This window comes from Saccopteryx bilineata, chromosome X, assembly GCF_036850765.1.
Source record: "Saccopteryx bilineata isolate mSacBil1 chromosome X, mSacBil1_pri_phased_curated, whole genome shotgun sequence".
In the NCBI taxonomy this organism is placed as follows: domain Eukaryota; kingdom Metazoa; phylum Chordata; class Mammalia; order Chiroptera; family Emballonuridae; genus Saccopteryx; species Saccopteryx bilineata.
The window spans coordinates 93,025,334-93,097,422 of NC_089502.1; positions in this window are offsets into that span (position 1 = coordinate 93,025,334).

A 72,089-nucleotide genomic window follows, 5' to 3' on the forward strand; every position below is an offset into this window, starting at 1 on the left:
GTAACTTGCTTTGCTAGAAATCTTTTCCTCCCTTATAGTACAACCAGGATATGGTTTATGCCTTTGAAAGCTTGCCCTTGAGTATGTGAGGGGCCGTGAGTTCTTTGGGACACTAGTCCGCTAGGGATCTCTGGCTTCTGTAATAAAGACTCCTTAATTTGATTGCTTAATTGTATGGTGAACGTCAGTTTCTCACAATTCCATTATAACAACTGTTGTGTAGTGCATTCATCCATTCTTTGGACACACTCATATCCTTCTCTGGAGGAAGCCAGACCATGAGAGATGTGTATAGATACCCCTGCTGAATTGTTCTCTTCTTCAATACTGTTTACATGGTGGCACCAAGGGAAGTATAACAAATTGTCTTATGAAGTCTATTTCTGCATTTACTGTAGAAATTCTGTTGAGGAAGTTGTCCATTATGTTTCTATTTATAAAGACCTAAGGGAGAAATTTTTTCTCTGGTTTTAATGAGTTTAAGGTTTAAGTTTTATCTTATAGACATTGTAAAGCCAGTAGCCATGGCCACCATCACAGCAGCCCGGCCCATGCAGGTTCACATTAGATTTGGACAGTCGGTAAAGAAACAACAGAGCCAAAAGCTGGTGGGCCATCATCTTTAATCCTAGTTTGCACCTGGCGGGCAAGTAAAAACACACACTGGGCTCCAAAACACACTCATTCAGTGCTCACAAAGCTACTGACTTATCCGAGTTTCCTAGAATCAAAGGTTTCTAGCTCACCAGATTTATTCACCTCTGTTCCCCATCTCTTTCCTTCTCCCTGCACAAAATCTGCACAACCTAGCTTCTCACTCAACACTCCACCATCTTGGCTGCCTCTCCTGGCCTCCTCCACATGGCCTTTCTCTGCTCTCTGCTCTCTAATGCTAATCTCAGGAACCAAAAGCACAAGCTCCTGTTCTGCCCCCATTTTATAGTATAGTAATCAAAACCTTTAATCCAATATACAAAATAGGGAAGTCTCTAATACAAAGTCACTTCTCCGAGGCATGATGGGATTGTACCACCCCACATCAAAAAGGGTGGGAAAGGCTTAATCCTAAAACCAAGCCCCAGGCTACAAAGATCCTGCCTGCCCACAGCCCGCCCCCAACACACATTAACATCGCCTGGCCAACAGGTTCCACGTGGGCAGCGCCATCTTTAACAAAGTGAGCAATATATATATATATATATATATATATATATATATATATATATATATATATATTTTTTTTTTTTTTTTTTTTTTTTTTTTTTTTTTTTTTTCCTGAAGCTGGAAACGGGGAGAGACAGTCAGACAGACTCCCGCATGCGCCCGTCCGGGATCCACCCAGCACACAGACCAGGGGGCGATGCTCTTCCCCTCTGGGGCGTTGCTCTATTGCGACCAGAGCCACTCCAGCGCCTGGGGCAGAGGCCAAGGAGCCATCCCCAGCGCCCGGGCCATCTTTGCTCCAGTGGAGCCTCGCTGCAGGAGGGGAAGAGAGAGACAGAGAGGAAGGAGAGGGGGAGAGGTGGAGAAGCAGATGGGCGCTTCTCTTGTGTGCCCTGGCCGGGAATCGAACCCGGGACTTCTGCACACCAGGCCGACGCTCTACCACTGAGCCAACCGGCCAGGGCGAGCATAATATATTTTATCTGCCCAACAATCCACCCCTATGCTCACTTTTACTACCCACAATCTACATCACTGGCATCCCTGTACAAGAAAATTAGGCACATTACACAAATTACAACAGCAAAATCATACAGTTTCAACAATCACAAAAGTACACTTCACCAGTCTCTGAGCACTTTGCCCAAAACACAAAATGTCCTCAGCCTTCTTTCTAGCCATGGGAAAAGCTTCCCAGGGCAGAGGAGTGCTTCCAGCAAAGCTGCCCCCCACCCCCATCAGGGTATTTCACATTGTCCAAAATCCGTAAGTCCATCCAACAAATGAGTCAGTGCCCACTCCAGTCGTAGTCCAGGAAATCAGTGAATGCACATGAGACCTTAGCCACCCCCCTCATCCCTGCCATCCTGGCAGGTCTTACACTGTCCCAAAGAGGGGCACGTGGCAATGGCAGTCAGCATTTCCATCTCTGCTCCAGAGAGCATGTCCAGCCCTATGTCCCAAAATCGCAGACCTACCAGGGCCGTAGTAGGTGCTGCTTCCAGCTGGGCTCTCATCTTCTGGGGACTGTGGATTGCAACTCCAGCCCAATTCTCCTCATCCTCCAAAGAGGAACTGAAAACACCAGCTCCCGTTGCCGGTCTCGAGTCCCGGGGTGCCGCAGCCTTCTACGCCGCAGACCTTGCAGCTCTGGACCTGGCCTCAGCCCCGGCCTCCTGCCGCTGCTGGCTCTCTACAACATCCAGGACAATCTGCAACTCACGAACTTGTGAATCCTCCTCCAGCAGCGGCTCCTTTTCCAGGCAAATCTCGCAAACCTGGTCGGCCTCCTCCTCCAGCACTTCCTCCAGCACCAGGGTCAGCATCTGTTTCTCCCGCATTTGCTCCAGCTCCTTCCATTGCTCGGTTTGCAGGTCCTGGGTAGCCTCTTCCACAGAGCTCTCAGTTTCCTCACACATGGCTATAAAAGTCATCCAGCCTGTGATCCCCAAAAGGACAGCCATGGGGAGCCATAACAGCAGCCAGACCTCTACTCCACTGCTCAAAGGTGGTGGTGGCTCCTTGCCAATCTGTATCAAATCCTGCCACAGACTATGCCAAATGTAAAGCTATCAGCCCGGCCCATGCAGGTTCACATTGGATTTGGACAGTCAGTAAAGAAACAACAGAACCAAAAGCTGGTGGGCCATCACCTTTAATCCTAGCTTGCACCTGACGGGCAAGTAAAAACACACACTGGGCTCCAAAACACACTCATTCAGTGCTCACAAAGCTACTGACTTAATCCGAGTTTCCTAGAATCAAAGGTTTCTAGCTCACCAGACTTATTCACCTCTGTGTTCCATCTCCTTCCTTCTCCCTGCACAAAATCTGCACAACCTGGCTTCTCACTCAACACTCCACCATCTTGGCTGCTTCTCCTGGCCTCCTCCACATGGCCTTTCTCTGCTATCTGCTCTCTAATGCTAATCTCAGGAACCAAGAGCGCAAGCTCCTGTTCTACCCCCATTTTATAGTGTAGTAATCAAAACCTTTAATCCAATATACAAAATAGGGAAGTCTCTAATACAAAGTCACTTCTCCGAGGCATGATGGGATTGTACCACCCCACATCAAAAAGGGTGAGAAAGGCTTAATCCCAAAATGAAGCCCCAGGCTACAAGGATCCTGCCTGCCCATAGCCCGCCCCAACACACATTAACATCACCTGGCCAAAGGGCTCCACGTGGGCAGCACCATCTTTAACAAAGTGAGCATAATATATTTTATCTGCCCAACAGACATGATAAATCTTGTGTACAGTTTTATGTCTCACCTCTCACGTCATCAGTAGAATGATGAGGACTTATTATACACATTTCAGGTACCAATATTACCTGTGGCCCAATCTTATCATAAGTGTTTTAATTTTTTTATCCTAATTATTTATTTGCATCTCACTAATTGCTTTTATCTTATATTATTAAATGTATTTATGTAAGCCACCCTAAAATCAGTCTGCAATAATGTGGGCATAAATAATTAAAAAATCACATCAGATGATTAAAATGTAATAAAACACCCAAAGCACATATCCCTTCTGTTATAAAGTACTGCACCCCAGATTCTGAAAGGCACTGTACCTCACTTCATTGAGTTTACATAGGAACACCCAGTCCAGAAAAATTTTGAAGAGTTTTATTAAAGGAGGAGGTTTATTAATGTGCTGGATGCATATGGCTGACACGGGGCATCAGGCCAAAATCATGCAGTTCCCAAAAATAGTTCAGGGGCTGCTTATATATCCTTGATTACATGCGGGCAGGGGAGAGCATGACATTATTGCACAATTATTAACAAGATTTAATAACATTTGTCTGGGGCAGTGGTTCTCAACCTTTGGATCGCAACCCCGGCCGGGGTCGGACAACCAAAACACAGGGGTCACCTAAAGCCATTGGAAATGTATTGTATAATAAATATGTATTTTCCGATGGCTTTAGGCGATTCCTGTGTTTTGGTCCTTAGACCCACACCAGGTCGCGACCCACAGGTTGAGAACCGCTGGTCTAGGGCATATACAGAAACATTAAGACTTTCAAGGTAACACAATCAAAGACAATTACAAATCTTTTGGGGTTCCTCTTCCCTCACTAGCCTAGAGGTATTTTACTCAAGATTCCAGAAAAGGGAAGAACTACAATCAATGCAAGATGGTATGTAAATTCTGCCTCCTATTGAAAGAGATGAAGTTTCTCAGTTAATCTTAATCCTTTCAGAGAACTTAAAACCAAATGACCCTAGTCATCCTTGTAAGTCAGGAGACTTACATTCCTTTTTCTCCATGTTCTAGGAAAGGACAGGAAAGCCTGACCTTTTCTTCCTAGAATATCAATATTAATTTGCAGCTTTTTGGTACCTTATAACATTCCCCACTGGCTTTATGTCCCAAGTCAAATCTTTGACTTATTTACTAAAATGCATGAGGCTGTTGTGTAGGGATATTAACTTATAACATGTAACAAATATTTAACAGACAGCATTAATAGCAATATACTTCACTAGAGAAACAAATGTTACTAATTGATTCCCTATAAATTGTACAAACCTTTTGCAATTTATATGTTGGGTGGATAAAATGTATTATGCTCACTTTGTTAAAGATGGTGCTGCCCACATGGAGGCCATTGACCAGGTGATATTAATGTGTGTCTCTGTGGGCTGTGGGCAGGCAGGATCCTTGTAGCCTGGGGCTTGGTTTTGGGATTAAGCCTTTCCCACCCTTTTTGATGTGGGGTGGTACAATCCAATCATGCCTCAGAGAGGTGACTTTGTATTAGAGACTTCCCTATTTTGTATATTGGATTAAAGGTTTTGAATCTACACTATAAAATGGGGGCAGAACGAGAGCTTGCTCTCTCGGTTCCTGAGATTAACATTAGAGCAGAGAGCAGAGAAAGGCCACATGGAGGAGGCCAGGAGAAGCAGCCAAGATGGTGGAGTGTTGAGTGAGAAGCCAGTTAGTGCAGATTTTGTGTAGGGAGAAGGAAGGAGATGGGGAACAGAAGTGAATAAAGTCTGGTGAGCTAGAAACCTTTGATTCTAGGAAACTCGGATAAGTCAGTAGCTTTGTGAGCACTGAATGTGAGTGGGTTTTGGAGCCCACTGTGTGTTTTTACTTGCCCGCTGGGTGCAAGCTAGAATTAAAGATGATGGCCCATCAGTTTTTGGCTCCGTTGTTTCTTTACCGACTGTCCGAATCCAATGCGAACCTGTGTGTGAATGGCCACGATGGCAGCTCCTGGCCTTACATTAAATAAAACGAATTGGCATTTATAACAATTTACTTTTAGTCAGAACTCTTCATTTTAAAACTCTAAACCTTTAGTGAAAATTAAGTTGGCTTTCTTTTACCCTAGATTTCCCTTTCCCCAAAGTAAGATTAAAAGGGCATCCTTAGTAAGTTTCTTTATGCATTTGTTGTACATAAATGTAAGGCCAAGAGCCACCATTGTGGCCATTCAAATGCAGGTTCCCACTGGATTTGGGCAGATGGTAAAGAAATGGCAGAGTCACAGGATGGTGGGCCATTCTGTTTATTGGTGTCTCACCAAGACAGGCAAGCCACAAGAGGAGACAAGGGAAAAGCAGAAAACCTGCTTTTCCCAGGAAGGTTAGGGACCAGGGAGGCCCCTGCAATGGTGATAGCAGGAACTGAGAGAGAGCAAGCTCCTGGTCTGCCCCACTTTATAATATAGAAATCAAAACCTTTAATCCAACATACAAACAAGGACGTCTCTGATACAAAGTCACTTATCTGAGGCATAATGGGATTCCTCATGAGAGTGCACCACCCCACATCATGCAATCAGTCAAGGGTGTGGGGAAAAGCTTATTCTTAAAACTGAGCATTAGGCTATAACAACCCGGTAATAAAGTCTTAAAGGCTTACAGCCTGTTCTCCACACTCAATACAAACTATAAGCAAGCAAACATATATATAATATTTACAAACTTATTTGATCAACAGGACCAAAACCCAATAGGTTGCCGTAAGCACTCTGTTCATTTCCACAAGCCCCATCCAAACCCCTCCGACGTTACATAAACATCCAGCTCATAGGGCCTGGCAGGATTAAACACATTTAAAGCCTGTGCCACCTTGACAGCTCTCTTAGCTGCTGCAAATAAACCTTGCACCTGCTGAGTCCAATTCCAACCAACCCCCTTCCGAATAAGGTTGTACTTGTACAAGGGGCATAGTAACTGAGCCAAACGGGGTGTAAATGCTCACCAATACCCCAACAAACCTAAGAATTCCTGTAACTGTTTTACTGTAGTGGCCATGGGGTATGCTTGGATCTTATCTATAACTGTGTCAGGAATAACTTTTGTCTTACCCAATCAGACAACTCCCAAGTATTTAACAAATAACCCAGGTCCTTGTAATTTATTCTTGTTGACTGCCCAGCCACATGCTTTCAAATGGGATAGCAGGGTAGGGACTGTTTGCTCCAATTCTGGAAGAGAATTATTAGTTAGCGTAAAATCATCAATATAATGGTAAATGCGAACTGCCTGTGGCTGTTTTCATTTAGCCAGGTCAGTAGCCACCAGCCCATGGCACAAGGTGGGGCTATGCAAACAGTCCTGGGGTAACACTGTAAAGGTCCATTGTCTCCCTTTCCAACTAAAGGCAAATTGGTCTTGACCCTGCAGCTATATTAATAGAGAAAAAAGCATTGGCCAAGTCTGCCACAAAGTGGTGTGTCCCCAACTCATGGCTTAGCCGATCAATCATGTTATCTATCGAGGGAACAGCAGTGTGCAAAGGGGGAACAACTTTATTAAGTTCTCTGTAATCTACTGTCATTCTCCAGGTTCCATCTGGTTTGTCACAGGCCACACTGGGGAATTATAAGGACTGTGTGCTGGTTGGATGATCCCCACCTTTTCTAGTTCAAGGGTTGTCCCTACGACTTCTTCATAACCACCTGCCATGTGGTACTGCTTAGTGTTAGGAAGGATGGGTAATTGTCAAGGGGAATGTGATGCGTGTCCCCATAACACTGCCTTCACAACCCTGATCCATAGCCGGAACTCCCCGGCTGTAGTTTCCAACCACAGTCCTTGCAAGACATCTACCCTCAAAAGTATATTCAGGAATAGGAGATACATACATCTTATATGGCTTAGAAGGCAGTCTTCCTATCCCCAATGTGTGGCCAGTATCCACGGCCATCATCACAGCTGACTAGCCCATGAAGGTTCGCATTAAATTCAGACAGACAGTAATGAAACAATGGAGCAAAGAACTGGTGGGCCATTAGCTTTAATCCTAGCTTGCCCCCAGTGGGCAAGTAAAAACACACACTCAGCTCCAAAACCTTCATTCAGTGCTCACAAAGCTACTGACTTATCCAAGTTTCCTAGAATCAAAGGTTTCTAGCTCACCAGCCTTATTTACCTCTGTTCCCCATCTCCTTCTCTCTGCACAAACTCTGCACAAACTGGCTTCTCCTTCAGGACTTCGCCATCTTGGCTGCTTCTCCTGGCCTCCTCCACATGGCCTCTCTCTCGGCTCTCCTCTCTGCTCTCTCCTCTAATGCTAATCTCAGGAACTGAGAGAGATCAAGCTCCCTGTCTGCCCCACTTTATAGTGTAGAAATCCAAACCTTTAATCCAATATACAAAGAGGAAAGTCTCTAATACAAAGTCACTTAGCTGAGGCATGATGGGATTACACCACCCCACATCAAAGAGGGTGGGAAAGACTTAGTCTTAAAACCCCAAGCCCCATGCTACAAGGATCCTGCCTGCCCACAGCCCACCTCCAATGCACATTAATATCACCTGGGCGATGGGCTTCCACGTGAGCAGTACCATCTTTAACAAAGTGAGCATAATATATTTTATCTGCCCAACACCAATGGAATAGTTATTGCCTTCACTTGAACAGTTTGCCCCCATAACCATCAATGGCCACTGGGGTCCCAGAAAACTGCTCTGGGTTCCCGTAGAGGAGAGAACATTCTGCACCTGTATCCACCAAGGCCAACACCCATTGTACATTGTAAGGGACTAGTGGATAGCCAGTTCCACATGTGGCCTTCGGTCTCTGCCCATCCTTGTTAGATGGGTCCCTCAGCCCTTTTCCTGGTCAAACTGGTACAATTGTTCTTGGAAGTTCTCCTCTCCCTTGGCTGTCTCTATCATATAATCTTCTAACCGAGCTGCCCGCGCACCAAACGTTTTATTGGTAGCTGCTGGGGCCTTTTGTCTCAGTGGCTGGAACTTCTGTTCTGGTTTAAGCTGCTGCCAAAGCTCCAAAAGAATTTTATTAGACTGGCCATCCAATTTTTCCTTATCTACTCCAGCCGCAATCAAATCTACCCACATATGTGTTCAGGTAACCTTTATAGACCCATTTTTCTTGATAGTTGGGGGGGGCAACATAGGTAGCAGCCCTCACTGCTGTATGATCCCGAGTGGCCTTCAGCTCTCCTAAATCTGCTACCATCTGTGTAACTGCATTGATGGGCTGCCCCACATAGGGGCCCAAGACAGCCACAAGTGACCCATAAAGGGCTGATGGGGCACTAGCAAGGATAAATTCCCTCATTTTTCCCGTAAACACTTCGTCGTCTGGCCCACGGGACCCAGGGTTGAAAACAGCATTCTTCATGCCTAGTTCCCAAAGGACCTTTACTAACTCACTGTAGCACTGCCACAGACTCATTGCCAATGGCAATTCTCCAGCATTGTGCCAAACCATACAAATGGTGGTCATCACCCATTCTAATAGGGTATAGTCTCCTGGGTTTCCATGGCAGTTCTGAAGATGCTGCCTTAAGGAGGAGTATGTGGTAATGGCGGCCAATTTCTCCATCTCTGTTCTGGAGAGCATGATGCCATCCACCCCTATGTCCCATAAATCATAGTAACCAGGCTACCAGGGATTCAGTAGGTTTCTGCCTAAATTGTGCCCCCAACTCCATCAGTTCTGCCTGGGTATAGAGCCGGAGCACAGAGTGTTCCATTACCTGGGCAGGAGGCTGTGGCTGCTCCTGAGGGACTCTTTGTTGCTGGGTTTTTACCTTCTTGGCAACCACTGGTCAGGCTCTCAGTGTGCGTATGGCAGCTTCAGCCTGGACCTTCTCATCCTCAGAAGAGGAGTTGCAAGCGCCTGTTCCTGCTGACTCAAAGCCAATCCTCCAGCATGAATATTGCTGCAACTTTGGCGTCCATTTACACTCCTATGGCTGCTGGCTTTTGGCCAGAAGCTTAGAGTTGAGCTCTTTAATCTGGAGTTGTTTCTCCAACTGCCAGTGCAAACATTTAGCTTCCAGGGCAAACTGCAACTTGTGAACCCATAATTCCTTCTCCAGTGCTTGCTCCAATTCCAGCCTTTTCTGCCATTCGATTTGCAATTCATACAGAAGCTTTTGACCTCGGGCAGCTTCTGGCACAGAACTCCTGGTATTCTCTTGAGTTAAAAACCCATAGCCAAAACAAACAAACAAACAAAGACAAGAAAAGACAAGGGAAAAGCAAAAAACCTGCTTTTCCCATGAAGGGCAAGGGATCAGGGAGGCCCCTGCAATGGTAATAGCAGGAACTGAGAGAGAGCAACCTCCCAGTCTGCCCCACTTTATAGTATAGCAATCAAAACCTTTAATCCAATATACAAACAAGGAAGTCTCTAATACAAAATCACTTATCTGAGGCATAATGGGATACCTCATGAGAGTGCACCACCCCACATCATGCAATCAGTCAAGGGTGTGGGAAAAAGTTTAGTCTTAAAACTAAGCCTTAGGCTATAATAAATAGGGCTGCTTACTTGGCCTGTCTCCCACACCTAATACAAGCTATAAGCGAGCAAACATATATATCATATTTAAAAACTTATTTGACCAACAGTAAATCAACCAGCTTCCAGTATGTAGTTGGAGTAAGGCACACCAATTTTCTACCTTAGCAGCAGTAGAAGTTATCAGGATCACAGTGTGTGGACCCATCCACATCAGAGTTAGTTCATGGGTGATGTACTTGATCTCCTGGTAATGTTGGAAGCACCTCTTGGACAGTCTTTTGAACAGTTTGCTGAGTAATCTGTAAATCCTGCAAATACTTAGGAAAGGGGTAGTTACATTTCTTTTTACTTTTTTTTTTTTTTTTGCATTTTTCTGAAGCTGGAAACAGGGAGAGACAGTCAGACAGACTCCTGCATGCGCCCGACCGGGATCCACCCAGCACGCCCACCAGGGGCGACGCTCTGCCCACCAGGGGGCAATGCTCTGCCCCTCTGGGGTGTCGCTCTGCTGCGACCAGAGCCACTCTAGCACCTGGGGCAGAGGACAAGGAGCCATCCCCAGCATCCGGGCCATCTTTGCTCCAATGGAGCCTCGGCTGTGGGAGGGGAAGAGAGAGACAGAGAGGAAGGAGGGGGTGGGGGTGGAGAAGCAAATGGGCGCTTCTCCTATGTGCCCTGGCCGGGAATTGAACCCGGGTCCCCCGCACGCCAGGTCAATGCTCTACCATTGAGCCAACCGGCCAGGGCCTGTTTTTACTTTTTAATTCATGCATTTTACTTGCCTGGACCTTTTGAGTGCCTTTAGGCACAATGTAACTTCAAATTAGCTTCTAATTAATATTGAGTTCCTTTCCTACTAGCTTTAAGACTGTGGACACAAATGCAGGTCAAATACTTAGAATGGGCAAGCTAAATCTAGAAAGAATTCCATACATCAATTTCCTTACTTTGCCTAGCATTCATTTGGACACAAACTGAACACACAGATATTATGCCTTCTGCAATAGATTCTAAGTTTGGCTTTTCTAATTATCTCTTTCCTGTTGGCAAAACCTTTCTCTAATTGGCTTCAAACAAACCTTTGGCAATAAGGGTCCCAAAATTCCACTACTTTTGGGTGGCTTCTATTCATTAGAATCACTATGTTACAACTTTGAGGCAGACTGGAAAAATATAAAATAAACAATAAAATTAAGACAACTAATGTTAACAAATACTATAACAAGTGTTCTAATACAATAAAATGACTTAAAGCTATTAGATTATTAAATGGAACAAAGCTCTAACTAATATAACAGGATCCAAAATAAAATTCTTACACTCACAAATGTCCTTAACATGTTAACGTAATTTCACTAAGTCTATGTTGACACTATTGCTGCTTTATATTATTTACAAAATGTAACCTAATTTCTATTTCAGTCTGAGAAATATCCTAAAGAGTGGGAGTTACACACATTCAGGAAAAGTCAACACAGCATCGGGGCATTCAAGTTGTGGTCACATTCTACACTTTATAGCTAGAGTCCAAGTCCTAATGACCAATGTTTCTAGCTGGAATTAGAAGCAGGTCCCAACCTAAAATAGCCATGAGGCATTGAGACAAGAGGAATAAAAAAGACACTATACATTAAATAAAGCAACAAAAATTAGACTGTCATTACCTCCAGTAGAGATCTTTGAGGGATAAATAAAACTTAAATATTTAGGCAAGGCATAGCAAATGAACTCCATGTTTACAAGAAATGAGATCAGTTTACCTGCTACTTGGAAGTAATACCTAAGGCTCCTAAACGGTGTTGTGAGATGAGACCAACTGCCTTAGGCACCTTTTAGCCTTCAGTGGCAAGTCCCAGCAAACTGGGCATGGTCAGGTCACAGGTAGCTGGATTGGGGCTGGAAGAGACTGAACCCTCCCTCCATGGAGCAAGGGGGCAGCTTACCTTCTTGTGTTCCTTTTTCCAAAAAAAGGCATGTCCCCTGATGGGTCCAAGAAGCCTGGCAGGCTTCAGCTTAATGACCTTTCTTTCCACTCTTGATGTAAAGTCCTGATGGAATCCTATGAAGCCCTTTAAGGGTGCTGGAGCCTTTTAAGGGTATATGCCAAAAGCTGGTAATTTTATGCTCTCTTTTGGGCCTTATTTGTTTTTTTGGTTTCTATCTTGGTCATTATAGACCTTAAAAGCCATGCTTAGAAGATCTTGCTGAGGGACCTGAGAGCCCTTTTCTGTCTATATAAACTCTTGGAAAAAGACAAAACCAGTGTTATTAGCTGGATTAAATTAAGAAAAACAGGTTTTGGTCCCTCCTTTAGAGTTCCAGAGTCTCTTTGCTGCTAAATAACTAAGTAGATTAGCATTCAAAAGAAATTTTAACAATACCATTTCAAAATGATAATAAACTAAACATTACATAAAAAGACATTATTAATAATTATTACATATTTCCTAATATTTAAACCAAGATTTTCAATATTATAGGGCTATAAACAGCAAATAAAGAATTAACAAAAAGGCCTTTAAATTAACACATACATTTTAACATGGAAAATACTTTTTTTTTTACACAATAATGGAGAAAACAATAAGTCACTACTCCTAACCCAGTGGTCAGAAAACCTATTAGTTAATAGAGCCAATTAATATTAGTACAATAACTGAATTTTCTTTTAAGAGCCAAATTTTAAATTTAAACTATATATATAGGCACCTTCCCTATTAAAGCAGCACCTACACTTGGCACTCCATTGGAGAGCTATACCTAAGAGGCCTTATGTGGCCCATGAGCTATTTGCAAAAGGCAGTTTGGTGACTAAAATTCTTAGGAGAGGGGAAAAGGAAGAGACATTCGATGTGTCTGTCCTTCTTTGTACAACTCGAGGGTTGACTTAACCCTAGCCTGGCCAAGGGCGAGGCTCCAGACTCAGCCCTATTGCAGCACTCTCTCAGGATTTCTGTTCCCTTCTCCTTTGCCATCAGATTAGGGACACAGTTGCCATGGGAGAAGTGACGTGAACGGGTGGGCATTTGGACCTAGCATTTCCAAAAGCCACACCAACTTTTATTTCCTCTGCTGGCAGCTGTTTAGCTTTATTTCTTATATAAAAGCAGCAAATAAAATACAACTTTTTAATAAATTTATCTTCCTAATAATGGGCTGCTTTTAGCCTATAAGAGGTTTCCAATCTTTCCTGCAATTCCCTGAAAATTCTTTTTACAGTATTTACCATTATGGTTAATGCTGTAGATCTTCCCCATGAATCCCATGACTCCACATCAGATAGCAACAATGCTACATGAAGGAACTAAAGAAGGGTAGGGGAAACTTAGAGGGGACCCTACATCTGCTTTGGCCCCATAAGAGAGAGATTCAGAGCCCTTCTCCCAGTGCTAGTTTTGTATATTTTACACTTATTTTTCTTTCTATAATTTCCTATACACCAGTGGAGGGCAATAAACCATTAATCCCAACCCATGGAGGGCCCACAAGACTCTTATGTCCTAGGGAGGAAAAGGGAGAGTCAGTTGGAGGGCCTGTTTCTGATCATTCCATTCCCTATAATCCTGTTACTCATTATCCCATCACTTATTCTGGAATTGCAATTCATTTCAAAGAACTGGTAACTAGCAAGGTCCACACCCGTGTTTTGCTAATTTCTAAATAAATTTACCTAATCTTGTTTTTTTTTCTTTTTCTAAAATTTTTCTAAAGCAAGGTTCTAATCTTTAATGCTATTCCTATCCTGTATTTTCCACATAGGTAAAATTTCCTTTGGTCAGTAGGTGGATATCTGAAACTAGTTTCTATGCTATCTTTTCTCTAGTCACTTCATCCTTACTAGCACCTGACAATTTACTTTAGCGGCCTGCCCCCACTGTTCCACCCACAGCTTGTCCTGGCCCTGCTTTCCACTCTTTTCTCACCCAAACTGCTTACTTGCCAGTCCACCCCCCAGAGGCTGGAGAAACACTTCAAACTGCCCAGAGAGAAGGCAGGAATTAGTACACAACAAGCAAGAAAGATAAAATAGACAATTAACTAGCACCCGGAATAAAGGGTGTTTGACTATAGAGGATACAAGACAAGAAGTAGGAGCCAACAGAAGAGAATAATTTCTTCAGGGGAGAAATCAGACAGAATACACTGAAGCTAGGGGTCTTTGATCCACGAAAGTAAATTTTGTATTTTTGGGGCTTGTTTTACAAATTTTCTTTTACTTTTGCCCAGAAATTTCTAATTTTGCATGCAAAAATTCAATTCAGGCCTTAGAAACAGACACAGTTACACATTAAACAAAAGACTTTATATATATATATATAAATGATAAATTAAGAAATTTAAATGAGCGCACTTTATTTATTCCAATTAAAACTATACTAAAGATATTTTATGACAAACAAAGAGACAAAACAGATTACTCACTCACACAGCTCAATAAACAAAGGAAGGGGTTCCACTTTCAGGGGCTTCTCAGGAGTTCTCTTAGCCACGTTCCTGGAACTTCAGCTTAGACACCAGTGATTCTCATTCACACACCAATCACTCAGGGGTTTTGGACAAACAATAAAAACAAAGAATGAGATCTCAACAAACAGAGACATCTCTGAAAGTCTTTGGTCGAGATTAATCAATCCAGGTTAGCTCAGTCTGCACTGATTCAGTGCAATGCAAGACTGACTAATCCTGGATGGACTTAATCTCCATTAGCCTTCCTAGAGATAGACACATTTTTCCCTCTTCTATTTCTCTAGAGAACCTGATGTCTCTGAAAGCCTGAGGCAGAATTGTTGGACCTGATCCACTCAGTACTCACTAATGTCCCTCCAGAGTATGAGCAGATATCCCCTAGAGTCTGAAGCAGGACCTAGAACTCTCCACCAACCTCTTGGTCTTGGAGAACATACTGCGAACATGCCGACCATGTCTGATCTATTTCGTCATAACCCAAAACATAAAGACTATAGACTAGTTACAAATAGCAAAGCAGTTTTGAAAGCCCTACCAACCCCACCAGGGTTCCACATCCCTGGAGTCACAACTCAGCAAAAACCCCCAAATCCACTCTACCTACTTCTAGTCTGTTGGGCAGATAAAATATATTATGCTCACTTTGTTAAAGATGGCGCTGCCCACATGGAAGCCCATTGCCCAGGTGATATTAATGTGTGTTGGGGGTGGGCTATGGACAGGCAGAATCCTTGTAGCATGGGGCTTCGTTTTAAGACTAAGTCTTCCCTACCCTTTATGATGTGGGGTAGTGCAATCCCATTATGTCTCAGATAAGTGACTTTGTATTAGAGACTTCCCTATTTGGTATAATGGATTAAAGATTTTGATTTCTGCACTATAAAGTGAGGCAGACTGGGAGCTTGCTCTCTCTGTTCCTGAGATTAGCATTAGAGGAGAGAGAAGAGAGCAGAACAGAGAGACAACATGGAGGAAGCAAGGAGAAGCAGCCAAGATGGCGGAGTCTTAAAGGAGAAGCCAGTTTGTGCAGAGATTGTGCAGAGAGAAGGAGATGGGGAACAGAGGTGAATAAGGCTGGTGAGCTAGAAACTTTTGATTCTAGGAAACTTGAATAAGTTAGTAGCTTTGTGAGCACTGAATGAGTGGGTTTTGGAGCCTGGTATGTGTTTCTACTTTCCCACTGGGGGAAAGCTAGGATTAAAGCTAATGGCCCACCAGTTCTTGGCTCCATTATTATATTACCGTCTGTCCAATGTGAACCTGCATTGGCCAGTTGGCTGTTATGGTGGCCCTGGCAACTGACTATTCATAGTCCCAAACAGAAAAGCAAACACAAGCGTTCAGAGGAAAGAAAAGACTCAAACATACACATTTTAGACATTAAACAAAGGACTTATACACACATACACACACACACATGAGTGTGCTTTCATATATGCAGAAAAGGCTTCCCCTCATGGTCTTTTAGGTGCAGTGCAGGCTGTGTCCTGCAAGGACTTTATACTTTAAACTCAGGAAATATTTTTTAGACAAAGGTAAGGGGAATAAAGAAGAATGAGATCTTGATAAATACAAAAGTGTTTTAACTCAGGTTTTTCTTTGAGAGCATAACACAACTAGCTGCCTCTGGAAGTACAGGGTCTCTACTCAGTGTCCTTTAATTATCTTTCTTGAGTGTGATAGAAGCTGATGGACCTGGTCACTTCAGCTTCCACTAATTGTCTTTCCAGATTAAAACTAAATGCATCCCAGAGAATCCTAATCAAGACCAACAGAGAGTCCACAGTGGGACTAGTTTCAACTCAGTAATGCCAGAAAGCTGGTTTTACCTACTGTAAGGCCAGGAGCCACCATCATGGCCATTCATATGCAGGTTCCCATTTGATTCGGGCAGACGGTAAAGAAATGGCGGAGTCAGAGGATGGTGGGCCATCCTATTTATTGGTGTCTCACCAAGACAGGCAAACCACAAAAGAAGACAAGGGAAAAGCAGAAAACCAGCTTTTCCCATGAAGGGCAAGGGATCAGGGAAGCCCCTGCAATCGTGATAGCAGGAACTGTGTGAGCCAGCTCCTGGTCTGTCCCACTTTATAGTGTAGAAAACCAAAAACCCTTAATCCAATATACAAACAAGGAAGTGTCTGATACAAAGTCATTTATCTGAGGCATAATTGGATTCCACATGAGAGTGCACCACCCAGATCATACAATCAGTCAAGGGCGTGGGGAAAAGCCCAGTCTTTTTTTTTTTTTTTTTTTGTATTTTTTTGAAGCTGGAAAAGAGAGAGACAGTCAAACAGACTCCCGCATGTGCCCTACCAAAATCCACTTGGCACGCCCACTAAGGGGCGAAGCTATGCCAACCAGGGGTGGATGCTCTGCACCTCCAGGTCTTAGCTCTGTTGCGACCAGAGCCACTCTAGCGCCTGGGGCAGAGGACAAGGAGCCATCCCCAGCACCCAGGCCATCTTTGCTCCAATGGTGTCTTGGCTGCGGGAGGGGAAGAGAGAGACAGAGAGGAAGGAGGGGGGGTGGAGAAGCAAATGGGCACTTCTCCTATGTGCCCTGGCTGGGAATCGAACCCGGGTCCCCCGCACGCCAGGCTGATGCTCTACCACTGAGCCAACCAGCCAGGGCCAAAAAGCCCAGTCTTAAAACTAAACCCTAGGTTACAATGACCCTGCCTGCCCACAGCTCGTCCCCCACACCCAACACAAATCACAAGTGAGCAAACACATATATCATATTTACAAACTCATTTGACCAACATTCCACCCCTTTTGCTCGCTTTACAATCTAAACCACAGGTATCTTCCATGATGGCCACTGTGCAAGGAGTGGGATACATTGCATAAACAGAGATAGTACAAATACAGCAATAGGATTAATAGATCAAAAGCTATGGACGAAATGAGAGAGCTGTCAGCGGCACCAAGAGAGGCAAATCTTTTCCCTCTGGCAGAATACAGGCCAGAGTTTTGTCTGCAGACAGCACCAGAGGTCGCCCTGAGCAGGCATACCAAGCCTTATTGGCCAATACACCAGCATCTGCTGGTTCTATGTGTAGTAAAATAGGAGAACTCACTATTGGCCATAAAGAAATTAAAAAGGTGCCCTTCATAATGCTGTCCCCTTGAACACTCAAGGGATAATACACTGCTACCTTAGGTGGCCAGGTGCTGGTTGCCCAAGGAGTTAACTGGAGGTCCACCTCTAACCCCTTTCCCCATGGTACCAACAAGGCCACCCATCTCAGATGGGGGGCCTGTACAGTCCAGGGCCAAGTCCATTGAAGCCGTTGTCTTTTAAGAAGGGCTGTTGGAGCAGGCAAGAGCACGTTGCCCTGCTGTCCAAAACTTGGCTTGAGTAAAATGTCCTTGGTGCATATTGGCAACTGAATGGGGGCAGCTGTCCAATGCAGGAGGGCCTCTACTGGAGCTGGGCTTCCCCGTTGAGGTTGCTCATTCAAAATCTGAAGTACTGTCCATAAGCAGCGTGTCCATCCAGTAAGAGAGCCGGTGCCCCCCTCCTGTCGCAGTCCCTGCTTTAAGAGTCCATTATACCGCTCAATGATACCAGCAGCCTGGGGGTGGTACGGAACATGGTACTTCCAGTCCACCCCCAGCTTTTGAGCCCATTGCCTCACCGTTGAACCAGTGAAGTGGGTACCATTGTCACTTTCAAGGACCAGCGGTCACCTGTATGCAGCACTCAGGCAGTCCAGAGCCTGTATGACTGCCCTCTGGTCAGGGTTACGAGCAGGGTAAGCAGCAAGTAGTCTGGTGGTAGTATCTACACAAGTGACTGCATACTGGTACCCTTCTGACTTTGGTAAGGGTCCAATGATGTCTATCTGCCATCGTGTCAGTGGAACATGACCCCTCTGGATCTGTCCAGGTGACACCAGTGGTCTCTGAGGGTGCTCCTTGGAACATACTGCACATTGCTCACAGGCTGCAAGTACCTCTGCATAGGACACAGGCAAGTTCCAAGCCTTAACTATAGCCCACATAGTTTTCTGTCCTGCATGGAGCAGGCTCCGTTGGAGCCACTGTGCCACATCACCTGCAAGTGCAGTCCCCAACCATTGCACCCTTGCCAACGTATCTGCCTCATCATTCCCAGGATGGGCTAGAGGGGCATGCCCTGTGACATGATATACTGTCACCTGCTTCTGGTGTCCTATTTCCCATAAGTCCTGCCACATGGCTTGACCCCATAGTGGATGATGCATTACCATCCACTGGTTAATGTGCCAAGTAGCAGTCCAAAGGGTCAGTCCACGATAGACAGCCCAACTGTCAGTACGGATCACCAGAGGTGAAGGTTCATTATGGGCAACTAGCCAAACAGCTCTTAATTCTGCCCATTGGCTGCTTTGGCCTGTACCCGTGTCCATCCAAAGTCTCAGTGGCTGGATGGAAGGCGATAGTCGTCCATTTGGCAGGTTGGCACCTGCTGGAACCATCAGTATACCAGGCATCCTCGGGGATGGGCACCCACCCCTCCTGGTAGGGACTGACCTCAGGTTCTGCCTCCTGAGCCCCAGTTGCACCTGACTCTAAGGTTGCATAGGTGACTGGACCCAAGACTTCCTGCAGTTCTACCCTCAACGGGCTGGTGCTAAGAGCACAGCGTTGTTACAGGTAGGCACCCCACTTGGCCAGGGTAGACATTTGGGCCATACCACTACATGGTTTAGTTGCCCAATCTCTCACCCATCCAGCTATAGGGTATGTTGTTTTGACTGTAACTGGTGTTGTGGTTGTCATACCCTCAGTAGCCAGGAGGGCAGCATACACAACTGCCAGCTGCTTCTCTACTAATGAGTAACGGACTTCAGCACCTTTCCACAATTGGGACCAAAACCCAATAGGTTGCCGTAGGTGCTCTGTCTGCTGCCACAAGCCCCATCCAAACCCCTCTGAGGTTACATGAACATCCAGCTCACAGGGCCTGGCAGGATCAAACACATTCACGGCCTGTGCCACCTTGACAGCTCTCTTAGCAGCTGCAAATGAACCTTGCGCCTGCTCAGTCCAATCCCAGCGAACCCCCTTTCGAATAAGATTGTATAAAGGGCATAGAAACTGAGCCAAATGGGGTATAAATGCTCGCCAATACCCCAACAAACCTAAGAATTCCTGTAACTGTTTTACCGTAGTGGGCACGGGGTATGCTTGAATCTTATCTATAACTGCGTCAGGGATAACTTTTGTCTTACCCGACTAGACAACGCCCAAGAATTTAACAGATAACCCAGGTCCTTCTAATTTATTCTCGTTAACTGCCCAGCCAAATACTTTCAAATGGCATAGCAGGGTAGGGACTGCTTGCTCCAATTCTGGAAGAGAAGCACTAGTTAGCATAATATCATCAATATAATGGTACATGCGGACTACCTCTGGCTGTTTCCATTTAGCCAGGTCAGCAGCCACCAGCCCATGGCACAAGGTGGGGCTATGCAAATAGCCCTGGGGTAACACTGTAAAGGTCCATTGTCTCCCTTCCCAACTGAAGGCAAATTGGTCTTGACTCTCTGCGGCTATATCCATAGAGAAAAAAGCATTGGCCAAGTCTGCCACAAAGTGGTATGTCCCCAACTCATGGCTTAGCCGATCCATCATGTTAGCTGTCGAGGAAACAGCAGCGTGCAAAGGGGGAACAACTTTATTAAGTTCTCTGTAATCTACTATCATTCTCCAGGTTACATCTGCTTTGCACACAGGCCATACTGGGGAGTTGTAAGGACTGCGTGATGGCCAGATGATCCCCACCTTTTCTAGTTCGAGGATTGTCCCTGTGACTTCTTCATAACCACCTGGCAGGCGATACTGCTTGGTGTTAGTCACACGCCGAGGGATGTGTAATTGCAAAGGGGAATGTGTTGCGTGTCCCCACAATAATGCCTTTACAACCCTGATCTGCAGCCAGAACTCCCCAGCTGTAGTTTCCAAACACAGTCCTTGCAAGACATCTACCCCCAAAATATATTCAGGAATAGGAGATACATACACCTTATATGGCTTAAGAGGCAGTCTCCCTATCCCCAAAGGAGTAGTTATTGGCTTCACTTGAACAGTTTGGCCCCCATAACCATCAATGGCCACTGGGGTCCCAGCAAACCGTTCTGGATTCCCATAGAGGAGGGAACATTCTGCACCTGTATCCACCAAGGCCAACACCCATTGTACATTGGAAGGGGACCAGTGGATAGCCAGTTCCACATGTGGCCTCCAGTCCCCGCCCATCCCCGTTAGACGGGTCCCTAGGCCTTTTTCCTATTCAAACTGGTACAATGGGTCTTGGGAGTTCTCCTCTCCCTTGGCTGTCTCTATCATATAATCTTGTAACTGAGCTCTGCATGCACCAAACATTTTATTGGTAGCTGCTGGGGCCTTTCATCTCAGTGGCTGGAACTTCTGTTCTGGTTTAAGCTGCCGCCAAAGCTCCAAAAGAATTTTATTAGACTGGCCATCCAATTTCCCCTTATCTGCTCCAACTGCAATCAAGTCTACCCACATCTGCATTCAGTTAACCTTTACAGGCCCGTTTCCCTTGTTAGTTGGGGGGGCAACATAGGCAGCAGCCCTCACTGCTTTATGATCCCGAGCAGCCTCCAGCTCTCCCAAATCTGCTACCATCTGTGTAACTGCATTGATGGGCTGCACCCCATAGGGGCCCAAAATAGCCACAAGTGACCCAAAAAGGACTGACGGGGTGCTAGCAAGGACAAATTCCCTCATTTTTGCCGTAAACACTTCCTCGTCTGGCCCACGGGACCCAGGGTTGAAAACAGCATTTTTCATACCTAGTTCCTGAAAGACCTTTACTAACTCATTGTAACACTGCCACCGACTCATTGCCCCTGGCAATTCTCCAGCATTCTACCAGATCTTGTGAATGGCAGCCATCACCCATTCTAATAGGGTATGGTCTCCTGGGTTTCCATGGCAGTTCTGAAGATGCTGCCTCAAGGAAGAGTGTGTGGTAATGGCATCCAATTTCTCCATCTCTGTTCCAGAGAGTATGATGCCATCCACCCCTATATCCCATAATTGTAGTAACCAGGTTACCAGGGATTCAGTAGGTTTCTGCCTAAATTGTGCCCCCAACTCCATCAGTTCTGCCTGGGTATAGGGCCGGACCACAGAGTGTTCCATTACCTGGGCAGGAGGCTGTGGCTGACCCTGAGGGACTCTTTGTTGCTGGGTTTTTACCTTCTTGGCGACAACTGGTCGGGCTCTCAGTTTACATATGGCAGCTTCAGCCTGAGCCTTTTCATCCTCAGAAGAGGAGTTGCAAGCGCCTGCTCCCACTGACTCAAAGCCAATCCACCAGCACGGATGCTGCTGCTCCTTTGGTGACCGTTTAGGCTCCTGTGGCTGCTGGCTTTTGGCCAGAAGCTGAGACTCAAGCTCTTGAATCTGCAGGTGCAAACTTTCAGCTTCCAGGGTAAACTGCAAGTCACGAACCCGTAATTCCTTCTCCAGTGCTTGCTCCAATTCCAGCCTTTTCTGCCATTCTATTTGCAATTCATACAGAAGCTTTTGACCTCAGGCAGCTTCTTGCACAGAACTCCTGGTTTCCTCTGAATAAAAAAGAAGTAGCCCATGGCCCCTAAAAGGACAGCCATGGGGAGCCAGAGCAGCAACCAGTACTTTACCCCACCCATCAAGGGTGGCGGCCCCATACCAATCTCTGAAACCTGCTGGAAACTACACCAGTTATAAGGCCAGGAGCTGCCGTCGTGGCCATTCACATGCAGGTTCCCATTGGATTTGGGCAGACAGTAAAGAAATGGCGGAGTCAGAGGATGGTGGGCCATCCTATTTATTGGTGTCTCACTGTAAAGCCAGAAGCCATGGCCAGGGCCACTATCACAGCAGCCTGGCCCATGCAGGTTCGCATTGGATTCGGACAGTCGGTAAAAAAACAGCAGAGCCAAAAACTGATGGGCCATAGTCTTTAATTCTAGCTTGCACCCGGTGGGCAAGTAAAAATACACACTGGGCTCCAAAAACCAGTCACATTCAGTGCTCACAAAGCTACTGATTTATCCGAGTTTCCTAGAATCAAAGGTTTCTAGCTCACCAGCCTTATTCTCCTCAGTTCCCCATCTCCTTCCTTATCCCAGATACAAACTCTACACAAACTGGCATCTCACTCAGCACTCCACCATCTTGGCTGCTTCTCCTGGCCTACTCCACGTGGCCTCCTTCTGCTGCTGGCTCTACTTTCTCTGCTCTCTCATGCTAATCTCAGGAACCAAGAGCCCAAACTCTTGTTCTACCCCCATTTTATATTGTAGCTTCACATCTCTAATCCAATATACAAAGTAGGGAAGTCCCTAATACAAAGTCACTTCTCTGAGGCATGATTGGATTGTACCACCCCACATCAAAAAGGGTGGGAAAGGCTTAATCCCAAAACCAAGCCCCAGGCTACAAGGATTCTCAACACACATTAATATCACCTGGGTGACGGCCTCCTCGTGGGCAGTGTAATCTTTAACAAAGTGAGCATACATTTTATCTGCCCAACACTCACCAAGACAGGCAAACCACAAGAGAAGACAAGGGAAAAGCAGAAAACCAGCTTTTCCCATGAAGGGCAAGAGATCAGGGAAGCCCCTGCAATCGTGATAGCAGGAACTATGTGAGCCAGCTCCTGGTCTGTCCCACTTTATAGTGTAGAAAACCAAAAACCCTTAATCCAATATACAAACAAGGAAGTGTCTGATACAAAGTCAGTTATCCAAGGCATAATTGGATTCCTCATGAGAGTACACCACCCAGATCATACAATCAGCCAAGGGTGTGGGGAAAAGCCCAGTCTTAAAACTAAACCCTAGGCTACAAAGACCCTGCCTGCCCACAGCCCGTCCCCCACACCCAACACAAATCACAAGCGAGCAAACACATATATCATATTTACAAACTCATTTGACCAACACCTACATACCTCCAAAGTTTCAACTCAGCAAAGCAGACGATCTGTTCTACCTATACCATTGGTGTTCCACATCTCTTCAGTTTCAGCTCAGCAAAACAAAAGATCTACCTTACTTACAGATTTTTAGAGTTTCAGCTCAGCAAAGCAGCTTGGAAAGCCGTACTTACTCCACTGATTCCACATCCCCGGAGTCCCAAATCAGCAAAGGCTCCACATCTGCCCTACCTACATATTGGGCAGATAAAATATATTATGCTCACTTTGTTAAAGATGGCGCTGCCCACATAGAAGCCGTCGCCCAGGTGATACTAATGTGTATAGGGGGCAGGCTGTGGGCAGGCAGGATCCTTGTAGCCTGGGGCTTGGTTTTAAGACTAAGTCTTTCCCACCCTTTTTAATGTGGGGTGTGGAATCCCATCATGCCTCAGATAAATGACTTTGTATTAGAGACTTCCCTATTTTGTATATTGGATTAAAGGTTTTGATTTCTGCACTATAAAGTGGGGCAGACTGGGAGCTTGCTCTCTCTGTTCCTTAGATTAGCATTAGAGAAGAGAGCAGAGAGGAGAGCAGAGAGAGGCCATGTGGAGGAGGCCAGGCAAAGCAGGCAAGATGGTGGAGTGTTGAAGGAGATGTCAGTTAATGCAGAGTTTATGCAGAGAGGAGATGAGAAACAGAGGGGAATGAGACTGGTCAGGTTAGAAACCTTTGATTCTAGGAAACTCATATAAGTCAGTGGCTTTGTGAGCACTGAATGAGTGGGTTTTGGAGCCCAGTGTATGTTTTTACTTGCCTGCCAGGTGCAAGCTAGGATTAAAGCTAATGGCCCACCAGTTTTTTGCTCCATTATTTCATTACCATCTGTCTGAATCCAATTCAAACCTGCATGGGCCAGGCGGTGATGGTGGCCGTGTATACTGCTTTACACTACATTCTAGTCCCAAACAAAGTTGACCGGTACCAGTCCCAGACAGAAAAGCGAAAGCAAGAATTCAGAGGAAAACCAGAAAATTCATTCAGTAAAGCAAAAGGAGATACTTTACCTACCTCCTTGATTTTTCTGCCGAATTGTCCAAATTGTTGAATTTGGGAACCGGGGGTATCTACTGGAGAACTGTCTGAACCCCACAGGAAAAATCAGGATCCCTGGAACATCTCAGGTGGTACCTCTTCTTGGGATCCAAGCGGGGTCAGGCAGCTCAGTGGAGAGTCCGTCTGATTCGGGGTGTTTCTATCTGGTGACATGATACACTGAATCCCGTTCGAGCCCCCAAATGTTATAAAGTACTGCACCCCAGATTCTGAAGGGCACTGTACCTCACTTCATTGAGTTCACATAGAGACACCCAGTCCAGATGAATTTTGAAGAGTTTTATTAAAGAAGGAGATTTATTAATGTGCCGGCCACATATGGCTGAAACAGGACATCAGGCCCAAAACGTGCAATCTCAAAAATAGCTCAGGGGCTGCTTATATGCCCTTGATCACACATGGGCAGGGGAGAGCATGACATTATGGCACAATTATTAACAAGATTATAACATTTTTCTAGGGCCTATACAGAAATATTAAGACTCTCAAGGTAACACAATCAAAGACATTTACAAATCTTTTAGGGTTGCTCTTCCCACACTATTTTAGAGGCATTTTACTCTCAAAATTTCAGAAAAGGGAGAAACTACAATCAATGCAAGGTGGTATATAAACTCTGCCTCCTATTGAAAGAGATAAAGTTTCTCAGGTAACCTTAATCCTTTCAGAAAACTTAAAACCACATGACCCTAGTTGCCTTGTAAGTCAGGAGACTTTTACATTTCTTTTTCTCCATTTTCCAAGGAAAGGACAGGAAAGCCTGACCTTTTCTTTCTAGAATATCAATATTAATTTGCAGTTTTTTGGTACCTTACAACACTTCAAGGCATAATTAATTATACGGTATTTCTGCACAGGCCTTTTGCCATCAAGTTAGAACCTCATTTAGTGAGAAAAGATTCAAATTTCATTTGTGAAACCTTAGAGGTTCTCAATTGAGAACAAAAGAAAAAAAGGTCCTTTTTTTCTCTTACTTTTTTTTTCTTTTTCCTTTTTGCACTATGATTATTGTTCATTTAACAGCACAAAAGGTTTTTGAGACCTCTAGTTCTTTCTTATTTAAGTAGATTTAGTCAAATTATACCTGACAAAGATGACAAAGGTCTTCCTAATCAGCAATGCTTTTTGCTTCTGGGAGAATTGGTTTTGTGTTCTTTTCCTTTTCTGAATCAGCATTTGGCTCACTCAAAGCTATGGGCCCAGTGCAGACTGCTAGAAATAATAAATGTAGAGAGAGAGAAAAACAGGCCATATTTTAAATTTGGAAAGGAGCCCTACTCTTTAGATGATAGAACAAATGTATTATTAATGCAATTAAAATAAAAAGACTGGGGGATTTAAGAAAATGAGGAAAACAGTGTTTTCTACGATCTTACTTAACTTAATTGTGACACTGAACTGCAGAGTGGGATAATACTTTTTAGACTAAAGGGATACCCAAGATATCCAGGTAAGATTGTTTTACTTACTCAGGGTGTGGTAAGGTACCAAAGAATTGCAAAGATTAATATTTTAGGAGCAAGAGTCAGGTTTTTTGCCCATTCCTTTCTGTAGAAAATGATAAGAGAGGAATGTGTGAGTTTCATGGATATACTATGTACTGAGATAAGAAACCCCTTTTACTGAGAAGCTTAAAGGGCATTTTTAATTTAGGCCAAGCACTCAGAGTGATTTTGTAAATATGATTTTTTATTCTTATGTGTGATTTGCAGCAACTCAGGATGGAGGGCAGCATTGTGTTGCAAATGGAGAGGTTTTATGCTAGCTTTTGAATAAAAGTAGGAAGGAGACTTGGATCCCTTCCCCTCCCCACCTGTGAGGAAGGAGGTAAACGGGAAGGCAGGTGCGGGGGGGGGGGGGGGGGGGGGGAGAAGAAAGATTAAGCAGGTTTTTCCTTTTTCTCCTTTCTCCTTAATGGGTGATTCACAATCTATTATCCTCTGACATCATGTAAGCCACCCCCCTCCTGAAATCATGTGATTGATGTATGTACCTCTAAAACAAAGGGATGGCAGATAAACACTAAAAGATTTAGGAATGTCTTTTAATATGTAAAACACCATTTTTTCCTATTGTGTTACCTTATAAGTTTTAATATGTAAGATTGTTTTTTATAAATCCTATAGATGAATGTTAGTGATTATGTCATGCTCTCCTCTTCCTACTACTCCTGCCAACCTGTATGTGATCAAGTGTATATAACTTGCCTCAGAGCTATATTGGACACTGCATGATTTGGGTCAGCTATACCCTGTGTTGTTATATGCAGCTGGCTTATTAATAAATCTCTTCCTATTAATAAAACTTCTCAAAAATTTATTTGAACTTGGTGTCTCTACATAAACCCGTAGAGGTAAGTTCCAGGAATGTTACCTTACAACAGGGCTGAATTCTCTTATCTTCTTATTCCCCAATGAAAAGTTTTTCTGATCATTTGCTGATTGAGTATATATTAATTCTGATAGTCTTATGTTTTTCATGTTTTCTTCCAGCCTTAGTTAACATAGTGTCTAGTTAAATCTTTATATAATTTTTAGATTATTCCAAAAAAGATATAATTTTGTAAGTTTTTATTACTATTTGTTGTGGTAATATAATGTTATAGTAATTAAATATAAAGAAATATAGGAAAACATAGAAGATATATAAAAATAATTAAGATATAATATTAAAATCAATTAAGAAAATTAAATAAAGTTATGCCATCTGGATAGGAATTAATATAGTGTGTACAAGTATGATAAAGAGACTCTGCCTTTTGCACAGGGCTCAGTTAGTGTGTATGTAGTTACATATAGATAAGTGGCTTGATGTCATAACTCTGGGTTGAAGAAGAAAGGAGGCTCCTCAAGGAACATCTTAAAAGTGGCTTGATGTAACATTTTAGTAGATTAACATAAAAAGGACTCCCTGCAAGGAACTCCAAAAAAGGTGGTTTGAGATGATAATCTTGTAGATTAACACCTGTTGGAAGGCATTGACCAGAAAAGGTACTCAAGCTAAGGGGCCTCCCTGCTGCATTAAGTCCCTCAGACTCCAACATGAACAAGAACTGTCTCCTTGCCTCTCTGACCCAAGAAAGCCAAGAGGAGCATGCTGACAGGGACCTTTTAAGCTGTACCTCAGTACGCCAAGCCAAAAGGATTTGAGTAATAAATTGCCTGTGTGATTCTAACTAATTTGTGTGTAGGTTGTGTCTTTCCTCCAGTGGCAGTTGGTGTCTGCACTGATAAGTAGAATCCTCATAGCTGCCTTAAGAACAGTCGCAAAGAGGCTGTCAGCCCTGCTGATAAACAAGAGTGTCCCACTGCATGGGGAAGTTGAATCATGGAAACCTGATCGACATAGAGTTTAGGCTGTATTGGGACACTGTTATTGCTAAAATTTCTTGCTCCCTCAACATAACCAAGTTTTAACTACATATATCAATATAAATGAGATTTTTATTTACTTATATTTGACCTGGTGCCCACCTGATTTCAAGTCGAACTAGTTTTGTTTAATCTCAGATTCTGTATTAGTTTTCTGCTCTACATCATCATGATTGTCAAGTTTCTTTTTTTTATTATTAAATTTAATGCAGTGACATTGATAAATCAGGGTACATATGTTGAGAGAAAACATCTCCAGATTATTTTGACATTTGATTATGCTGTATAACCCTCACCCAAAGTCAAATTGTCTCCATCACCTTCAATCTGGTTTTCTTTGTGCCCCTAAGCTCCCCCACCCCCTCTCTCCTACCTCGCCCCCTCCCCCCCGTCCTCCCACCCCTCCATCCCCTTTACGATCACATTCTTGTTCATGTCTCTGAGTCTCATTTTTATGTCTCATCTATGTATAGATTTATATAGTTCTTAATTTTTTGTGATTTATTTATTTCACTCCATATAATGTTATCAAGGTCCATCCATGTTATTGTAAATGATCCGATGTCATCATTTCTTATGGCTGAGTAGTATTCCATAGTGTATATGTACCAGAGCTTTTTAATCCACTTGTCCTCTGAGGGACACTAGGGCTGTTTCCAGATCTTTGCTATTGTGAACAATGCTGCCACAAACATGGGGGTGCATTTCTCCTTTTGGAGCCATTCTATGGTGTTCTTGGGGAATACTCCTAAAAGTGCTATAGCTGGGACAAAACACAGTTTCATTTTTATTTTTTTGAGGAATCTCCATACTGTTTTCCACAGTGGCTGCACCAGTCTGCATTCCCCCCAGCGGTGCAGGAGGGTTCCCTTTTCTCCACATCCTCGCCAGCTCTTATTCTGTGTTGTTTTGTTGATGAGCGCCATTCTAGCTGGTGTTAGGTGATATCTCATTGTGGTTTTAATTTGCATTTTTCTAATGATTAGTGATGTTGAGCATTTTTTCATATGCCTATTGGCCATCTGTATGTCCTCTTTGGAGAACTGTCTATTCATTTCTTTTTCCCATTTTTTGTTTGGATTGTGTGTCTTCCTGGTGTTGAGATTTACAAGTTCTTTATAAATTTTTGTTATTAACCCCTTATCAGACGTATTGTCAAATATGTTCTCCCATTTTGTAGTTTGTCTTTTTGTTCTTATTGTCTTTAGCTGTGCAAAAGCTTTTTAGTTTGATATAGTCCCATTTGTTTATCATGTCTTTTATTTCACTTACCCGTGGAGATAAATCAGCAAATATATTGCTCTGAGAGATGTTGGAGAGCTTACTGCCTATGTTTTCTTCTAAGATGCTTATGGTTTCATGGCTTACATTTAAGTGTTTTATCCATTTTGAGTTTATTTTTGTGAGAGGTGTAAGCTGGTGATCTAGATTCATTTTTTTGCAGGTAGGTGTAGAATACTCCCAACACCATTTGTTTAAGAGGCTGTCTTTACTCCATTGTATTTCCTTACCTCTTTTGTCAAATATCAGTTGTCCATAGAGCTGTGGGTTTATTTCTGGGTTCTCTGTTCTGTTCCATTGATCTATATGCCTGTTTTTATGCCAGTACCAGGCTGTTTTGAGTACAATGGTCTTGTAGTATAACTTGGTATCAGGAAATGTGATACCTCCCACTTTGTTCTTCTTTTTTAAGATTGCTGAGGCTATTTGTGTTCTCTTTTTGTTCCATATAAATTTTTGGAATATGTGATCTATAACTTTGAAGTATGTCACTGGTATTTTAGTTGGTATTGCATTGAATTTATAGATTGATTTGGGTAATATAGACATTTTAATGATGTTTATTCTTCCTAACCATGAGCATGGTATATGCTTCCACTTGTTTGTATCTTCCTTGATTTCTTTTATCAATGTTTTATAATTTTCCAAGTACAAGTCTTTAGTCTCCTTGGTTAAGTTTACTCCTAGATACTTTATTTTTTTGGTTGTAATAGTGAAGGGGATTGTTTCCTAAATTTCTGTTTCTGACTGTTCATTGTTGATGTGTAAAAATGCCTCTGATTTCTGAGTATTGATTTTATATCCTGCCACATTGCTGAATTCATTTATCAGGTCCAGTAGTTTTTTGACTGAGACTTTAGGGTTTTCTATAAACAATATCATATCATCTGCAAATAATGATAGTTTTACTTCTTCTTTTCCAACTTGAATGCCTTTTATTTCTTCTTGTTGTCTGATTACTGTGGCTAGGACTTCCAGGACCATGTTAAATAAGAGTGGTGAAAGGGGGCACCCCTGCCTTGTTCCTGATCTTAAGGGTTTTGCTTTTAATTTTTGCCCATTGAATATGATGTTGGCTGTGGGTTTGCCATAGATGGCCTTTATCATGTTGAGGTATGTTCCCTGTATTCCCACTTTGCTGAAAGTTTTGATCATGAATGGGTGCTGGATTTTATCAAATGCTTTTTCTGCATCTATTGAAATTATCATGTGGTTTTTCTCCTTCCTTTTGTTTATGTGATGAATCTCATTGATTGATTTGTGAATATTGTACCAGCCTTTCCTCCCAAGAATAAATCTTACTTTATCATGGTATATGATTTTTTCCATATATTGTTGGTTCCGGTTTGCTAATATTTTGTTGAGGATTTTAGTATATATATTCATTAGAGATATTGGCCTATAATTTTCTTTCTTTGTTTTGTCTGCCTGGTTTTGGTAATCAGAATTATGCTCGCCTCATAAAAGGAGCTTGAGAGTCTTCCTTTTTCTTGAATTTTTTGAAATAGTTTGAGAATGATAGGAGTTAGTTCTTCTTTGAATATTTGGTAGAATTCAGTTGTGAAGCCATAAGGCCCTGGACTTTTCTTTGTTGGGAATTTTTTTTAAAATTTTATTTATTTATTCATTTTAGAGAGGAGAGGGAGAGACAGAGAGAGAGAGGGGGGGGGGGAGAGAAGGGGGGAGGAGCTGGAGGCATCAACTCCCATATGTGCCTTGACCAAGCAAGCCCAGGGTTTCGAACCGGCGACCTCAGCATTTCCAGGTCGACGCTTTATCCACTGCGCCACCACAGGTCAGGCCTGTTGGGAATTTTTTGATAAGTATTTAAATCTCATTTGGTGTAATCGGTCTGTTTAGGTTTTCTGATTCTTCCAGAATGATTTTTCGAAGATTATATGTTTCAAAGAATTTGTCCATTTCATCTAGCTTGTCTAGTTTTTTTGACATACAGTTCTTCATAGTATTTTCTTACAATATTTTGTATTTCTGTTGTGTCAGTTGTTATTTCTCCACTCTCATTTCTAATTTAATTTATTTGAGCCCTCTCTCTCTTTTTCTTGGTGAGTCTAGTTAAAGGTTCATCGATCTTGTTTACCTTTTCAAAGAACCAGCTCCTAGTTTCATTGATCCTCTGTATTGTTTCTTTAGCTTCTATGTCATTTATTTCTGCTCTGATCTTTATTATTTCCTTCCTTCTACTGCATTTGGGCTTTACTCACTGTTCTTTTTCTAGTTCTTTTAGATGCAGGGTTGTTTATTTGAGCTTTTTCTAGCTTCTTAAAGTGTGCCTGTAGTTCTATGAACTTCCCTCTCAGTATTGCTTTTGCTGTGTCCCATATATTTTGAGTTGTTGTATGCTCATTGTCAATCATTTCTAGGAATTTCGTTATTTCTTCTTTGATCTCATTCTTAATCCATTCGTTATTTAACAACCTACTATTTAGTTTTCATGTGTTTGAGAATTTTTGAGCTTTTCTGTTGTGGTGTATTTCTAGTTTCATGCCGTTGTGATTGGAGAAATTGCTTGATATGATTTCAATTTTCTTAAATTTGTTGAGACCACTTTTGTGCCATAACATGTGTTCTATCCTAAAGAATGTACCATGAGCACTTGAAAAGAATGTATATTCTACTGCTTTAGGGTGAAAGGTTTTGAAGATATCCATTAAATCGAGTTGATCTAATGTATCCAATAAGTCTGCTGTTTCTTTGTTAATTTTCTTTCTTGAGTATCAATCTAGTGATGTTAGTGGGGTATTGAAATTTCCTACTATTATAGTGTTGCTGTTGATCTCGTCCTTTAAATCCATCAAAGTCTGCTTTATATATTTAGGTACTCCTATATTAGGTATATAGATATTTATACTAGTTATATCTTCCTGTTGGATTACTCCCTTTCATTATGTAGTGTCCTTCTTTATCTGTTACTATATCCTTTGCTTTAAAGTCCATTTTGTCTGATATAAGTATTGCTACCCCAGCTGTTTTTTCATTTCCATTTGCATGAAATGTTTTTTTTTTTTCATCCTTTTACCTTCAATCTATATGCACCTTCTGTTCTAAGGTGTGTCTCTTACAGACAGCATATGTATGCATCCTGTTTTCTTATCCATGCAGCTAACCTATGTCTTTTGATTGGATCACTGAATACGTTTACATTTCAGGTTATAATTGATATGTAGTAGTTTATTGCTATTTTATTCTTTAAAGCTGTATTCCATTTTGCTATATTCTTTTGCCACTTTGATCTGTTTACAACAGGCCGCTTAGCATTTCCTGAAGCATTGGTTTGGTTGTAATAAATTTCTTGAGTTGTTTTTTTATGTGGGAAGCTTTTTATTTCTCCTTCCATTTTAAATGATAGCCTTGCTTGATAAAGTAGTCTTGGTTGTAGGTTCTTGTTCTGCATTACTTTGAATATTTCTTGCCATTCCCTTCTGGCCTCAAGTGTTTCTGTTGAGAAGTCAGATGTCATCTTTATGGGGGCTCCTTTGTAGGTGATAGCTTTTTTTTCTCTTGCAGCTTTTAATATTTTCTCTTTATCACTTAGCTTTGGTATTTTAATTATGATGTGTCTTGGTGTAGGTTTCTTTGGGTTTCTCTGTAAGGGAATTCTCAGTGCTTCTTGAACTTGTAAGAGTTTCTCCTGCATTAATTTAGGGAAGTTTTCAGCTATGATATGAGTGAAAAAGTCTCTATACCTTGTTCTTTGTCTTCTTCTTCAGGAACTCCTATGATGCAAATGTTATTTCTCTTCATGTTCTCACAGAGCTCTCTAAGAGTTTCCTCAGACTTTTTGAGTCTCTTTTTATTTTTCTTCTCTGCTTTCTTGCCTTCATTCAAGTTGTCTTCCAACTCACTAATTCAATCCTCAGCTCTTTCCATCCTGTTTTTAATTTCTTCCATTGCGGTCTTTATTTCTGATATTGTATTTGTCATCTCCAACTGATTCTTTTTTAATATTTCAATATCCTTTTTTATACTTGCTATTTCTTTATTTAGGTGTTCATAATGACCATCCATTGTTGTTCTACGATCCCTAAGCATCCTTACAATCATTATTTTGAACTCCACATGTGGAAGTTTGAATATTTCCATATCACTCAGTTCACCTCCTGAAGGTTTCTCTTGTGGTTTCATTTGGATTGCACTTCTCTGTCTTCTCATTATCTGTGTTTGGGTGTTTTGTTTATAGAGTTGGTTGAGTCTAGGCTTGGTGTTGTCTGCCTCCAGTTTTCAATTGTGTTATTTCTAGGTCTTCTTGGGTTGGTATTAGCTATTATTTGTAATCCACTTTCAGATTTGGGCAGCTTTGAGGTCTTGATTTGTTTGTTTTCTTAACAGGTGGTAGTCTTATTTACTGATCTCAGCAGGGGGCTTCCTTGAAACTTTATCCAGGAATGCAATGGGTGTAACCTGAGACTCTGAAGGCCTCTTCCACCAACTAATCTCTCTGGGGGCAGGATGTTCTCTCAGCTTCAGTAGGGGGAGGTGTATCTCAGATCTTCATGGAGACCTGAGTTACTGCCCCTCCTCCCCACTTCTTGTTTTCAGCTGTGTCTTGTTGCACTGATTGGAGCTGGAGAGATGTTTGGACATCTCTGATCTGGAAGAAATTCAGTAATGTTTTGTGGAAGGATCAGTTTCTCCCCCAGCTATGGCTGCCTCCAACACAGATGAATCAGCTTTTTTAGGTCGTCTCCTGCATTCCTTTGCCCCTCACAGTCTGTCCCTCTCTCTCTGCTTTCCACTTGGAAGATTAGCTGGTCTTTTCAACACACCTCACTCTCTGATCGCCAGGCAAGTGGCTGTGAGCAGTATTTTCTGCTCTTTTCCCTGGAGAGAGATCCCCTCTGGGCTCTCAGCCTCACCCCTCCTCTGTTCCTGTAAGCAGGGGAGATTCAGGTGCTCTGTACTAGGTTTTTTGTGGCTTCTTCTTTGCTCCTTGGTTTTTGAGAGTTGTTCTTGTAGTCTGGAGTTGGTTTTTCACACTGATTTTTCCTAAATTGATTTGTATTCCAGTTTGGTGGTGAGCACTGTACATCTGCTTACTCTGCTGCCATCTTCAGATCCTCTTGATTGTCAAGTTTCTTATGACTATGACATAGCATTCACTTATTTACTTCTTTAAGAATCAAATTCCATCTTATAAAGCATCTGTCACGTCATGATTTACTCTCTGTTTTTACATTCTGCCCACTGTTCAATCACAGGAACACTTTAGATCAATGTTTGTCTTGTGACCCTATGCAAATTATGGCATCATGTTGGTGATAATCTCTACTCACTCTGTCTATTAATGATGGCTTCTTCTCTGCCTTTTCCTTGACTGCTTTAGAGCCCATTTGAGGTCACATCCTATCATGAATGATAAAAATGTGACATTGGGACCCCAGCACAAATCATCTAAGGTAAACAAGCAACTTTAAACAAAAACATCAATCAGAGAGAAATGACACTTATAGATACTAAAAGTGATTAAAATTGATTTTTTAATGTGTACAAGTGTGTAGGTAGGTAGTAGATTATTTCTTGACTAAAAAGGAATAGAGGCAGGACCCAACAGTATAGTGGCTGACCTGAATCTCCAATGGGAAGAGATTTGCATAATATTACTAGGATCCTATTTATTCCAGCTGCCTGTGAGTGAGAGACATAATTCTTCTTTCACAGCATACACCCACTTTGTACCAAAGTTAGCTTTCTCTGATAATAAAAAAATGCTGGTGAGTTTTTTAACTTGACACTTCTTACTTGTTAGTAAGTAACAAAGAAGCACTGCATATTTTTCCATGTCCCAGAGGAGCCTACCTGCCACATTTCTGTTGTCTTATGTCAACCTTTTTAAATTGGCAAGACTATCTGTTTTACTTACAGTGGCTTTATGTTTGATTTATTAAATGAGTTTGCATGACAATTGCTAAATCAAAATCCCTTCCATTTGGTGACTCCTTCATAAGTCTTCTGAAGCTATATGTACTGTATGTAAATCATGCCATTCCTGTGTTAAGCCTAATCTGGAGGGACCCGAAACATTGAAGACACGAACAAATTTCATCGATTGCACATCAAACCTTTATTGTCTAGCTTGACCAAGTGGCGGCAACTCCGTCTGAGGGAGAGCATGCTGGCCCTTTGTTTTACCTAGTTTTTATAGTTTTGTAAATGGCAAGTACGGAAGCAAAAATTGTTATTCAGAGCCCTTTACCACTATTGGTTATAGTCATATGTCCTTTAACATGATAGGACCATGTTCAATTTGCAAGCCATACATCATTTTGGAGAAAACAAAATTTACAAATCAACACAATGGTAGAAAGATGTCTCTTTACATATTAAAAGCATTCCTATATTATCTAGTATTCATCTGCTTTCTCTCTGTCTAGAGTGACATGTGTTAACCACACACTTTTACATAGGAGAGGTAATTTCTGTGGGGACAAATGCCTGCAAATGCTTCATTGCTATAAGAAAAGGTTTATTTTGGCTTTTCTCTCCCTGTACCTGGCTAGCCATTCACCCCTTTCCCCACAGGCATGGTGGAATGTCTGGGAATCCATGTCTTCTTCCCCTTTGCATTTACAATACAATGCCAAGGGCCATCCTGGTCATGCCAATCACACAGTACAGAGACTATTTCTCACAATTTCTCTGCACACCTTAACCCAATAAAATGTTCTTCAAGCCTCCCAAAATATTAATATTAATTCTGTAGTTTTGGTACTTTACAACATCTGCAGGTGAAGTGGCACAGTCGCTTCTCACCTGTGTTTTTTTTTTATTTAACCCCAATTCCCATAATCTCAATGCATCATATCAACAAAAGCATTTCAAAAAATAGTCTAAGAAAAAGAGCATACATTGTTTCTTTAGTTAAAACCATATTATACAGTCAAAGTTGCCATGTTTTCCCATGTATAAAATGCACCCATTTTCAAAAAGATTTTGGGTCTATAAAATGTGTCTGTCTTATACAGTGGTTGTGATATTATAAATGTCATAGATAGAACTCAGGACAAGGCAATATATAAAGACAGTGATTCATCATCTGACACAGCTGAGGACAAGCTAATGGATGGGAGTTTTGACAGTGATGAGGAGTTGTATAAATTTTATGATGAATAAAATTTGAGTTTAATAACTTTATGTAATATTTTTTTAAATTTCAGGCTCTAAAATTAAGGTGCATCATCTTATACATGGGAAAATATGGTAACTGTATTTAAAGGAAATAGATCAGTCAGTGGATTATGTTAGATATGTGTTCAAATCCAACTTCTACTTCCTGTGTTCTCAATTATATCATTTAAAAATGGAAATAATAATACATATTGCCAATATTTAAGGACTAATTTTAAGAGTTGTCTATAAAACTGGAAACAAAAGAGCATAATGTCTAAGAATTAAACTAAGAGTGACATCAGAGAAATGGCAACATGAGGGGTGCTCCCGTTATCTCCCCCTGAAATTTTAACAAATTCAACAACTAGAGACAGAAAAACAATCTCAGGAGCATCTGAAATACACATATATCAAACAAAAGTATGATAGAGCGAAAAGGTGGCTGAATATATAATCCACTCTGAAGGAAATAAGATGGAGAACAAAGTATTCTGCTTTCCTCACTGACCTGAGGAAGGGCTGCTTTCACTTGGAACTGAGAGGAAAGGAGGGATAGGATAGAGGGAAGAAGTGAGTGCACTGGAAGCTCAGAGTGAGATTGCAAACGTGAAGATAGCACCAGTGGCATACCCCAGCAGAGGTGGGCTAGCGGGTTGCCTGTAGACAATGACACCAAAGCGGCTTTGGGTTTGTTCACTCCCAGACTCCCAGTCTATGATTGTAGGCAGTGTGCAAGTGGTTCCACCTGGTGCTTCTGAAGTGGGCACTCATATTTGCAAATGAAGGGTCTGGCTCAGAGACTGTCAGCAGTGGACTTCTGCATGGGCTGTAGCCAGAGTTTCTGTGCAATCCCAGATCCCCGACCAACAGCACATGGGAGGTATGCAAGGCCTGGGTTTCCTACAACTGGACCTGTCTGGGCGGGGTGCCTCTGTCAGCTGATACAGGTTACAAAGCACATTCCCATGGAACAGACTTGCATAACTGGTGGGGGCTGGACATGCAGGAAGCTTGCTGTAGGCTACCAGCCTCTGGAAATCAGACCTGCAGAATGCTGAGCCACTAGACCAGGGGATGGGAAACATTTTGGCTGAGAGAGCCATGAAGACCACATATTTTAAAACGTAATTCTGTGAGGGCCACACAATGATCCATGTACATTATGCATTATCCAATAAAAATTTGGTGTTGTCCCAGAAGACAGCTGTGATTGGCTGCAGCTACCAGCAACCATGAACATGAACAGTAGGAAATGAATGGATTGTAATACATGAGAATGTTTTATATTTTTAATGTTATTATTTTTTTCTTAAAGATTTGTCTGTGAACCAGATGCAGCCATCAGAAGAGCCACATCTGGCTCGTGAGCAATAGATTTTGAACCCCTGCACTAGACAAACCCTGGTATCCTTAGAAAGAAGCCTAACCCACAATCTGATCACTGCCCTGCCTGCTTACACTGGTGGCTCTGGCTGACAGAGCCTTCTTACCCAGAGCTGCACTTTGGGTGGACTCGGAGGAGGGACTTGGCAGTTCTTAGGGCCTCTTGCTCTGTAGCCAGTGGCTGGGGCAACTTTCTGCTAGCCAATACATGTTACAGAGTACATTTCCACAGAGCAGACCTCAGAGAACACTGTGGAAGTTGGGTGGGCTAGGCTATAGTATTCCAACAAGGTAGAAACCTGTGGAGAGCAGAACCATGGAGCACTAAGGCAAAATTAACTAGAAACACTCGAGGAACCTTAGAAAGAAGCCTGACCAGAAGTCAGCTCACTGCCCTGCCTGCTTACGCTGGTGGCTCAGGTTGACAAAGCCTTACCCAGAGCTGTGCTTTGAGTGGATCTGGAAGAAAGACTTGGAAGCTTTCAGGACCTCTTGCTCTGCAGGCAGTGACCGGGGCATCTTCCCTCCAGCTGATACAGGTTACAAAGTGCAAAAAGCCTGGAAAGAGTACACCTGCGGAGTGCTGAGGCATACTAGACATGCCTGGAGGCTCATAGAAAGACACCTGAAAAGCAATTGGCTCCCAGTCCAGCCTGCTTATGCTGGTGGCTCTGGCTGGCAAAGCCTTACCCAGAACTTTACTCTGAGCAGGGCTAGAGGGGGAGATTTGGCATCTCTTAGAGATTCTTGATCTCCAAGCAGTAGCTGGGGCAACTTCACAGTTGGGTCCCCAGGCTGCTGGATCAGGAATGAGAGACATGGGGAAAGGCAACAGGAAAACTGACTCTTCCATTGTAAAAGCCTGCAAATGCTAACAAGCCTTGCCTACCAAAAAGACTGAGGCCTAGCTTAGGTAATTGCCATAGCAACACATCAGCTGAAAATCTCTACCTAAGAGTGTGACAGGGGCAAAACCTAGGGTACAGCACCACTGACAAAAAAAAAAAAAGGAAAGAAAGAAGAATATAATCTCTCAAAACGAGGAAAAATCCATATTCTCTTTAACTTTTTCCGTTTTTTTCTTGTATTTTTTATCTTTTTTTCTTTCACCTTGGTCAATTTAACCTCTTTCTCTTTTATTCTTTCCTTTTCACTTTGAACTTCATAACCCATAGGTGTTACATTTTCATTCTTGTTTTTTTTCTATGAGAGTTTCATTCCAAATGCTTTAACTTTTTTTTCTCTCTTTTTGTTTCTTCTTTTCTCTTTCACTTTTTTCTCATTCAATCCTCATTCACAAACAAATTAGTTTATTCTGGATTCAAATTTTTTTCTTTGTGGCATTTTGTGTGCTTTTTACTTCACTTTTTATCTCTTTATCATCCCCCCCACTCCAGCTCTCCAGTGTATGTAGTTTTTGTTCCACTTAACACAATAAAATTTTCATTTTTCACTGTACTTTTTCACTTTTTTTCTCTTTTTCTTCCTTTCTCTTTAACCTTTTCTCTCATTCAACTATCATTTACAAACAAATTATTTTATTCTTGATTCAAAGTTTTTCCTTGTGGCATTTTGTGCGTTTTTATCCCAATTTTTGTCTCCTTGTCAATTTCCCCCAAATCAGGCTCTCTGTTCTATGTAGTTTTTGTTCCACTTAGCACAATAGAATTTTCATTTTTTAACCATATTTTCTCAAAAAAACTTTTAAAAAGTCAACTCTTATTAGTGTTATTAACAATACCACTTTCAAATACCATTAATGAGAAACAAATAAAATATTATGGCTACAAAAGACAGAGATGTAGCTCAGATAGATGTGGAGAAATCTATAGAAAAAAATTCAATTGCTTGAAAACCTTGGAGTTAAACAACAGAGAATTTAAAATTGAGGTCCTAAAAGTACTCAGGGAAATACAAGAAAGCACAGAAAGGCAATTTAGGAAGCTGAAAAAACAATTCAATGAACAAAAAGAATACATCACCAAGGATATTGAAACTATAAAAATAAATCAGAGATTCAAAACTCAATTTATGAATTGAAAAATGAGGTAATAAGCTTAGCTAATAGAACAGGCCAGAAAGAGGAGAATATGAGTGACATTATACAGGCAACTAGAGACACTACAGAAAGAAGCAAAGAGAACCTCAGGAATTTAAAAAAAAAATGAGAAAGCCCTACAGGAATGGTCTGACTACATCATAAATAAACAACATAAGAATAATGGGTACATAAGAAGAAGAGAGAGAAAATGGAATGGAGAACATATTCAAACAAATAATAGACGAGAACTATCCAAGCCTGCAGAAAGAATTAGAGAGTTGAATTCAAGAACCAAACAGAACACCCACTTATCTTAACCCCTTTCAGCATGGAATATCATAATAAAATTAACATAAACCAATGACAAAGAAAAAATTTCTCAAGGCAACCATAGAAAAACAATACAATATATAAAGGAAGGCCCATTAGACTATCATCAGATTTCTCAGTGGAAACTCTACAAGCCAGAAGAGAGTGGTCCCCAATATTTAAAGTTCTGAAAGAGAGGAACTTCCAGCCTAGAATACTATATCCATCAAAGCTATCCTTCAAATATGAAGGAGATATAAAAACATTCACAAATACAGAAAAGATGAGGAAATTTATCACCAGAAAACCCCCACTTCAGGAAACACTAAAGGGAGTTTTCTGACCAGATACAATTAAACAAAACAAAATTACAAGTAAAAGCTCCATCAAGATCACAATAAAAATAAGACTAATCTGTGACAACAAAGAGAAAAAAAGAGAAGATAACAAAGATTAACAGTAGTAAAGGAGGATGTAGTGCAGAAGCACTCATGAGATAATGTAATACAATGAACATGATAGGTATCCTTTCCATTACTTAATGGTAACCACCCCTGAAGATACCACTACTGAACACATGGGTTCAAAAAAAAAGAAACAGAGGAAATAAGTATGGAATACAACCAAACAGAAACAAATGGCAGAAGAAAAAAAGAACTAAACAAGAAATACAGCTATTAGAAAACATATAAAATGGCAATAAGAAACTCTCAAGTGTCAATAATTATATTAAACATATATGGATTGAACTCACAACCAAAAAACAGAGTAACAGAGTGGTCAAAAAAAATCCAACTGTAAGCTGCCTTCAAGAAACACATTTAAGCTACAAGTATAAAAACAGACTCAAAGTGAAAGGCTCAAAAACTACTCTCAAAGCAAATAATATTCAATGAAAAGCAGCTTTAGACATACTCATATCTAAAAATGCTGACTACAAGAAAACAAAGGTAATCAGAGACAAAGATGGTCATTTCATAATGATAAAAGGGATATTGAATCAAGAAGACATAACACTTCTTAATATATATACACCAAACCAAGGAGCACCAAAATATATAAGACAGCTACTGACTGACCTAAAAACAAAAACCGACAAAATTACAATCATCTTTGGAGATGTCAGTACACTACTAACGGCTCTAGATCCTTTATCCACACAGAAAATCAATAAAGAAATATTGACCTTAAACAAAACACTAGAACAATTGGATATCATAAACATCTACAGGACATTTCATCCCAAAGTACCAGAGTATACATTTTTGTCCTGTGTACATGGAACATTCTCAAAATTTGACCTTATTTTGGGCCACAAAATAACATCAACAAATTCAGAAAGATTGAAATTATACCAGACATATTCTATGACCATAAAGCTTTGAAACTAAAATTCAACTGCAAAAAAGAGGTAAACAAACCCATAAAAATGTAGAAAATAAACAACATATCTTTAAAAATTGATTGGGTCTAAGAAGACATAAAAGCAGAGATCAAAAGATACATACTGGCAAACAAAAATAACAATATGACATATCAGAATTACTGGGGTGCAGCAAAAGCAGTAATAAGAGGGAAGTTCATATCACTATAGGCCTATATGAACAAACAGGAGAAAGCCCAAGAAAATCACTTAACTTCACATCTTAAGGAACTAAAAGAATAACAAAGGCAACCCCAAACTAGCAGAAGAAAGAAAATAATAAAAATCAGAGCAGAAATAAATGAAATGGAGAACAGAGAAACTATAGAAAAATTAATAAAACAAGGAGCTGGTTCTCTGAAAAGATCAACAAAATTGACAAACTCTTGGCAAGACTCACTAAGAAAAAATGAGAAAGAACTCATATAAACAAAATCCAAAATGAAAGAGGAGAAATTATTACAGATATCACAGATATACAAAGAAGTATTGTTGAATACTATAAAAAACTATATGCCACCAAATTTATCAATCTAGAAGAAATCGAAAAATTCCTAGAACAATACAATCTTCCCAGACTGAGTCATGAAAAAGCAGAAAGCCTAAACAGACCCATAAACAGGGAGGAAATAGAAACAGCTATCAAAAACCTCCCCCAAAATAAAAGTTTGGGGCCAGATGGCTATACTAGTAAATTCCACCAAACATTCAGAGAAGACTTGGTTCCTATTCTACTAAAAGTCTTCCAAAAAATTGAAGGAGAAACAATATTTCCAAACACATTTTATGAGATCAACATAATTCTCATATCAAAACCTGGCAAAGAAAGAAAACTACAGACCAATATCTCTAATGAATACAGATGCTAAAATACTAAACAAAATATTAGCAAATCAAATACAACATATTAAAAAAAACACTAGGGAAAAAAATTTTTGTTGCCTCCATAAAAACTTATTCTTACCTAATTCGAGTGTGCTGATCTGAAATCTGACATTAGTTTTTCTCTGTAAACTACATTTTTTTTTGCAATTCAAGATTTTAGGTTTTCATCTTACTATAAAATTTTCAGCACTTAGTTTAATATAGTGAAGTAGAATTTCTTCCTGGGCATCATCTATGTGAAAATATAATAATTTATATAAATCAGTAAATACACTAATACATTAAAGATATGATTGCATCAGAATTTGTCTACAATTTTAAAATAAAACATATTAAAACACTTATTTTAATCATAAAATTTGCACAAAACGTATTCAAATTCTATTCAGGCAAAATTTTGCGTTTGTAACTCTTGTGTTTATGTATTTGTTGAGGAAAATCTTATTTGATGCTCCAGGAGAAGTCTGCCATCACTAACAGCTCCAAGATTTTTGGGAAACTTATCAAGGTGACTGTTCAGAAAGTGAATTTTAATGTTTATGTTACATCCAATGTCGAGGAAAGCCAACAGAATCCTTTGAACCAGAAGTTCATAGATTTCTGCTTTTTTGTTGCCAAGGAAGTTCTTTGTAACTGACACGAAAGATGGCCATGCTGCTTTCTCCTCCTTATTCATCTTCCTGGCAAATTCTTCATCATGTAGGAGGGTTCAAATTTGAGGTCCATCAAATACACCTGTTTTTATTTTCTCAAAAGACAAGACAGGAAAAGCAGAAATGATATGTTGAAAGCATTTATTTTCTCTATTCAAAGACTGAACAAACTGCTTTATTAAGCCAAGTTTGATGAGAAGTGGGGGCAAATGACCCTGTCTCAATTAACTACAGGTTCATTCACAATATTTTGCATGCCTACTTCCAGAGCTTCACATTTAGGCCACTCCTTCTGTGTTCAGTGTTTCTCCCGAGCTCGGCTTTCCCAAAAACACAGAAAGCAAGAATATTTGTAAAACCTTTCTGATGTCCTAGCAGGAAATATACCATTTTAAGATCCACACAAATGATCCAGTTATGCTCCTCATACTTCAGAAAGTTGAGGACAATTTTTTTAAATAAACTTTTATTTTAATGGGGTGACATCAATAAATCAGGGTACATATAATACATATATTCAAAGAAAACATGTTCAGGTCATCTTGTCATTCAATTCTGTTGCATACTCATCATCCAAAGTCAGATTGTCCTCCATCACCCTCCATCTAGCCCTCTTTGTGCCCCTTCCCCTCCCCCTCCCTCCTTCCCCCCCCCCCCCCGTAACCACCACACTCTTGTCCATGTCTTAGTCTCATTTTTATGTCCCACCAACGTATGGAATCCCGCAGTTCTTGTTTTTTTCTGATTTACCCATTCCACTCCGTACAATGTTATCAAGATCCCACCATTTTGTTTTAAGTGATCTGATGTCATCATCTCTTATGGCTGAATAGTATACCATGGTGTATATGTGCCACAACTTCTTTATCCAGTCCTCCATTTTTTTTTACAGTGATTAAAGCCTTTAAGCAAACTCTTGGCCAATACAGCAAGAATCCATAAAAGAGTAGTGTCCTTAACATGTTCACCAAGTCCAAGTTGGCCCCACCTCCATGGAAAATCCCTGAAAAATGCAACCCAACCCCAGTTCAGTCAGTTAGGAGCTGTCACAAGGAGCATATCCTAAAAGCTGGTAGCTCCCCTGATCTCTATTGGGCTTTTTCTACCTCTTGGTATCTTAACGGTCATACTCAGAAGATCTCGCTAAGGGGTTTGAGGATCCCCATCCACCTATTTAAATATTTTCCATATATCTGGGGCTATTTGGAAAAAGACAAAACAGTGTTATTAGCTGGATCAAATAAAGAAGGTAGTAGTTTGCAGGAGAAAAAGATTTGGCATCTCCTGTTCATCAGCATTCAAAAGAAATTTAAATTTTTTTTAGGTAAAAAGCATGATATGGTAGACCCATAGGAGTTCCAGGATATGACTCCCCCCTTTTTAATTTTTTTTAAATTGACCTTAAAATATTTTCTGGGTACACTTTAATAATAATTTGACTTTAAAGATTGTAAGAATGACAAAATGCAGTAAATGCTTTTGCTCCATATGCAGGAGCATTGTCAGTTTAACCAGTTTAGGAAATCCAATAATAGAACAGTGCATAGAGACAATGAGCTATAACATGCTCAGCAGCCTCTCCTGTTCTGACAGAGGTTACTATAAATCCAGAATGTGTATGTATTCACTGTAACGTGGACATAGGACTGTTTGCCAAATGAAGGTATATGAGTAACATCCATTTGCCAAAGTTTTCCTGTTATGGGTCCTTGAGGGTTAACTCCAAATGAAGGCACAGATTGTAGTATAGGACTCCTTGAACAGGATTTCCCAATCTGCCGTGCTGCTTCCTGAGAAAGTTGAAACTGTTTACACAGGACTGCAGCGTTCTGGTGATAAATAATATGAGACAGAATTTCTCGATCTGTCATGGTTGCTCCAAATAATTTTCTTTTGGGTAACTTGATCAACAATGGCATTCCTAGGCCCTGGCCAGTTGGCTCAGTGGTAGAGCATCAGCCTGGCGTGCAGGGGTCCTGGGTTTGCTTCCTGGCCAGGGAACACAGGAGAAGCATCCATCTGCTTCTCCACCCCTCCCCCTCTCCTTCCCCTCTGTCTCTCTCCTCCCCTCCTGCAGCCAAGGCTCCATTGGAGCAAAGTTTGTCCGGGTGCTGAGGATGGCTCTGCAGCCTCTGCCTCAGACACTAGAATGGCTCTGAATGCAACAGAGCAACACCCCAGATGGGCAAAGCATCCCCCTCCTGGTAGGCGTGCTGGGTGGATCCCGGTTGGGCACATGCGGGGAGTCTGTCTGAACTGCCTCCTCGTTTCCAACTTCAGAAAAATACAAAAATGGGGGGACATTCCCTTGTGCTAAAGCTCCAGGGAGCATGGAGTGAGCTCAAGTATTTCCTATAAAACATGGAGCTCTATGTTGACATACAAGTCTTTGAAGAAGGAGGAACTGCTGAAATAGTTCATCAGCATTTGTCCCTAAGACAGCAGTCTTTATAGTGGAAACACCATAAGTAAATATTTGCTGTCTGTATATAGATTAAAGGGAGAATATTGTAAATGCTGAAAAGCCATGCTCATAGCATGTAATTCTAGACTTTGAGCTGATTTTAAGTTGACAGTTTCAGTATAAAGTTGTCCATTGATTTGCAAGAGCGATTTGCCATTTAGTTGAAGTTTTCCAGAGCCATTGTTGTTGATCCTTTGAAAAAAGGAACAACAATAATTTTGGGGTTCAAAACCTATAAGCTATAAGGGTCACCTATGCCCCTTGATAGTCCAGGAGGCAACAAGATCAAAATATGGAAGTGTATTCCTTGTGTTATTAGATGGTTCAATGTGCCCAAGCTGTAGTTGCTCTTGTACCAATTGAGCAGCTGCCCTAAGTTTCTCCTGAGAAAGGGACCATTGATCTACCCATACAGGATTATCTGATTTACAAGTAATTGGGTCTTTCCCAATGCATTATTGAGGTAGCAGAAGCTACCAAGGCCCCTATGCTAAATTTTGATATCCTAATCCACACCTTCTGGTATTGGGTGCCATTTCTATGGGTATGAGAATTCCTCGCTGTTCTTTCCCTAGTCCCTTGGTGGGCAAAAATCCCCAATCAAGCATCTGAGTACTGACTAAACCATTAGGACTGACAAAAAATGCTCCCATATTTTTCAAAACATCTCTACCCCACAAATTAACTGGCCATCCAGGGAGCACATAAGGCTTAAAAAAATCCAGAATGACCTTCTTAATCTTACCAATGTAGGAAACTAGAACTTTGTTGAGGGGATTTACTCTGCCCTATAACTTGTAATTCTGTGGCTGCTGCATGAGTGGGCCAGGAAGGAGGCCAATGTAGCTTAGCAATAACAGATACATCAGCTCCAGTATCTAAAAGTCCTTTAAATTTATGGTTATGTATTGTTAGTTCCATTTCAGGGTGTTCCTGACGTATTTTTTTTAAAAAAATCCAATTGGCAAAATCAGAGGAGCCAAATCACCAGTTTGCTTGGGGCTCCTTTTGCAGGATATAGCCTGAGAAGCAGAATTAGCATCCTTATACTATTCTTCCAATGGCCTGAATTAGCTGTGAGACAAATTCTTTTTTTTTATTAATTTTGATGGGGTTACATTGTTAAAATTGTCTTCCACCACCTTCTAACTGGCTTTCTTTGTGCCCTTTCCCTCCCCTAACCCCCTCCCTCTCCTCCCCTCCACCCTGTAACCCCAACACTTTTGTCCATGTCTCTGAGTCTCATTTTTTGGTATATATATATATATATATATATATATATATATATATATATATATATACCAAAACTTTTTAATCTACTCGTCCTCTGATGGACACTTGGGCTGTTTCCAGATCTTTGCTATTGTGAACAATGCTGCCATAAACATGGGGGTGCATCTCTTCTTTTCAAACAGTGCTATGATGTTCTTGGGGTATATTCCTAACAGTGGTATAGCTGGGTCAAAAGGCAGTTAGATTTTTATTTTCTTGAGCAATTTTTTTTGTATTTTTTTTTTCTGAAGCTGAAAATGGGGAGGCAGTCAGACAGACTCCCGCATGCGCCCCACCGGGATTCACCTGGCATGCCCACAGGGGGGTGATGCTCTGCCCATCCGGGGTGTCACTCTGTTGCGATCAGAGCCACTCTAGTGCCTGAAGCAGAGGCCATGGAGCCATCCCCAGCGCCTGGGCCATCTTTGCTCCAATGGAGCCTTGGCTGCAGGAGGTGAAGAGAGAGACAGAGAGGAAGGAGAAGGGGAGGGGTGGAGAAACAGATGGGCACTTCTCCTGTGTGCCCTGGCCGGGATTTGAACCTGGGACTTCCGCACACCAGGCCGACGTTCTACCACTGAGCCAACCAGCCAGGGCCAAGTTGAGGACAATTTTTAAGTCATTATAATCTTCTCACAGATAAGTTGAATAACCAATTGGAAACACTGCATAAACATTACCATTGTGTAGGAGAACACATTTCAGACTCCGTTTAAAGCTGTCAAGAAATAGCTGCCATTCTGCTGGACTGTAAGTGGTAAAACCTAGCTGCTGAGAAGACTACTGATATCATGACAGTAAACAAATTTCTTCGCAAAAAAAGTCCACAAAAATTTTTTCAAACTTTCTGAAATGAAATACTTTAGCTGACTAGTGAAGTACATTTTTTTTCTTAAAGCTTGGAGGCTAATAACTCAGCTGCTTTTTTATTTTTATTTTTTGGTTTGTTTTTTTAAATTTTAGAGTGGAGGGAAGGAGAGAGAGAGAGAAGAGGAGCAGGGAGCATCAACTCCCATATATGCCTTGACCAGACAGGTGCAGGGCTCTGAACCTGTGATCTCAGTGTTCCCAGATCAATGATATATCCACTGCGCCACCACAGGTCAGACTCAGCTGCTTTTTTGATAGGCCCAAATCTCTTACTAAGTCATTCAATTTGGGTTGGCTAAACTGCTGAGGAATTAATGACTGCTCTGCATCAGAAGTAAACCCTTCAGATTCTACAACCATTTCCTCATGCATCTTACCAAAATACACTTGATCACCATGTTCACTTTCTTTATCCTTAGAAGAAATAAAACCATTGAAAACTGGAACCAGGAGTGTCTCAGAGTGTGGCATAAGTTGTATTGCTGAAGAAATATTAGGATATGCGATCATATGCCATTTTTTCTTGGCAATCCTCTTGGTATGGATCAGAGAGAAATAACAGCCACTGCTATGGTCCTTAGGTTGACGCCAAACCATGAGAATAGCAAAAGGCATTCATTTGTGTTTCCCTTTTGTCCAGACATAAAGCATTCCTCACAATTATGACACACAATATGAGGAGCCCAATTCTTATCTTGATCACCAAGGGGAACTTGAAAATAGTCAATATATGCATGTGTCACAAATGATAAAATATTATGCCTTTGATGTTGAAGTGTGTAACAGTCACATATATAACAGAAAGTGTCAGTACTATTATATTTATGCCTACTCAAAGAAGCCATGATTTAATCTTAAAACAAAATAAGAGGGTGTTCTTATCAGATAATTTTTTTTACATTTAAAAACAACTACAATTATGTAAAAGTGATGTTTGTAAAACATTTAATGTTTTACAACATTATTGCCTTGTGGTTATGTGGAATCCAAGAGTCATTGCCCTTTAACTCCAATTTTAAAACCAATGTATGTCATTAACTGTAACAAAAAGAAATTAAAATTTCATAAAAACTAGAGCATGCACCAAAACAATGAATTTCAGATTTGGAATCAGCGATCCAGAAATATATATAAGATCTACCAGAAAGTTCTGTCCGTTTCTATCACAACAAGTTCCAACACATAAGTACATGTTTATTTGGCGCATGTGTGCCTCTCTATTTTTATCACTTAATGTATACATACTGACATAGCAAATTAACTAAAACAAAGTTGATTCATGTTAGTCTCATATGTGAAGCAATAGTGTACCCTTGGCTACTGGTAAAGTTCATTTACGCCATTGTAATTTTTACAAATTTCAACAAGAAAGAAATGCTACAGAAGCATGTCTGTCACATCCACCATATTTCCCGGAATTAGCACCCTCCAACTATCACTTATTTTTTTTTCCTTATAAAATTTTTTGAAGGGCAAAAAATTAAAAAATGAAGAAGATATCAAACAAGCACTGGTTCAATTTTTTGCATCAAAATATAAAACATTTTTCAAAAATGGGATATACAAATTGCCCTTGTGCTGGCAAGAAATCATTGATAATAATGGCAATTATATTATTTAATAAAGTTTATTGATGGTAAGAAAAATTTGCATTTTGTTTTATTTCAAAAATGGACAGAACTTTCTGGTAGACCTTATAGAAATAGTTCTAAAACCTCATGCAACAGAAAATGAAAAAAGAGTTGTTCTCCAGTGTAATTCATCATGATCAAGTGGGATTCATCCCAGAATCACAAGGATGGGTCAACATACATAAAACAATTAACATAATACACTATATCAACAAAACAAAGAACAAAAACCATATAATCCTATAAATAGATGCAGAAAAGGCAGTTGATAAAATACAAGTGTTTTATATCTAAAACACTCAACAAGATGGGTATAGAAAGAAAATATCTCAACATAATAAAGGCCATTTATGATAAACCATCAGCTAACATCATAATAAATGTCATAAAACTGAAAACTTTTCCTCTAAAATCAGAAACAAGACAAGGTTGTCCACTCTCTCCATTCTTATTCAATGTAGTGCTGGAAGTTCTAGCCAGAGCAATGAGACAGGAGAAAGAAATAAAAGGCATTCAAATTGGGAAAGAAGAAGTAATGGTTTTACTTTTTGCGGATGATATGATCCTATATATTGAAAACCCCAAAGACTCCACAAAAAGACTACTAGAAACAATAAACCAATACAGTAAGGTCGCAGGATACAAAATTAATATACAAAAGTCTATTGCCTTTCTATATGCCAACAATGAAACATCAGAAAACGAGCTCAAAAAAATAATCCCCTTCATGGTTGCAATAAAAAAAATAAAATACCTAGGAAAAGCATTGTTAAGTGAAATTGAAAAATATACAATGAAGTGAAAAAAATACTCCTTGTTTTTGCATAGGAAGAATAAATATAGTCAAAATGACTATATTACCCAAAGTGATATACAAATTTAATGCAATTCCTATAAAAATTCCAATGACATTTTTTAAAGAAATGGAAATAAAAATCTTAAGGTTTATATGAAATTGTAAAAAACCCTGAATAGCTAAAGTAATCCTAAGGAAAAAGAACAAAGCTGCGGGCATTACAATACCTGACTTCAAATTATATTATAGAACCATGATAATCAAAACAACATGGATATGGCAGAAAAATAGACACTGCAACCAATGGAACAGAATAGAAAGCCCAGAAATAAAACCACATATATATGGTCAAATAATTTTTGATAAAGGGGAAAACAACACACAATAAAGGAAAGAAAGTCTCTTCAACAAATGATGCTGGGAAAACTGGAAAGCCACATGCAAAGAATGAAGCTCGATTACAGTTTCTCCCCTTGTACTAAAATTAATTCAAAATTAATCAAAGACCTAAATATATGACTTGAAACAATAAATTACATAGAAGAAAACGTAGGTACTAAGCTTATGGACCTTGTTATAAAGAGCATTTTATGAATTTGACTCCAAAGGCAAGGGAAATGAAGGCATAGATAAATGAATGGGACTACATCAGACTAAGAAGCTTTTGCACAGCAAGAGAAACTGACAACAAAACAAACAGACAGCCAACTAAATGGAGATGATATTTTCAAACAATAGCTCAGATAAGAGCCTAATATCCAAAATATACAAAGAACTCATAAAACTCAACAACAAACAAGCAAACACTCAAATAAAACAATGGGAAGAGGACATGAACAGATACTTCTCTCAGGAAGAAATACAAATGACCAACAGATATATGAAATGATGCTCATTTTCATTAGTTATTAGACAAATGCGAATCAAAACTACAATGAGATACCACCTCACACCTGTTAGATCAGCTATTATCAACAAGACAGTTAATAACAAGTGTTGGAGAGGCTGTGAAGAAAAAGGAACCCTCATCCACTGTTGGTGGGAATGTAAAATAGTATAACCACTATGGAAGAAAGTATGGCGGTTCCTCAAAAAATTAAAAATAGCCTGACCTGTGGTGGCATAGTGGATAAAGCGTCAACCTGGAAATGCTTAAGTTGTCGGTTCAAAACCCTGGGCTTGCCTCGTCAAGGCACATATGGGAGTTGATGCTTCCTGCTCCTCCCCCTTCTCTCTCTCTCTCTCTCTCTCTCTCTCTCTCTCTCTCTCCCTCTCTCTCTCTCCCCTCTCTATAATGAATAAATAAAATCTTTTAAAAATTAAAAATAGAACTATGATATGACCCAGCAATTCCTCTACTAGGTGTATACCCCCAAAACTCAAAAACACTGGTACATAAAGACACATGCAGCCCCATGTTCATTGCAGCATTGTTCACAGTGACCAAGACATGGAAATAACCAAAAAGCCCTTCAAATATGATTAGATAAAGAAGTTATGGTACATATATACTATGGAATACTACTCAGTCGTAAGAAATGATGACATAGGATCTTTTACGACAACATGGATGAACCTCGATAACATTATACTGAGTGAAATAAGTAAACCAGAAAAAACTAAGAACCATATGATTCTATACAGAAGTGGGACATAAAAATGAGACTTAGGGACATGGACAAGAGTGGGGTGATTACTGGGGGAGAGAGGAGAGAGAGAGGGTAGGGAGAGGAGAGGGGCACAAAAAAAGCAGATAGAAGGTGTCAGAAGACAATTTGATTTTGGGTGATGGGTATACAACATAATCAAATGTCAAAAAAACCTGGAGATGTTTCCTCTGAATCTATGTATGCTAATTAATCAATGTCTCCCCATTAAAATTAATAATAAAGAAAAAAAGAAAAAGAAGAAGAAGAAAAAGAATTAGCTTAAAATATCAATACAATGATTCATTGCACAGCAACTCAAAAAAGTCAGAATAGCTGTAGGACCTAACAGCAGCTACTGTCTGAATAAGGGTGGAATTTAGCCATAGACACAAAACAGAACCTCACAAACACAATTCCCCAAATTTTGGGGAAGGGATACAGAATGTAAGGTAACAAACTTTGTTTCTTATCTAACAGAATAGATCATACCTAAAATGGAAATAGAGATGTGGTAGATTGAAATTTCTTTATTCAAGAGATAGCTATTTCCTCTACCCTTGAATCTGGTCTTGTTCTTGTAACTGGCTTTGGCTAATGGGACAATAACAGATATGACACAAACAGAGATTTGAACAGTACTTACATAGTGGGGCTCATTTTCTCTTGCTGCTAGAACTATTTCTGACAACATATGGAAAAGCCTGGGCTAGCCTCCCTGCAGGCAGGATCCTACTTATAGAGAAAACTCAACTGTCTAACCATTTCAGCTGAGGTCCCATACATGTGAGTGAGGCCACTCTCGACCATCCACAAAAACAAGTTGGTAGAAGAACTACCCAGCTAAACTACAAAATTATATAAAAAAGTAATTTGTTGTTTTAAGTCACTAAGTTTTGGTGTGGTTTGTTATGCAGCAATAGATACCAAGGGCTATGATATGGATGTATCAGGCAGTCATTTCTTTTTTGTGTGTGTGACAGAGACAGAGAGAGACAGAGAGGAGAGGAATAGATAAGGACAGACAGGCAAGAGGCAAGAAGGGAGAGAGATGAGAAGCATCAATTCTTTATTATGGCTCCTTAGTTGTTCACTGGTTGCTTTCTCATATGTGCTTGACCAGGGGGCTATGGCAGACTGAGTGACCCCTTGCTCAAACCAGTGATCTTGAGCTCAAGCTGGTGAGTCTTGCTCAAACCAGATGAGCCCATGGTCAAGCCAGTGACCTCAGGGTTTCAAATCTGGGTCCTCTGCATCCATATTCACCAACCAATTTCTCATCATGATCTGGCCGTTCACATATTCTGTTTACAGTGGACAATGGGGTGACCACATGAACTCCAAATATTCGGGGCTAGGAATTATTAATGATAAATTAATGAAGCATTTTCTGACTAATACCTAACTTAAGAGAAGATATTCTATACCGCTAAATATTTATTCTCCGCTTTTCTGTATCCTATTCTTTATTCCAGGAAGTTGACTTGTATAGATTGTCTCAAGGAACAGTCTGGTCCTATGACTTATTAGGCTTCATCAGTGGGGGAAGGGGTCCTAGAGAGAAAGGTAATAATTTCAGAGCATTTATTTTTATAGCTTCTTACCTTTAGGATTGCAGTTCCTGTAAAGGTGTTTCCTTCTTCAAAACTTTCTCATCCTTTCAGGTCTAGAAGTGGAAATAAATAATTTTTTTACTAGTTTTTAGATCTGTGCTCCCTTGTATGGGTACTCTGCTTTTGCCCACATTGTTGTTAATAACTCCTTTATTAAACCCTGTCCCAATTAACCTAATTTCAGCATGCCATCTGTCTGTTATTGAGCCTCTTACTGACAAATACTAGTACTTCTTTACATTTGTGTTAAAACACTTTCTAAATCACAAAAGTCTATTTAAATATACAGGAAAACAATCATAATTTTTATTATTGTTAGCATTATAAGTATTATTCAAAATATAGTTCTAGTTCAGAGGAGATAACAGTGCTCCATCAATTTTCATTATTTTTTTCTGTAAAGTCAGCAATTAACATTTTATAAGACTTAAATAAGAATCAGTCCTTAAAAGATTGTTCTAAGTTTAATGATTTTCCATTCTAATAAAGTCATTTATTACTTCTAAAATAGTTGTTATTTCAATAAGGAAACCAATTGGTTGAGCAACTGGGTTACAATATGTGCAAATTAAACCATCTATTGAGCAAGTATTCATTGTGGTTCCATTATACTCTACATTGGGGGAATGGATGGGACTAAAATTTGATGAACACTTAGTCTCTGCTTTCAGAAAAATCACTGTTCAATTTAAGGCTATCAAATAATATTTAATTATGACTTACCTATGACAATATTCTCTTATATTTAAATAGATCATAGGTCTCTTAGTATCAAGAATTAAAATTTATATTTGTTTAATGTAGTACTTAGCACACGATACATATAATAAACATCTGAGAGTATTCTTAATTGGTGAATTGATGAAAGACTTTAAAAAGTTAATGAACAGGGTTGAGGGTGAATATTAATAGTATAGATAAATAAATAATTTAAACTGACTACAATATAAGACAGTCAAGTAAGAATAACATCATAAAAATAATAAAATAAAAATAAAAGTATTCCAAGATGGCGACAGAGTAGGCAGACATTCCAGCTGCCACCTCCCAGGACCAAACTGGAGTTATAAATAAATTAAAAAAAAATATCCTGATAGACCAACTAGGACTAAATAAAAAAAAGTCTGTAACCAAGGAGTCACAGAAGCCACATTGAGACTTGTAGAAAGATCAGAAAGTACAAAAAGGGTTGCCCTTGATCCCAGGGTCAGAAGGGGACTCTCAACTGCAAGGTAGATTTTTCTGAGAAATGTGAGTCCTAAGCACCAGCCTGGATGCCCTAGAGCCCAAAAGAGGTGCCCACATAGCATTTGGCAGTGAAAAGATGTGATGTTTCTGTCTGCAAGAAAAAGACAAAGTATATTAGAAAACAGACAACCTCTTAAACGGCCAATGCAGAAAATCTCATACATAAACGTTTACCCTGGGCTCCAGAGTAAGAAAGGCTAAAAGGACTGCTGTCATGTGAGAAGAGTGTAAAATTGGTGGCCCCAGGAGAGATGCAGTGACCTTCTGTGATGAATCACTATTCTAATACTTCAGGCACCATTTTTTTTTGGGGGGGGGGTAGAGCAGTATACTCCATGCAGCATCCACCTGGGGGAAAGCAAATGCCCCACCCTCAGGAACCTTTTGTACTCTACCATGTGGAGGCTGAGCCCTGCTGAAAAGTAAGCAACCTTGGCCAGGAAGAAGGGGACATAGCAGTGATTGTGTTCTGGTATTGTGGCTGAAGTTTTTTCCCACACTCTCCTGAGAATATGACTAGAGCTTCTGTCTCATGGGAGAATCAGAAGAAACTGTCCAAACTTAGGCAGATCAAATTTCTGGGCTTTAGAAACAATACCATGCTGAGATCTATGGAAAAAAATTTAGGACAAACTAACACCTGGGACCCAAAGATTGTAGCTACATCTACCACCTTTCCTAATTCCTGAGTTGCTTCAAGCTCTAGACTCTACCAGGGTTTTATTCAGTGACCAAGCCCAACAAGCAGCCAGCATAAAGTCAAGAAGTCTCATAGAAACTTGGGCCTTTTGCTGACATTTCCCCAGGTCTGGGGCTGGAAAATGCATCCTAGGGGTGCAGTTTAGTCTTTCCATGTGCACCTAAGCTCAGCAGAGGCAGCCACAAATTCTGGTTTGTTTTCAGCTCTGAAAAGGTTGCTGAGGAACAGTCATGGGCATTGTCTTACACTGGTCTACACCAGACTTCCTCCTAAGAAGCCTAGAACCAACATATCCAGTGGCCAGCTACAGACTTCATCAAAACAGAAGCAACTAGTTTTTTTCTAGCAGCATATACAAATAGGGAGAACATCAGGAACAAAACCCAGCTGAGGCAAATTTTGCTTTCTGTGTTCAACATCTAAACAACATTTTGCATGCATTGGACAAGGTAGAGTTTCACAATCATCTTGTTTAAGTTCTGGATATCATTCCCTGCTGGGCTAAATTCCACAGGAGAATGTGACATAGGCTTAGAGCATAGACATTCAAAGTGTGAGTTCCTTGGAACCTATTGTTGGGATCTATCAAAGTACTTAACCATGTTCTTGGGGTGGAAGCATAATCAGCCCCAGTGAACTGATTCCTTCCTAAGACCAGGGGTTTCCTACCTGAAATAACTTATACAGAGGTACTGTCAGTTTCACTCAATCTGAACCTGTTGCTCACCTGCTGGGAGAAATAAAATAGGAATATTCAGCAATGGATAAGGGATTAGGCTCTGGAATTGGGGACATTTTCTGCATACTGAGCTCCTGACCAAAAGACCTCCAAAGTAGGGGGATTCAACTAATGTTATCATTCTGACCTCAGCTGCTTAAAACATTACAATTACAACCTGTGAAGGGGTTTCTGAAGTGAGACCAGTCAGTGCTCACTTTATAGTTTTTCTATAGAAGACTCTGTGGGAAGACAAGATAGCTGCAAGAGAAGGTGGAGCAGCTAAAATATTGAGGCAAAAACTTAAGGAACTTGAGTCCTTTTACAGAGCTGCTGTCAGCCCTAAGCAGGAGGGAGCTGATTCTTATACAAAGATTGGCACTTCACACTCACACCCAGACACAGAAAAATGCAGACACAAACAGTAAACAGAGAAATAAGTCAAGACAGGTAGCTCATGGCAGGTTACAATTAATGAATGACCCCAATCTATACTCAAATAAATAAACACAACCATTAGTGGAGGACAGACTGCACCAATGCTAAACTCAGCAAACTACACAAATGGCGCGCTCAAAGGAAAAGTCCAGTAGGCACCATACCCTGCTGAAAATAACTACACCCTATAGGTCAGACATTGCACAGAGTTTAATACATGTGATCATGGTTGACCCTTAGAGCTAGAGAGCTTGAAGGGATAAATCCACCCATAAAAAGGCCAACAGCCCTCACAACTCACATACAAAAGGAGGGTAAAAATAACCCTCAAAATACGTTCCTAGAGCAAAGAACTCTGGCTTCCTGGCAGTTACTACCACTGAGCCCAACTTCTTCATAAAGATGTTACAACAAATTTGGGAGTCAGAGCAGAGCTACCTAATACACAGACAAAATGGTCAGACAAAGAAATATATCTCAAATAAATTAAGAAAAGAAATCACCAAGAAAAGAACTAAATAGTATAAGTAAACACAGTACCTGATGCAAAGTTTAAAATAGTGGTTATTAGGATGCTCAAAAATTTCAGAGCAACAGTGGATGATCACAATGAGAACTTAAACAAAGAGAGAGCAAGCATCAAAAAGGACACTAAAATTGTAAAAAAACAAATTACAGATACTATATCAGAAATGAAGATTGTATGAGAAGAAATTAACAGCAGGTTGGATGAAGCAGAGAATTGAATCAGCAATTTAGAGGACAAGATCAACAAGCATAGGAGCAGAGCAACAACAGGAACAAAAGAAGAAGCTCAAAAAGACTGAGGGAATTTTAAGAGACGTCTGTAACAACATGAAAAGAAATAGCATCAGCACAATAGGGGTTCCTGAAGAAGAAGATAAAGAACAAGGAATAGAAAAGTTGTATAAAGAAATCATAGCTAAAAGTTTTTTTAAATTGATGAAGAACAAAGTTGTACAAGTTCAAGAAGCACAGAGAGTCCCATTAAGGACTCCCATTAAGGAGAAACCCAAAAGGGCCCACACCAAGACACACCACAATTAAAATGCCAAAGTTAAGAGACAAAGAAAAAAAATAAAAGCTGCAAGAAAAAAGCAGTTAATTATTTACAGAGGAGCCCCCATAAGGCTAACATCTGATTTTTTAATAGAAACACTTCAGGCCAGAAGGAAATGGCAAGAAATATTCAGTGTGATGCAAAACAACAACCTACAACCAAGATTTTCTATCCAGCAAAGCTAAAATTTAAAATTGAAGGAGAAATAAGAGCTTTCCAGACAAAAGAAAGCTCAAGAAGTTCATTATCACCAAACCAGTAGTATAAGAAATGTTAAAGGGCCTGCTATAAGAAAAGGAAAGAAAGAAAATGCAAAGGAAAGATTATAGGTTTAAAAAATAAAATGGCATTAAATAAGTACATACTATTAATTACCTTAAATGTAAATAGATTAAAAGATTGGAGTATTAAAATATAAATGCTCCAGTAAAAAGACATAGAGTAACTGCATGGATAAGAAAAGAAGACCAGTACTTGCTATCTACAAAAGACTCACCTCAGAACAAAAGGTACACAAAGACTGAAAGAGAAAAATGGAACAAAACATACCACGCAAATGGAAGGAAGAACAAACAAACAAAAAACCCCACAGAAGCTGAGATAGCAATAGTTATATCTGACAAAATAGACTTCAAAACAAAAGATATATATAGCAAGGGACAAAAAAGGTCACTACATAATGATATAGGAAGCAATCTAACAAGAGGATATAACCATTATAAATATATATGCACCCAATATAGAGCCCATAAATATGTAAAGCAGATTTTGATGAACATAAAGGGCAAGATTGACAGCAATACAATAATAGTAGGGGATTGTAACACCCCACTGCCTTCAGTGGATAGATCCTCCAGATGAAAAATCAACTAAGAAATGACAGTCTTAAATAACAAACTAGATCAACGGGAAATAATTGATATCTTTAAAACATTTCACCAGAAAGCAGCAGCATATACATTCTTTCCAAGTGTTTGTGGTACAGTTATTAGGATAGACCACATGTTAGAACACAAAACAAGTCTCAATAAATTTAAGAATATTGAAAACATATCAAGCATCTTCTCTGATCACAAAGACAAGAAACTAGAAATCAACTACAATAGAAAATCTGGAAAACATTCAAAAACTTGGAGGCTAAATAGTTAGTTATTCAATAACAAATAGGATAACAATGCAATCAAGGATGAAATAAAAAATTACCTTGAAACAAATAAAAATGAACATAATGTGAAGATTAAATTGGCTCTTTTAGCCTAACCTGTGGTGGCGCAGTGGATAAAGCGTCGACCTGGAAACGCTGAGGTCGCCAGTTCAAATCCCTGGGATTACCTGGTCAAGGCACATATGGGAGTTGATGCTTCCTGCTCCTCCCCTCTTCTCTCTCTCTCTCTCTCTCCTCCTTCTCTCCTCTCTAAAATGAATAAATAAAGTCTTAAAAAAAAAAAGAAGCCTCAACTCTTAGTTGCAGCATCTTAAAAAAAAAAAAAATTGGCTCTTTTAAAACTTTTCCTCACCCAACTCCCATTAGGGCAACTTCTTCAGTAAACATTTTCCTTGCCCAACCTTCCCCTCACTGAAATGACTCCCCCTGCCCTAGAAGGTTCTAAAAAATACTATTGAGAAAAAGCAATCATGAGGGGCTTGAGAGTTGGGAAAAGAGACAGTTTACCACCAGCGCAGTCAACCCCAATATGCTAAACTAAGTATGTTCAAGTGCCTGCCGTAACCCCTATATCTACACACTTCCTTCCACAACCTTTTGGGCTGACACTTTGCTGGTCTCAGCCCTTTTGTATCTAGTATCCAGGAGCTTTTAAAATAAAATTTCCTTTTGGAACACACCAGCATCATGTTTTCAGTTTAGCCCTTTCACATAAAACAACCCAAAATCTATGGGACACAGCAAAAGCAGTCCTGGGAGGAAAATTAATAGCATTACAAGCATACCTTAAGAAGAAAGAAAAAGTTCAAATAAACAATCTAACCTTGCACCTAAAAGAACTAGAAAAAGAAAAAAAAAGCCCAGAGGAAGTATAGTCATCTCTTGCCATAGCGGGGTTCACTTTTCGTGGTCTGACTGTATCATGAATTTTTAAATTATAATGATCTAATTTTGTATTCTGGATTTTTTGCTATATCCTGGGATTTTTAACTATATAGATATTTTTATGTATTTATTATTTTAATTATTTTTGTGGTAAAATGAACATTTTCTAGCCCAAAAAATTGAAATAGGTTATAAGAGTGTAAGGAAAGTTTATAAAGTCTTAAATATATATATAAATAATAAAATAAATATAAGGCTGTTACTTCACAGATTTTTGCCTATTGCAGGGCATTCTGGAACCTAACCCCCGTAATAGACAAGGGACCACTGTAGAAGAAAATAAATAATAAAGATCAGTGGCAGAGGTAAATTTATTGGTGGGAGCACAGGGTGCACCTTAGGCCCCAAGTTCTAAACTGTCCTGCAAAACTCCAACTTTACACTTTTTCTAATGATATTAAGTTTGGTTTCATATCTGCAATTTTAACATTAATAGTATATAGTATCTTTTATTTATTTTAAAATATGTTTAATATGAGGCCCTGGCTGGTTGGCTCAGCGGTAGAGCGTCGGCCTAGCGTGCGGAGGACCCAGGTTCGATTCCTGGCCAGGGCACACAGGAGAAGCACCCATTTGCTTCTCCACCCCTCCGCCGCGCTTTCCTCTCTGTCTCTCTCTTCCCCTCCCGCAGCCAAGGCTCCATTGGAGCAAAGATGGCCCGGGCGCTGGGGATGGCTCCTTGGCCGCTGCCCCAGGTGCTAGAGTGGCTCTGGTCGCAACATGGCGACGCCCAGGATGGGCAGAGCATCACCCCCTGGTGGGCAGAGCGTCACCCTATGGTGGGCGTGCCGGGTGGATCCCGGTCGGGCGCATGCGGGAGTCTGTCTGACTGTCTCTCTCTGTTTCCAGCTTCAGAAAAATGAAAAAAAAATATATGTTTAATATGTATTTTTATTTTCACTGTCTCTCTTTTTTTAAGGGGGGCAATACTTTCTTCTATGCCCAGGGTTTCAACCAACATTAATTTGTCTCTGATCAGGGGAAAAATAAATGACAAAGAGTCTAAAAAGGAAACAATATAAAAGATCAATGAACCAAAGAGCTGGTTCTTTGAAAAGGTAAACAAAATTGACAAACCTTTAACCAGACTCATTCAAAAAAAAAAAAATAGAGAGAGAGAGGACACAAACAAATAAAATTTAAAATGAAAGAGGAGAGGTAACAACTGATATCACAAAAATACAAACAATTTTAAAAAAATACTTATGAAAAATTACATGCCCAGAATTTGAACAATCTGAGCGAAATGGATAAATTCCTGGAAATCATCTTTCAAAACTAAATCTGGAAGAATCAGAAAATGTGAGCGGACTGATTATAAGAAAGGAAATTGTAACAGTTATCAAAAAACCCCAGCAAACAAAAGTCCTGGACCAGATGGCTTCAGAGACAAATTTCATGAAACATAGAAAAAAGTCTAAAACCTTTTCTTCTCAAGTTAGTTTGAGAAATTCAAGAGGAGGGAATATTTCCAACTTCATTTTACAAGACAAGTATTATCTTAATTCCAAAACCAGTAAAGAGACTATAAAGAAAGAAAACTATAGGTCAATATTACTGATGAAGATAAATGCTAAAATTCTCAACAAAATATTAGCAAACCAGATCTATACTACATCAAAAAATCATATACTATGAGCAAGTGATATTTATTCAGGGGAGGCAAGGTTAGTACATTATTTGCAAATCAATAAATGTGATTCTTCACATAAACAAAATGAAAGGTAAAAATCATGTAGTCATATCAATAGAGTAGAAAATACATGTGATATAATCAAGCACCCATTTATGATCAAAACAATCAGTGAAGTAGGAATACAGAGAACATACCTCAACATAATAAAGGCCATATATGACTAAGTTACAGCCAACATTGTATCCAATGGGCAAAAAATAATGCAATCTTTTTGAGATCAAGAACAAGACAAGAGTGTTCCTTTTCTCCACTTTGATTCAAACTAGTACTGGAAGTTCTAGCTACAGCAATCAGACAACAAGAAGAAACAGAAGGATGCAAATTGGAAAAGAAAAAATAAAACTATCATTATTTGCTGATGACATGATACTGTACAGAGAAAACCCGAAGGTCTCAGCCAAAAAACTACTAGACCTAATCAATGAATTGGTAAAGGTGGCAAGTTATAAAATTAATACTTAGAAATCAGTGGCATTTTTTTTTGTATTTTTCTGAAGCTGGAAATGAGGAGAGACAGTCAGACAGACTCCCGCATGCGCCTGACTGGGATCTACCTGGCACGCCCACCAGGGGCGATGCTCTTCCCACCAGGGGGTGATGCTCTGCCCCTCCGGGGCATCGCTCTGCCGAGACCAGAGCCACTCTAGCGCCTGGGGCAGAGGCCAAGGAGCCATCCCCAGCGCCCGGGCCATCTTTGCTCCAATGGAGCCTTGGCTGCGGGAGGGGAAGAGAGAGACAGAGAGGAAGGAGGGGGGGGTGGAGAAGCAAATGGGTGCTTCTCCTATGTGCCCTGGCCGGGAATCGAACCCAGGTCCCCCTCATGCCAGGCCAACGCTCTACCACTGAGCCAACCGGCCAGGGCCAAAATCAGTGGCATTTTTATACACCGATAATAAATTGTCAGAAATAGAAATTAAGGAAACAATCTCATTTACAATTTCAACAAAAGTAAAATAAAGTACTTAATCATTTAACCAAGGAGGTAAAATATTTGTACTCAGAAAATTATAAGACATTGAAAAAAACATCAAGGAAGATACAAACAAGTGGAAGCATATACTGTGTTCATAGAAAGGAAGAATGAATATCATTAAAATGTCTATACTACCCAAAGAAATCTGTAGATTTAATGCAGTTACTACTAAAATACCAATTGTATTCTTCTAAAATTCAGAACATATATTCCAAAAATGTATATGAAACCAAAGAGAGAACCCAAATAAGTTCAGCTATCCTAAAAATAAAGAACAAAGTGGGAGGTGTCACACTTCCTGATATCAAGCTATACTACAAGATTATTGTTGTAATCAAAACAGCCTGCAACCGGCATACAAATCAATGAAACAGAATAGAGAACCCGGAAGTAAACCCACGCCTTTATGATCAATAAATATTTGACAAAGAGGCAAGAATATACAATGGAGTAAAAACATTCTCATTAACAACTGGTGTTGGAAAAATTGAACAGATACATGCAAAAAAATGAAACTAGACTACCAACTTACACCATTCACAAACACAAACTCAAAAATGGATAAAAGACTTAAATGTAAGTCACAAAACAATCAAAGTTCTTGAAAGAAAAAACAGGCAGAAGACTCTCAGGTATCTCTCGAATCAATATTTTTGCTGATATATTTCCTCCAGCAAGGAAAATAAAGTACCAAATAAACAAATTGGAGTACATCAAACTAAAATAAAAACAAAAACAAAAACATTCACACAGCAGAAGAAATCATTAACAGAATAAAAAGACAACCTACTCAATGGGAGAAAATATTTTCAGATATATCTGAGGAGTTAATAACCAAAATTTAGCCTGACCTGTGGTGGCGCTGTGGATAAAGTGTCAACCTGGAACACTAAGGTCACTGGTTCAAAACCCTGGGCTTGCCTGGTCAAGGCACATTGGGAGTTGATGCTTCCTGCTCCTCCCCCCTCTACCCTCTCTCTCTCTCTCTCTCTCTCTTTCTCCTTTCTCTATAAAATCAATAAAAAAAAATAAACAAAATTTATTTTAAAAAAAGTTACGGAACTCAACACCATGAATGTAAACTATCCAATTAAAAAATGGGCAAAAATCTGAATAGATACTTCTCCAAAGTGGATATACAGATAGCCAATAGATATGTGAAAAAATGCTCAACATCTCTAATCATTATGGAAGTGAAAATTAAAACTGCAGTGAAGTATCACCTCACATCTGCCAGAATGGCTTTCAACAAATCAACAAAAATAACTACTGGCAAGGATGTGAAGAAAAGGGAACTTCTCTGTACTGTTGGTAGGAATGAAATGCAGATTCCTGCAACCACTGTGAAAAACATTATGGCATTTCCTCAAAAAGTTAAAAATGGAACTTTTTCTTAGCTGTTTTCTCTGAACATATGTACCCTGATTTATCAATGTCACCCATTAAAATTAATTAAAAAAATGGAACTTTCTTATGACTCAGCTATCCCACTTCTCGGAATATATCCTAAGAATTCCAAAACACTTATTCAAAAGAAGATATACACCCCCATGTTCATTGCAGCATTGTTTACAATAAACAAGATCTGGAAACAGCCCAAGTGTTTGTCCATGGATGGGTGAATAAAGAAACTGTGCTCCATTAACACAACATAATACCACATGGTTGTGAAAAAGAAGGAAATATTATATTTTGCACTGGCATGGATGGAATTGGAGATTATTATGCTAAATGAAATAAGTCAGACACAGAATAGCAAATACCTTATGATCTCACTTATATGTGAAATCTAATAAACACAATAAACTGAGGAACAAAATAGAAACAGAGACAGGGTCACAAGGAACAGATTGTCAGCTTTCAGAGGGGAAGGGAAATAGGGAACCAGATTAAAGAAGGTGAAGAGATTTGCTACTTTATATTTGCATAATACATAGATATAGACAACAGGGTAACAACTTCCAGAGGGAAAGGGAGGTTGGCAGTAAAGAAAGGGGAGGCAGAATACCTGAAATTGGAAGGGAAATAGATTTTTCATGATGCTGGGGTGCATGATGTGTGGGAGGGTAAAGTGTGTTATATTGAGTGGGATACTTGAAACCATGTCACCACAATAAATTAAATATAAAAATAAAAATAATAAAGAATAGCTTATCATAGATAAGGCAAAAAGAGATATAGTAATTTAATGTCATCATTAATATCATCTACTTGGATATTTTTTGCTGCATCACATTGTGCACAAACATTTAAAATACTCATTATCAATTTATCAACATCTTATAACACATACTTTAGAAAATGTTAATCTAAATTAGACCCTTTATTTTATAGATCTAATAGAATTTTATTCAACTACATGGAGTCCTTGGATTAGGACAGTCTCAACATACAATGTTTCAAGTTTACTGTGTTCATTCTCATAAAAACTTAAAAAAATTGAGATGTAAATGTTTTGGTTTACACTTTTAGCATTGTACTTTTGGACTACATGGACAAACTAGTTTGGTTGCGCAGTGAGGAGTGCTCAGTAACACTGAATATTTGTGTTTTTAAGTTCTAGATTATGAGTTTTCAATTGTGCTAAAATAGGTAAGTGACTTAGGTTTGTGTGTGTTTTGACTTACACCAAAATTCGGGTTACATTATTGTTGTAGAAGCAGAACTGTGTTGTAACCTGAGGACCCCCTGTAATATTTATTTGGCAGACACTATATGCCAAAAAGTGATTTTGAAGCTCTGGAAAAAAGAATTAAAGATCCAAAGGGGTGAAGCAAATGAAAAGTTAACATATCAGGTAAATGGACTGAGCCAAGTCTAGAGTCTGAGTTCTCCAACAGCCATTTTTCTTCTTTTGACAATCATGATAAGTCTCACAAAAAATTATATAAAGCAAGCATTATTATAATAATGCCCTTTTTTAGATCAATAAATGTGGCAAAAGAAAAAAATAGTAAATTGTCCAAGTTCACTCATCTAACAATATATTGAACAATAAAAGTAAGTTTTCCTGACTTACCTGACCCCGGAATTTTTAATCTTCTGTTACAGCATATTTATTTTTTTCCTATTATGCTCTTGATATTGCAAGACATAGAAGTAGCTTCAGGTACAGGAGGAGCTGTCAAGCTCTAAAATGTTTAGGGCTTAGTTTTAGGGTCAGTTACTAGAGGAATCTGCTCTAAGAACATGAAAACAAAGGTTTAGACCTTCATAATGTCAGTGAGTTTGCCATCCTTTCCATCTTTGATAGGGTTAGACAACATATCAGGCTGTATTTTCCTGTTTGAGGTTCTTGAAGATACTAGATGTGTTACTGCCAGACTACTTCCACACTCACGTTGCCAATAGAGAGTCTTCAGTGCATAATCTAGACTTCATTGTTTCAACTCTTGAGAAGGGCTGAACTCACTGCTAATGTTTTCTAAGGTTTCTCCCATACATTTTGAATTTTTTTTTATCTTTTCCATTACCAGTCTTCATTGCACTCTTAGATTATTGTCATGGAGAGACCAAACAGGAAGCTATCACCAGTCTTTCCCATTCCACAGCTTTTTGCTTGAATGCTTTCAAAAAATATTATTTAAACTATGTCATTTCTATGTTCAAAATGCATACACAATACCTAGCATATCATTAATGTCCTTTGCCAAATGTGGCAGACATGACTAATGGCTTATCTAAATATTTCCCTCCTTATCACATAATAACAGAACTCTATTTTTATTCAGGGCATCAAGATACCTGGTGAAAAGACTACACTTGTCTTTCTTGAAGGTATGGGTGACATACTCATTGCAGAAAGAGGAAAGCATTAGATAGGTCCCTAGAAATATCTATTGAAAGAAGAATAACTTAGTTTGGAGAGGCTGGAATGTAGACTTGATAATGAATGCTCCAAAAGCAATCTCATAATTCTGTGGGAGATAAAATTTATGCACTATGGAGCTGAAAAACAGAAGACACTTATCTTTGAAAACTTTATGGAGCTGTTATGCCAACTATGGACAGAATACTTCTAGAATTATTTTTATGTGATAAACGTAGTTTAAGTCAAATATAGGCATCTCCCAATTAAGGTCAATAATACATTACAGAAAAAAAGACATACTACATGAAAGTACTGACTGGAAGTCTATTTTCCATTATTTTTAAAATATGGGTTAAATGTTAACCTTAAGCAACTTACCAGTTTTTTAAAACATAGACAAATGCAAACATGTAAGTAACAGCAAAGTGTGTTGAAATATAAAATGCTCAAAGTATTATTTCCTGATATACAATCAATGTGGTTGCTAAGAAAAAGTTGGGATTCTACTCCAAGCTAAAAGGGAGTACCAATAACCAAATTTATCTACCTAATACATACAACCAATCACTGGGCTAGATATACAAAGCAACAGTTATTAAGAAACTAGATATCATGTGACAAAGCACAATGATTCCTGAGAAATAAACAAATGTGATAGGCTCACTTTTATGACTTGACAGAATTTCCAGGCTGAAGTGCATAGAAAGAGAATTGAAGCAGAACCTAATCTGAGATGTGTATGGGGATCTGAAAGGAAGAGTATGGCTAGAGTTTGCAAGACAAAGTATCAGAGAGAAGATAGCACTAAAGAAAAAAAGAAAAGCTTTGGTGATTTGCAAGGGATCACTCTTGAGTACTCAGCAGAGTATTGATTTGTGTATGCAAAAGTGGAAAATTCTAAGGCTGAAGAAACCACCACACAAAAGAATTACAAGTGATTATGGTGCTCACAATGAGTTGGAAATAATCTTATTAGCTAGACTGAAAAACTTTATGATTCATGAAGCACCAGGCAGAGAACAAAGAAAGGTCTTATCTCATACTGGGGAATAATTAATACTAGACTACACTGTTGTAGTCCCACCTATTGAATGTTAAAAACAAAACTCAGAATACCTGATGTTCAATAGATAAAAAATGAAAATAAGCAGGACATAATCTATAATCACAAAAATAATTACATAATTAAAAGTGACCCAGAACTGGTTATAATAAATAAACAGTGACATTAAAGCAATTATTATAAATTGCATTTTATATGTTCAAAAAATAAGTAAAGATATGGAAGATATAATGAAAGACCCAAATCAAAATTCTAGAAATAAAAACTATAATGTCAGAGATGTAAAATACACTAGATAGCATTAATGACAGATTAGTCACTGCAGAAGAAATAATTAGAGAATCTGAAAACATAGCAAAAAGCTATACAAAATAAAACAAAAAAATAATATAAAACAATGAAGAGAGTACCCATGAGTTGTGGAACAACAAGTGTGCTAATACACATATAATTTAAACTCTTGATAAAGAGGAGGTGAGAAAATAGAAACATTGAAGAAATAATGGCCACCAACTTTTATAAAAAATATAAACCCACAGTTTCAAGAAATTCAACATATTCTAAGTATAAGATGAAAGCAACTACTCCAAAACACACTATAGTAAATTTTTGCAAAATCAGTAATAAAGAGAAAATCCTAACAATGATGAGGAAAAGTTACATACAGAAAAACAAAGATAAAGTTAACAGTAGATTTTTGTACAAAACAATCAAGTGAGAAGAAATTAAAACAATATATATTTTAAAAAAATTAGAATAACAAAGTGTCAATGTAGAATTCTGTACACAGTAAAAATATCTTTTAAGCCTCACCAGGTGGTGGTGCAGTGGATAGAGCATTGGACTGGGATTCTGAGGATGCAGGTTCAAAACCCCGAGATCACTGGCTTGAAGACAGGCCTATCTGGTTTGGTCAGAGCTTACCAGTTTGAATCCAAGGTCACTGGCTTGAGCAAGGGGTCACTCACTCTGCTGTAGCCCCCAGGTCAAGGCACATATGAAAAAGCAATCAATAAATAACTAAGGTGCCACAATGAAGAATTAATGCTTCTCATCTCTCTCCCTTCTTGTCTTTCTGTCCCTATCTGTCCTTCTCTCTGTCTTTCTCTCTGTCTCTGTCACAAAAAAAATCTTTCAAAAATGTAGACAAAATAAAAATAATTCATAGAGGCAAAGATTGAATTTATCTCCAGTATACTGATATCAGATGGCAATATAAATGTATACACAGGAAATGTTAACTATATAAATAAATTTATAACAATTTTATCACTTTAAAATTAAAATTGAATAAAATATAACAATGTAGTTTGGTGCTTATAGTGTGTAAACATTAAAAGTTAAAATAAAATGTATTACAATAACACAGAAGTTGGAAAGTATGGAGTGAAGATACACTATTTTAAGTTCTTATACTGTATGTGAAGTAATATAATACTGTTTGAAAGTAAATTGTGATAAGTTAAAGATGTATATTAAAAACTCTAAAGCAACCACTAAAATAACAACAACAAAAATAATAATATAAGCCAACTCAAGAAAAAAAAACCAGAATCATAAAAATATTAACTCAAAAGAAAGCAGAAAAAGAGAACACATAATAATGAAATATACAAAAATAGCAAGAAGACAAATTTAAATCTAACTGTATCAATAACCATATTAAGTAAAAATATTCTCAATATCCCAAGGAAAAAGGAAAATATGTCAAATTTTATTTAAAAAAATAAAATTTAATTACATAATGCCTACAAAAAGCACTTTAAACATAATTACACAAACATTTGTAAAGAAAAAAATAAAAAAATATCATGCTAAAATTTAAACTTGGTAGATTATACTTGGCATATGACTATTTTGCCAGAAAACAATTTTCTGAATAAATTTAAGGTTTTCAAATCTCAGAGAATATGTTCTCTTAGTACAGTGGAATTAAATTAGAAATTAATAATAAATAGATTGCCAGAAAATCCCCAAATAAATGCAAACCAAATAGTCTACCTTTTAAAAATTCATGGGCCAAATAAATAAGTAAGTAAATAATGAGACTGCAAGTTGGTTATTGGTGAAAATCAATAAAATTGATAAAACTCTTGTCAGACTGATCAGGAGAAAGAGAGATTACTAACATCAGGAATGAGAGAGATAATATCACCATAGATTCTATAAATATAAAAAAATAATATAGTATGAACCACTTTATGCTAATCAATTTGCTAACAGAAGAAATCGACAAATTATTTGAAAGACACAAGCTGCCAAAATTTACTCAAGAAGAAATAGATAGTGTGACTCGTCGTATGTCTAATTAAAAGACTAAATATGTAGTTTAAAGTCTTCTTAAAAAGAAATCCTCAGGCATATATGGTTTTGCTGGAGAATTCTATCAAACAGGTAAGGAAGCAGTAACACCAATTCTTCACAAACTCTTCTATAAAATAGGTAAACATAAACAAGAACACAAAGGGATGCTTAACTTCATTAGTCATTAGGGAAATACAAATTAAAACCACAATAAGTTACCAATACAGACATTAGAATGGTTCAAGGTAAAAAGATAGAACATACCAGTGTTGACAAGGATTAGGAGGAACTGGGATACTCATACCTTTCTGGTGGAAATGTAAAATGGAACTGAAGAAAAACTACATTGAGACATATTTTGGCAGTTTCTTAAAAATGAAACATACACCTATCATATAATTCAGATATTTTACATTCTACCCCAGGTAATCACCCAAGAGAAAAAAAGAAAAATGTATATACATATATACTGTATATATCCATATGTATTAAATACTTGTGCAAGTAGTCTACTGAAGCTTTTTTTAAAAAAATAGCCTCAAACTGTAAAACAGATGTCCACCAGCTGATGAATGAATAGATAAACAAATTGTTATATATTTATTCAATACAGTATTACTCAGCAGTAAAATAGGAATAGGCTATTGATGCACATACATGAATCTCAAAATACTTGTAAGTATGCTGAGTAATAGAAGAAGAACATAAAAGAGTATATATTACATAACTAACTCTAAGATTCTAAAAAATACAATTTAGTCTATAGTAACAAATAATAAAAGTTAGGTTTCCAAGGAAAAGCAAGTTTGAACTGGGAAGAAAATGTGAAATATGTTCCAAAGGGACACAAGGAATTTTTTGAGAGTAATGAGTAGATTTATTATTTTGACTATTGCCATGGTTTCATGCATGCTTTTATTCATATTTTAAAAATTATAAATAGCATTCATCAAATATAACCTAAAAGTTTATGTATCTCAATTATACCTCAACAAAACTGCTTAAAAAGCAATTGTTCTGTTTAGAGTTACCTGGGTTTTCTTAGCACAGTAGCGTGATAGCTTTGCATCTCCTTTCTTGTTCTTTTTTAAAATGTTTTTTTTTCCCCAAATGCTTATTTTATTGATTTTAGAGAGAGAAAGGAAGGGAGAGAAAGAAAGAGGAACACTGAACTTTTTATTTATGTGCCCTGACCGGAAATCAAACAGCATCCTCTATGCTTTGGGACAATGCTCTAACCAACTGAACTATACAGCCAGTACTCAAAATGTTTTCTTCACATATTATGACATTCTACCAATTGTGTTTGAAATATTACTTAAGACTTCTCCCACACAGTCTTCTGGTTTAAATGTTACAAAACTTTTTAAATGTTAAACAATGTTTTTTGCTTTTTTTTTGACAGAGACAGAGAGAGTCAGAGAGAGGGACCGACAAGGACAGACAGACAGGAAGAGAGAGAGAGAGAGAGCCTTGAGGCACCTTAGTTGTTCATTGATTGCTTTCTCATATGTGCCTTGACTGGGGGAGGCTACAGCAGAGCAAGTGGCCCCCTTGCTCAAGCCAGAGACCCTGTGCTCAAGCTGGTGAGCCTATGCTCAAGCCAGATGAGTCTGCGCTTAAGCCAGCAACCTTGGGGTTTGGAAACTGGGTCTTCTGTGTCCCCATCCAATGCTCTATTCACTGTGCCACCACCTACTCAGTAAACAATGTTTTAAATATAATTTTTACTATACAAATATAAGCAAAAATATGATCTATTGTAATGTACCTACATTTGTAACTTGGGCTCAGAAGGAGTCTGAGGCTACTGAAGGTTATTTGCTAGTATTTTATCAAGGACAGTATTCCACAGAGCAGGAGAGGGACAAAAAGAGTGATGCAGCTAAAGGAGAACAAATAAAAATTGTGTTGTTGAGCTTACTGTGCAACAAAATGCTAGATTTACATCACTTGGCTCCCAAAAAACTATAAAATGCACTCAAGGACTCAATAGGGAAAATTGTGTGGATAGAGATGAAAAGATATATCCAGATATATTCGCTGGTTCCTGTTTTCCATTGTCCAAAGGATATTAACTTGCCTACATTTTTTTGGATAGAGTATCAAGGAGATAGGCTTTAGGTGTAGGCTAAAGGTGCAGGCAGAAGACAAGACACTCTCTGGTTGGGACTATAAGAAGAAAGAGCCTTAATGGAAATGCCTGTCACTACAATAACTAAAAAATAGGACAAAACAAAATAAAATGAATTGAATTAAACCAGATTATTTGAAATGGTGCATTCTTGTATGGTTTTTGAAGTATTATGCTAAGTGAAATAAGCCAGTCAGAGAAAGACAAATGCTATATGATTTCATTTATATGTGGAATTTAATGAACAAAATAGAAATCCACTCATATATACAGAGAACAGACTGTCTGTCAGAGGAGAAGGGTATTGAAAGTCTGGGTGAAATAGGTGAAGGGAGTAAGCCAAAACAACAACAAACAACAACAACAAAAAAAGCCTCATAGACACAGACAACAGTGTGGTGAATACCTGGGGGAAAGTTGGGTGGGGGCAGGTAGAAGAGGATAAAGGGTAGATAAATCATGATGGAAGGAGAGTTAACTTTAGATGGTGAACACAAAATACAATATATAAATACATATGATATATTATAAAATTGTACACTGGAAACATATATAACTTTATTAACTAATATAATCCCAATAAATTCAATAAAATATTAAAAACATCAAAATAAAAA